This window comes from Trichosurus vulpecula, chromosome 1, assembly GCF_011100635.1.
Source record: "Trichosurus vulpecula isolate mTriVul1 chromosome 1, mTriVul1.pri, whole genome shotgun sequence".
Classification (NCBI taxonomy): domain Eukaryota; kingdom Metazoa; phylum Chordata; class Mammalia; order Diprotodontia; family Phalangeridae; genus Trichosurus; species Trichosurus vulpecula.
The window spans coordinates 563,685,122-563,757,210 of NC_050573.1; the positions used below are offsets into that span (position 1 = coordinate 563,685,122).

Here is a 72,089-nt window from a genome sequence, read left to right on the forward strand (position 1 = left end):
CACACACACACACACACACACACACACACACACACACACACATATATATGTATATATATAATACCTATATTTCTGAGTTGATTTACAGAGAGCTGCTATAATTTATTAATGTTTTGCTAACAAGTCCTTTTACTGAAGTGAGGTGAATGTTTTGCTGCTTGGCTTCATGGCTTGACTCAGAAGCTTGAAAATGAAAAACTAAGAGAAATTATCAAAATGGGTGAGGTAGGGAGAAAATGGCCACAAAAAGGGAAAAGTCATTAAAAAAAGCAGAACAAAATGGAATAACATTAAAATTCCACTCAACAATCATTTATTTAATGCCCTACACACACTTAGATACATACACACAGATATATAAATGCATACACACATACACATACATATATGTGCATTGTATGTATGTATGTATGTATGGCCATAAACCAGATATTGGGAATGCAAATACACAAAATGATAACAGGCTCTTCTTCTCTCCTTTCCTTTCCTCTCCTGTCTTCTTTCTCTCCTCTTCTGTCCTCTCCTTTGCTGTCCTCTCCTTCCCTTTCTCACCTTCAGCTTCCTCAGACATTAAATAATATGCTTGGAATAGATAATCACTTAGACCCATTTCAGTGTTAACATTCTAGGAACTGGACAGATTATTAGAGATTAAACTGATTATTTGTTATTCCTCTCTAACAAGAAATGACGTTTTATGTGTATAACTAATTCCTAATATTTCCCTCCAAATACATAAATATGGAAACTTGCAAATACAAGGCAACCTTGCTAAATAAATATAATAGTATTCTAAATGAAATCATGATTCAGTGCTACTCCACCAGAATTTGCTTGTTAGTAAAAGGACAAATAAGTATTTGTGAGATTCAATGACTACATTAGTACAGCTGTTGAGTTCAATGAAGACAAATGGTTGACTTGTATATCTCTATGGGAAGCGCTACTGGACTTGGTGCCAGGGTGTCCTATTGCCTCTAGGACAAAAAACAAACATCTCTCTTTAGCATTTCAAGTTCTTCACAATCTGTCTCCAACCTATATCTGCCAACTGATCTTACATTCTTCTCAATACATTATTTGTTCCAGCCAAACTGGCTCTGCTGTCCTTTGTACATGACATTCCATCTCTCTCTTCCATAACTTTGCACAGGTTTTCCCCTATGCCAGGCATGCTTCCTCTTCCCACTCCCAACTTTTACTTCTTGAAAGCCACAGACAATTTCAGAGGTCCTCCCAGGTAGTACTCCACTCAAATTTTTACTTTTGATTGACTCGTGTGTGTGTGTATGTGTGTGTGTGTGTGTGTGTGTGTGTGTGTGTGTGTGTGTGTGTTACTTATCTGTGTCCATATCGTTATCTCCAAGAAAAATTCAAGTGAACTCTTTCAAGACAGGGATCATCTCATCTTTTCTTTGTGTTCTTATAATCTCTTATATCTGACATTTTACATAATGATTGTTTTATTGAATTGAAGTGAAGGGAGTTACATTTTTATCACTAACTAGCTCTCCTCCTGAGGAAGACAGCTAAACACTTTTATTAGGATAGCCTATTCACACTGTGCTAAGCTCTTTGAAGGACATAGAAAAATAAAATCTTTGGATCCTGCTCTTTGGGAGTTTGCATTTTAGATATCACATGTAAAACAATAGAAAAGCAAGAATAAAAGTAGCAGGGGACTTTCTGGCCTGCTTCTGACTCTTCCACTAAGTAGAGTTCCTATGTCAATCATATAACTTCTCTGGGCTTGAGTTTCTTGATCTCTAAAAATAAGAAAGTTTTATGAGATGGTTTCTAATATTGTATTGAGAAAAAAAGATTCACTTTTTTCTCATTGATCCAAAAAGAATAGTACTGGTCATCTACAAGTTAATGATATATTGGACATATGACATTAGAGAAAGAATACTTAATTAGTACTAATCAGACCACACTTCAATCTACTCTTTCATTAATTTATTTTATAATACTTAGCCAGTCATTTATTTAGGTTATGCTTCAGTTTCTCACCATGTCAAGTGGGAAAATAATACCTGTCCTATTAATTTTACAGACTTGTTATGTGGTTCAAATAAAAAGATAGAGGGCAAAATGCTCTGAAAAATAGAAAAAAAACATACATAATCAAGTGATGGTAAGTCACTTGCATGGTCATTACTTATTGCTTGTATGGGTTAACAAAGTACACTGATATTGGAATTAGGAAGATGGGTTCAAATTCTGGCTGTTCTTTTTTTTATTGTCCAAAATGCTCATTTTGAAGAACTAAAGGTTCTCAGTGATTCGCTCTCCTCCCCCATCAAGTGATTACAGTAAAAGAAAGCATTAGAAAAATATGAATAACCAAGATATCAAATCAGATAGGTTTATGAGGCCTTTACAAAAGACTTAAGGCCCTACTCCCCCCTTTTAGAAAAGAATTGTGGTTTGTGAAAGTTCACCACTGGTGAACTGCAGAGGCAGTCAAAAGCATTTAAGGCTTATGAGAATAGCAAGGAGAAATTATTCACTTTAAAAATCAGTTACTAAGAGAACCAACTTACTCTCTTATTGTAGGGCAGGCCTTTTGATCTAAGATCAAGCCAAGGGATCCTAGATGACAGAAGGTACTGATACCCTTGGAAGATCTGGGTGCAAAAATCTGCCATTAAGAATAGGTCTACAAACAAGGAAAAAGGAAAATTGGCTTGACCGATAAGCACTTGCAAGATGTCAAATCAAGTCCCATACCCCTTTCAAGTTGCAGCTTAGTGAGTCTTTCCCTGGCTTTTGTGGGAAAGAGGTCAAAAACCCTCAGGATATCTGCAGAACAATGCATCATGGAGGCAAACTTAAAAGGATACAAACAGATTTGACACCCGTTTTGTTAAATATTAGTAATGCCCCCAGAAAAGGTAAAAGTCCTGTACCATCACCCTATAATTTAAGGACTCTGTGAGCTAAATGATCTATTACCCTTCTAGAACACAAATTATATCCCTTTACCAGACAAAGAGAGGGGGAGCATTCCTTGGGCAGCTGTCCAACACATCATTCACAGGGATTTTTAGTCCCCTAGTGACACTGTCAATGGCTACTGCTGCAGGACCATCCCTAGATGTACATTTGCCCACTAAAACACATGAAGATCCTACTCTTTCCCACTTTTCTTTCACTCCATCAAAGATTTTCTCATATTTGGAACTAATTCTTGGATGCAAACCTGGGGAATTCCTTATTGCTCCCATAAGATTTGTTTTCTTTATTCCCTGAAAGGCTCTGCATCCCCTGGTCCTGTGTAGCCCTAGCCATTTCTAGAAGACAAGTTTGAGCAGCAAGCTACATGAAAATCTTCACATAAATCATCAGCCCCTACCCTCCCCACCCCACCCCAACTTGTACTAATTAGAAACTATAAACATTGACACCCTAACAGAAGAGTTTATGGTCTGAAGATGCTGGTATTAGTTTTCTTTAATAGAAAGGATGCTACATTCGCCACCAGGTGGGTTGAGGACTTTGTTGTGTGAGCGAGGCCTGGGGCCCAACCTGGGCTCATGGTTGTCAATCTTAAGTTTAGACTTAGCTTCCTTAGCTCGTTCCTCCTTTCCTTTGTCACATTTCTCATCAAGTTCTTCTCTTGAAGACTGTGTCTCTGCAGCTTTGAGTTGCAATTTTGTGTCCTCACCTTCATGTAAGACAATATGACCCTTGGGCTTGTTTGGGTGTGCTAAGAGAGCAGTAATGGTGACTGGAGACCCAAAGATGTCACTGGTCTTCCCACCAGGAGGATTCAAACGACATCGAGCCTGCGCAGGAACAGGCTCTTCAAAGACACCTCTTCTTTGCCTCCTGGAGGATTTGACCTTTTAGGTGTATTCTGAGGTTCCTCAGATGTTCCAAATGTATTAGCTGCCATTCTATTTGGTCTACTCGAAGGAATAACTTCTTCTGGAGTTCCAAAGAGATTGCTTGAGTCTCCTCCAGGGGCTTTCATTACCCCGGAGGTTGGCTTGCCACCCTCGTTGGAACATGTCGGCAGCGGTGGCGGCGGCACTCCCCTGGCACTGCAGACCAGCGCCGTTCCCACTCCCACCCACCTCTGCAGGGAGGGGGGCCACCCGCTGCCCCAAATTCTGGCTATTGTTTACTATGTATGTGACACTGGGAAGGTCACTTCGCATCTCTAATCCCCAATTTTCTCATCAATGAACCAGGAATAATAACATTGATACTCCCTGTCTCATGAGGTTTTGTGTTATGACAATCTTAAAGCAACATACAAGTGATTTATTAATTTTCATATCGTATACAAATTATATTAATATTAATATTCTTAATATATACCACTAGTATCTCTTCACATGGGTAAGGATGTACAGAGTTTGATTCTTGCTATTAGAATTCCACTCTAAAGATGGTAGAGGAGACATTGTATAGACTGCCACTGCAATACATGGCATTAAATTTGGTATCGCCTCTTACTGATCTCAGCGGTGAATCATTGCTGTGCGGCTGGTTTGTGGGTGTATCCTTCTGACATGTGAGGTAACTAGACTGGAATTTTCCACTTCAATCTGTTGTTAATGAATTAACTTTTTATTGTGAAGAACAAAAGAAGTATACCTCTCAGAAGGAGATGCTAAACACTTTCTATGTAAAATCAGTCAATTTAATTATCATCAACTCACATGTAGGGATTGTGTCTTTACCTTTTTTATACTCCTGCAGTCTTTAGTAAAGCTCTCTATATTCGCTAACCATTCAGTATTGCTTAGTAACTAATTAATAAACTACATTGTTAGCATCAAGTGGACAAAACAATTGATTAATTAACCACTTTTCCTGATTCAATCAATTGTTGATGGAATCATATAGTCAAAGACAAGGTATGGGATATGCTTATCTATTATTTAAAAAGTATTGTGAGGCAGTATAGTGAGAAAAATAGTGATTCTTCTGGCCCTGAAGGTGCCATGAAAAGTCCTAGCCAAACCCAGATCTTCTCACAAATTCCATGAATGATTTAAAAGGACTTTCTATAAAGCAACAGTCTGACAAAACCTAAGGAAACCACCAGTAAACTCCTCCACATCCAGGGTTGGGGAACCTGTGGCCTTGAGCCCACATGTGGCCCTCTAGGTCCTTAAGTGCAGCCCTTTAACAGAATCCAAACTTCACAGAACAAACCCCCTTAATACAAGCTCCTAGAAGGACATCTGTGGCTGCAAGGCTACAGGTTCCCCACCCCTGGTTCAAGACTATTAAAGAACACAGACAGAATCCTGGTTGGGAAATTACAGGAAGCTTGAACACAGCAGTATCTTTTGTAATCATAGTCTAAAACCAATGGGATCTCATGGAACAAAGCTGAATTCTTCTATGTGACTTGTGCAAGAGAGAGAAGCCAGGCAGAAGTACCTGGGAAATGCCAAGTCCATAAGCCCTTCGAGAGGTCTGAAACCAGTGCAATTTCAGGTATCTGATAGGGCCTGATATAACTGTAGCAGTATCTTTCATGAATGTGAATGTGATGAACTTATAACGAAAGTGGAAGAATGTAGCAGAGTGAATTAGAAAACAGAATGTGGTTTAAAAAAATTATTGTTACAAAGAAATCTCACTTCAAATAAAATTCAACAAAGACCGAAACTGAGGAATAAAAGTCAAACTTATTTTGCCCCAGATAAATTTTTAAAATCACCAATGGTGATCATAAGGCCAGACAAGGTAGCCATAAAAATTAGCGTGGTCCAAAGCACATAAGGGAAACAGTATTGTGATTAATAGAAAAACAGCACAATGTCAATACTTTACATTTGGCATCGAATGGAATAATATTTGAGTTCTTTAGAGAAAAAGCTAATCAAATTAGTGGAAAAAAGTAACACCAAAATAATATCTGGAGACCTCATCTTATTGCTTTTTAGTTAAATATAAGGACAAAAATAGAATCTCAGAAAAATTATATATGAAAGAATTTTGATGTTTGGATGGGAATCAAAAGTAGTATAAAAAGCCCTTGGCTTGGTAAGGTACAAAATTGTACATAATAGGACACGAAATCTTATAATCCAATGCAGAAAAGTTGAAATATTAAACATATCATGTACTATTACCGGACTTGGAGCAAGGAAGTCATGAGTTTTAATCTTGCCTTGGATGCATTGTGACTCTTTTCAAATCACTAAACCTCTCTCAGGCTCAGTTTCCTAATACACATGAACACACACACATACACACACACAAATGTATATGTGTGTATATATGTACAGGTTATATTTTAAATGTACCTAGATGTATCACATGTACATATATTTACAAACACACCCACATACAGGATGTTCGTATGTCTGTATAAATCTATTCATAACAGAACAGATACAAGAGATTTGCATATAAGGGAAATGATAGTTCTATATACAAATTTCAGGCTCCATTTCCTAACACACACATATGTATATATGCACATATAGGTATATACATATGTAGATGTTTATACGTATATGTGTATTTGCATGTACAAATCTGTTCATAAGAAAATGAATATATAAAGTCTGTACATCAGGGAAGACTGAAGTTTTATATACGTATCTCTTTATCTGCTCTTTGTATTTTGAAACTTTCACATTTCTTCATATTTGTTAGGCATGAAGTTACAAAAAAGGGAGTGTATAAAAGAAGCAAAGCATCTAAGAAGTCACAATGTTACTACTACTGATTTAATTACAAAAGCAGAGGAACTTTTTTTCGACCTGTGAAATGTACTTTCTTTGTGACTTTGAACAAGTCATTTAACTGTGATGGAAGTAAACTTAATTATCTCTAGAATAACAGAGTTTGAACAGAGGGCCTCTAGGGTGCCTTCTTCCTCTAGGTTTATGATATTATTATCACTACTATTAGTTATTATTATTTCATTTTTGTATATGGAAGGATTAAATGGGGTAATGTGTATTATCTCTACAGGTTCATGGGGAATATCAGAGCATGAAATAACAGCTAGTAAATATTTGTTGTGGTAGATATAACCTTATGTTGATTGAAAGATTACAAAACATGAATCTGGGTTCGAATAAAGGAGATGAGTTGTAATCCCTGAAACTGGATAAAGTGTGCAGGCAGGTCCCCAGCTGTCCTATTTACACCTCTAGCCTCCCTTGGCAAACACTCTCATGGATTTATTATGGAATAACCCACAGGTATAAATGGACATTGACAATTCAGAACAATATTGAAACTGCAAGCTAGTTATTGGACTATATCAACATAATCAAAAATAAACAAACCAACAAAGAAAGAAGGAGAGAGAGAGAGAGAGAGAGAGAAATGAAATGAAATGAAATGAAAATCTGTCAGCAAGGTGGCAGAGTGGGACAGGCTGGGGCTGGAATCAAGAAAACCTAAGTTACTAGCTATGTGACCCTGTGTAAGTCACTTAGCCTCACTTTTTCTAGAAAATGAAGATAATTAGAGCACCAACCTTGCAAGATTGTTGTGAAGATAAAATTTGATAAGCACTATACAATCATCGTCATTATTGATGTTGTTACTATAAAATTATTATTGTTGTTTAAGACAATACTGTATTTTCAATTGTAGGTCCAGGATTTGAATAACACTTTTGATGTTTATTTCTTACATAATTTTGGATAAGTCCCTTAACAATGATAGTTCCCATTTTTCCCATTGATAAAATGAGCAGGTTGAACAAGTTGATTTCTAAATTTCTTTCTTTCTGTAAATCCAATAAATTTTAGCATGGGAAAATAATGTCTTAATTTTCTGAAAGATGGAAGATTCTACAAACTCTACCTCATCAAATTTATATACAGGTCCTGGCAAAATTGTAGAACAGATCATTAATCATATATATATATATATATATATATATATATATATGATATATATATGTATATATATATATATAATTCAGTTATATATATTATATATATAATACAATTCATTTTAATATAGAAAGAAAATTATTACTAATAAGTAGTATGGCTTCTTAAAAAATTCATGCATAAAAAGCATTATTTCCTTTTTTGATAGGGTTAATAAATTGTTAGATCAAGGACCTCAACAGAATTTACTTAGATTTTAGTAAAATATTTGACTAAGATTATATGTCTGGGAAATATCCTATATCCTATATCCTATAGGATAAATAATGATAAAATTAAGCGGATTTAGAACTAGCTGAATGATTATATCCAGTAATTAACAGTTTATGAAGTTGGAGAGAGATCAGTAATGTTGCTTCCAACATCTGTTCTTAGCTATATGCTATCCAATTTTATATTAGCAATTATGGAGATAAATTCAGGGATAGGACGCATATCAAATTTATTTTAATAAAGATTTAGTGAGGTTTGGAATTCAAAAACGTGATACAAGAAAACACAGAGCAAACTAAAAGGTAAAATCAGCAGAGCAAATCACATTTATTTAAGGGAAATATTCACTATAAGGAAAGGCAGTCAGAGAAGCTGGAAATGGGCTTCTTTGAAGCCCCAGGTAGGATTGAGTACTCCAAAACCAGTAAAATTCAGTAGTTTTCATAGAGTTCTTATGTGGCTCAACTAGGACCATATATTGCTGGGGAGAGAACTAGAAGCCTAGAACTAGGGACCAGGGCTGATTCATACGTGGTGGGAATACCTGGGAAATTGGCAGCTAGGTGATGTCTTAACATCCTATCAGAGAGAAAGGGAGTTTTCAGCCTTTACTCCAGACTTTACCTTGAAAATGTTTCTCAAGGGATCAAAGTGTCCCAGATAGCTTCTTCATTTAGTGGAGAGGTGATGGGGTCCTTGAAGGGCTAGCTAAAAGATTAGATAACAGGGGGGCAGAGCCAAGATGGCAACTAGAAAGCAGGGACTTGTTGAAGCTCTCCGCCAGGGCCCTCCAAAACCTTTACAAAATGGCTCTGAACAAATTATAGAACTGCAGAACCCACAAAATAGCAGAAGGAAGCAGGGCTCCAGCTCAGGACAGCCTGGATGGTAACTGGGATGGTAACAGCACAGCCCAGCCTGGGCCACGCTAGGAGCAACCAGACCCAGAACCAGGCAGAACAGTCTGTAGCTTCATGAATCAGTGAGCTGTGGCAGTTACCAGACTTCTCAACCCACAAATGCCAAAGACAACAGAGAAGATTTGTGGAAAAAACTGCTGGAATAGAGTGAAAGGAGTGCACGGTCAACCCTAGCCCTGGGGCTACGGAGTGTTGCAGTGCTGAGGCTGCTTCCAGAGCTCTGGCAGCAGTTGCTTCCGGCCCCAGGCCCACCCGTTAGAAGAAATTAAGCAGCAGATCAGAGTGGGAGTGCAGAGCCTGCTTGGATCTGGGTCACAATCCTGGTTGGATATTCTTGGCAGAGGAGGAGTGCTGGTGCAGCAGAGCTTGCTTTGTAGACATAGCTCTGAAAACAACAGTGCAGGCCCTAAAGCTTGGGACAAAGAACTCTCTACAAGTGATCATACCCTGACAAAAAGCTCAAAGGTCAAGTAGTTGGCTGGGAACATGGCCAGGCAGCAAAAAAGGATGCAGACTCAGACTCAGACTCAGACTCTAGAATCATTTTTTGTTGACAAAGAAGATCAAACTATACAGAGAGCAATGGGTGAGTTGAATATGAAGGGATGATATCTAAAAATAAAATAAAATTAAGGGGTGGGAGAGGTATATTGAGACAGGGAGAAAGAGAGAGATAGAAGGGAGAGATAAAGACATCAAAGCAGCAAGAAATGGCAGTTCTTTTGGAAGGGAAGGGGGGCAGGTGAAAGGGAATGAGTGAGTCTTACTCTCATAGTATTTGACTTGAGGAGGGAATAACATACACATTCAGTTGGGTATCTTACCCCACAGAAAAGTAGGGGAAGGTGGTAAAATGCAGGGATGATAGAATAGAGGGCAGATGGGGGAGGAGGTAATCAAAAGCAAACACTTTTTTAAAGGGACAGGGTCAAGGGAGAAAATTGTATAAAGGGGGACAGGATAGGATGGAGGGAAATACAGTTAGCCTTTCACAACATAAGCATTGTGGAAGTGATTTGCATAATGATACATTTGTGGCCTATGTTGAACTGCTTGTCTTCTTAGGGAAGGTTGGTGTGAAAGGAAGAGTGGAGAGGATTTGGAACTAAAAGTTCTGAAAGCAGATGTTCAAAAAATGTTGTTTTTGCATGCAACTGGGAAATAAGATACACAGGCAATGGGGCAAAGAAATCTATCTTGCCCTACAAGAAAGTAAGTGGAGAGGGGATGGAGGGGAGTGGGGTGACAGAAGGGAGGGCTGACTGGGGAATGGGGCAATCAGAATATATGCCATCTTGGAGTGGGGGAAAAGGTAGAAATGGTGAGAAAATTTATAACTCAAAATCTTGTGGAAAGCAATGTTGAAAACTAAAAAAGTATTAAATAATAAAATATGGAATTTGGAAAAAAAATTTAAAAAGATTAGATAAGAGATTTGGGATAAAAATAAATCCCAGCATTCTTAATCTAATCCAGTGAAATTTGATAAAAGATACAAAGTTATTTGATTGGCTTTAAAATGACTTTATAAGGTCACCATGAAGAAGGAATGACTAGACACCATTTTATGTGAAACACATATGAGGGCTTTTTTTGGATTGCCAGATGGATCTAAGTATAACATGATAGTCAAAAAAGTGAATAATACAATGATGTAATGTATTAAGTACTAGAAAACAGGACCGGGAGAGCACAAAGGATGGGGATCTACATACCACCAGAGTAGAGTGGGAGAGGGCCCTTGTAGATGGAATCACACCCAGCAGTGACGATTTCCAAACCTCTCAGCACAAGACAGTGGTCTGTCAGAACTGAGTGAGAGAAAAGTGCAGGGCCTGTGGCAGCTACAGCAGCTACTCCTAGAGCTACCAGCCCACAGCCCACCTATTTGAACTCCTGGGAGCCAAGATGGCAGAGTAAACCATAATTGCTTTCACCCTGCCTGAGATATTTGACATTGTCTTCCATTTTTTCATTCCTTTGGTTCTGTTTTTTTTTTTAATTTACATTTATTTATTTAACATATTTGGTTTTCAGCACTGATTTTCACAACAGTTTGAATTACAAATTTCTCCCTGTGTATCTTATTTTTTAGTTGCATGCAAAAACATTTCTTTGTTTTTGAACATCTGATTTTAAAACTTTGAGTTCCAAATTCTCTCCCCTCTTCCCTTCCCACCTACTCTCCCTAAGAAGTCGAGCACTTCAACCTAGGCCACGCATGTATCATTATGTATAACCCTTCCACAATACTCATGTTGTGAAAGGCTAACTACGTTTTGCTCCTTTCCAACCCATCCCGCTTTATTGAATTTTCTCCCTTGACACTGTCCCCTTTCCAAAGTGTTTATTTTGATTACCTCCACCCCCATCTGCCCTCCCCTCCATCATCCCCCCCCTTTTATTTTTTTTTATCTTCCTCCCTCTTCTTTTCTGTGGGGTAAGATACCCAACTGAGTATGTATGGTATTCCCTCCTCAGGCCAAATCTGATGAGAGCAAGGTTCACTCATCCCCCCCTCACCTGCCCTTTCCCCTCCTCCCACAGAACTGCTTCCTCTTGCCACCTTTATGCGAGATAATCCACCCCATTCTATCTCTTCCTATCTCCTCCCTCTCTTAGTATGTTGCTCTCTCATCCCTTAATTTCATTTTATTTCTTTTAGATATCTTCCCTTCATCTTCAACTCACCCTCTGTCTGCTCTCTCTCTTTTACATATATATATATATATATATATATATATATATATATATATATATATATATATACACACACATATATATGTATATATATACACATATAAAAACACACACACACACATATATATACATATATACACATGCATACACATACATATAGATACATACATACATACACATTTACCTATATATATACCTAAACATATATATATATATATATATATATATATATATATATATATATATATATATATATATATATATATGCATATTCCCTTCAACTACCCTAATACTGAGTTCTCATGAATCATACACATCATCTTTCCATGTAGGAATGTAAACAAAACAGTTCAACTTTAGTAAGTCCCTTGCAATTTCCGTTTATTGATTACCTTTTCATGCTTCTCTTGATTCTTGTGTTTGAAAGTCAAATTTTCTATTCAGTTCTGGTCTTTTCACTGAGAAAGCTTGAAAGTCCTCTATTTTGTTGAAAGTCAATATTTTGCCTTGGAACATGATACTCAGTTTTGCTGGGTAGGTGATTCTAGGTTTTAATCCTAGCTCCATTGACCTCCAGAATATTGCATTCCAAACCCTTCGATCTCTTAATGTAGAAGCTGCCAGATCTTGGGTTATTCTGATTGGGTTTCCACAATACTCAAATTGTTTCTTTCTGGCTGCTTGCAGTATTTTCTCCTTGATTTGGGAGCTCTGGAATTTGGCAACAATATTCCTAGGAGATTTCTTTTTGGGATCTATTTGAGGAGGCGATCGATGGATTCTTTCAATTTCCATTTTGCCCTGTGGCTCTAGAATATCAGGGCAGTTCTCCTTGATAATTTCTTGAAAGATGATATCTAGGCTCTTTTTTTGATCATGGCTTTCAGGTAGTCCAATAATTTTTAAATCATCTCTCCTGGATCTATTTTCCAGGTCAGTGGTTTTTCCAAGGAGATATTTCACATTGTCTTCCATTTTTTCATTCCTTTGGTTCTGTTTTATAATATCTTGATTTCTCATAAAGTCACTAGCTTCCACTTGCTCCAATCTAATTTTTAAAGTAGTATTTTCTTCAGTGGTCTTTTGGACCTCCTTTTCCATTTGTCTAATTCTGCCTTTCAAGGCATTCTTCTCCTCATTGGCTTTTTGGAGCTCTTTTGCCATTTGAGTTAGTCTGTTTTTTAAGATGTTGTTTTCTTCAGTGTATTTTTCAGTATTTTTTTGGGTCTCCTTTAGCAAGTCATTGACTTGTTTTTCATGGTTTTCTCACATCCTTCTCATTTCTCTTCCCAATTTTTCCTCTACTTCTCTAACTTGCTTTTCCAACTCCTTTTTGAGCTCTTCCATGGCCTGGGACCAGTTCCTGTTTTTCTTGGAGGTTTCTGTTGTAGACTCTTTGACTTTATTAATTTCTTCTGTCTGTATGTTTTGGTCTTTTTTGTCAGCAAAGAAAGAATGCAACGTCTGAGACTGAATCTTGGTGCGTTTTCGCTGCCTGGCCATATTCCCAGCCAACTAACTTGACCCTTGAGTTTTTCAGTGGGGTATGACTGCTTGTAGATTACAGAGTTCTATGTTCCACGTTTGGGGGGGAGATGCCAGCTCTGCCACACCAGCACTGCTCCTTTCCCAAGAACCCCCAACCCAAACTGGGCTTAGATCTTCGGCAGGCTGTGCACCCCTGCTCTGATCCGCCACTTAATTCCTCCCACCAGGTGGGCCTGGAGCCGGAAGTAACAACAGCTGTAGCTGCCCCACCTCCGCTTCCCCCGGGGCTGGAAGCCGAACAGCGAACTCCTTCCACTCCCGCAGCTTTTCACACTAACCTTCTCAGCAGTCTTTGGTGTTTGTGGGTTGAGAAGTCTCGTAACTGCCGCAGCTCACTGAATCAGGGAGCTAGGGCCCCCTCTGCCCTGCTTCTGGTCTGGATGGTCCACGCTGCTCAGGCTGGGCTCTGCTCCACTCCGTTCCCAGCTCCCAGCTCCCAGCTCCCAGCTCCGAGCTTTGTGTGGAATAGTCCTCACCCAGAGACCATCCAGGCTGTCCTGAGCTTGAGCCCTGCTTCCCTCTGCTGTTTTGTGGGTTCTGCTGTTCTAGAATTGGTTCAGAGCCATTTTTTATAAGTTTTTGGAGGGTCTCGATATGGAGCTCACACTATTCCCAGCTTACCAGCCGCCATCTTTTTTGGTTCTGTTTTATAATATCTTGCTTTCTCATCAAGTCACTAGCTTCCACTTGCTCCAGTCTAATTTTTCAGGTAGTATTTTCTTCAGTGGTCTTTTGGACTTCCTTTTCCATTTGGCTAATTCTGCCTTTCAAGGCATTCTTCTCCTCATTGGCTTTTTGGAGCTCTTTAGCCATTTGAGTTAGTCTATTTTTTAAGGTGTTGTTTTCTTTGGTATTTTTTTGGATCTCTTTTAGCAAATCATTGACTTGTTTTTCATGCTTTTCTCACATTATTCTCATTTCTCTTCCCAATTTTTCCTCTACTTCTCTAAATTGCTTTTCCAAATCCTTTTTGAGCTCTTCCATGGCCTGGGACCAGTTCATGTTTTTCTTGGAGGCTTTTGTTGTAGGCTCTTTGACTTTGTTGACTTCTTCTGGCTGTATGTTTTGGTCTTCTTTGTCACCAAAGAAAAAATCCAAGGTCTGAGACTGAATCAGGGTGCATTTTCACTGCCTGGCCATGTTCCCAGCCATCTTACTTGACCGTTGAGTTTTTCATCGGGGTATGACTGCTTGTAGTGTAAAGAGTACTTTGTTCCAAGCTTGAAGGGATATGCTGTTGTTTTCAGAGCTATTACAGCCAGATCTGCCACACCAGCACTCCTCCTTCCCCAAGAACCTCCAGTCCAGACTGGACTCAGATCTTCAGCAGGCTCTTCACTCCTTCTCTGATCCACCAATTAATTCCTCCCTCCAGGTGGGCCTGGGGCTAGAAGCAACTGCAGGTGTAGTTCTGTAGCTGCCCCACCTCTGCTGCCCCTGGGGCGGTGGCCAAACTGGGAGCTCCTTCTTTCACTCTGTCCCCAGCAGCTTTTCCCACTAACCTTCTCTGTTGTCTTTGGTGTTTGTGCATTGAAAAGTCTGGTAACTGCTGCAGCTCACTGATTCAGGGCACTAGGGCCTGCTCCACCTGGCTCCTGGTCTGGTTGGTCCTGCTGCAGCCCAAGCTGGGCTCTGCTCTGCTCCGCTCACAGCTCTATGCTCAATAGACCTCACCCAGCGACCATCCAGGCTGTCCTGGGCTGGAGCCCTGCTTCCCTCTGTTATTTTGTGGGCTCTGCAGTTCTAAAATTGGTTCAGGGCCATTTTTTACAGGTTTTTGGAGGGACTCGGTGGGGAGCTCACACTAGTCTCTGCTTTCCAGCCACCATCTTGACTCCGCCTCTGAAGCAGTCTTTAAAACCTTGTATTGCTGGGGAGAGACAAATGTATCAAAGTTAGTCATCACAGATACCATGTGCCTGTAATACTGAATAATGTTCTCCTGGTTCTGCACCCCTCACTCACCATCAGTCCATATAAGTTTTTCCAAGTTATGATTAAGTCAGTCTGCTCCTCATTTCTTTTTTTTTTATAACCAAGATTTTTTATTTTTAGTTTTCAATGCTCAGTTCCACATAATTTTGAGTTCCAAATTTTCTTCCCTCCTCCCTTCTTTCCTCCCCAAGACAGCATGGGATTCGATATATCTTCTACATAAAACTTCGCATTGAACTTATTTACAAAGTAGTCAAGTTATAAAGAAGAGTCATAAACAATGGACCAGGAGAAAAAAGAAACAAAAAAAACCAAGCAAAAGAAAAAAGAAAACAAGAAAAGGAGAGCAAACAGTGTGCCTCAGTCTGTATTCATACTTCATAGTTCTTTCTCTGGATGTAGACAGCTCTCTCCATCATGAGTCCTTTGGAGTTGTCTTTGCACCGTGCACTGCTGAGAAGAGCAAAGTTTGTTAGGGTTGGTCATCACAGAATCCGTATATCTGTGCTTATGCATAATGTTCTCCTGTTTCTGTTCTGCTCACTCAGTATTATATCATGTAGGTTATCATGAAGTCCGTATCATCCCCATTTGTTGTAGCACAATAGTATTCCATTACCTTCATATACCACAACTTGTTCAGCCAATTTCCAGTTGATGGGCATCCCCTTTGCTCCTCATTTCTTATAGTACCAGAGTATGCCATTACATTCATATACCACAGTTTATCTAGCCATTCCCCAATTGATGGGAATCCTCTTGATTTCTAATTCTTTGCTGCCACAAAAAGAGCTGCTATAAATATTTTAGTAGATAGTGGTCCCTTTCCCACTTGTATAATCTCTTTGGGATATAGCACTAGAAGTACTATTGCTGGGTCAAAGGGTATGCACATTTTTATACCCCTTTGGGCATGGTTCCAAATGGCTCTCCAGAATGACTGGTCGTGTTGTAAAACATTACATTTCCCTCCATTCTATCCTGCCCCACTTTATTCAATTTACTCCCTTGATATTGTCCCTTTTCAAAAGTGTTTGCTTTTAACTACCTCCTCCCCAATCTGCCCTCCCTTCTATCTTCTTGCCATCTTTTCCCATTCCCCCTACTTTACTGTAGGTTAAGATACCCAATTGAGTGTGCATGTTATTCCCTCCCTAACTCAAATCCAATGAGAGCAAGATTCACTCACTCACTTTTACCTGCTCCCTCTTCCCTTCCATTATAACTGCTTTTTCTTGCCACTTTTATGTGAGAAAATTTACCCCAATCTTTCTCTCCCTTTCTCCTTCTCAAAACTTATTGCTCTCTCAGCCCTTAATTTTATTTATTTAGATATCAACCATTCATATTCAACTCACCTTGTGTCCTCTGTCTCTCTGTCTCTCCATATGTGTGTGTGTGTGTATGTGTGTATATTTATATATATACACACACATACATATGGTTGCTACCTAATACTGCCCTAATATTGAGAAAGGTATCATGAATAAGAAATATTATCTTTCCATGTAGGAATGTAAACAAAACCATTCAAATTTAGTAAGTCCCTTATGATTTATCTTTCCTGTTTACCTTTTCATGTTTCTCTTGATACTTATATTTGAAAGGCAAATTTTCTATTCAGATCTGGTCTTTTATTGAGAAAAGTTGAAAGTCTTCTATTTTATTGAAAATCTGTATTTTGCCCTGGAGTATTATACTCAGTTTTGCTGGGTAGATAATTCTTGGTTTCAATCCTAGCTTCTTTAACCTCTGGAATATCATATTAAAAGCCCTTTGATCCCTTCATGTGGAAGCTGCTAGGTTTTGTATTATTCTGGTGGCGTTTCTACAATATTCAAATTATTTATTTCTCACTGCTTGCAATATTTTCTCCTTGAGCTGGGAACTCTAGAATTCAATTAAGTAAAATTGTTATTTTCTTTTTAATATTAGCTTGGCCTAATCACAAGCAAGTGACATTTTCCCATTTATTTAGATCTGAATTTATTTGTGTGAAAAGTGTTTCACAATTGTATTCATATAGGCCCTGGGTTTATCTTGGCAGGTAGCCTCCCAAATATTTTATAGTGTCTACAGAAACTTTAAATGCAATTTCTCTTTCTATCTCTTTTTGTTGGGCTTTGTTAGTAATGTATAGGAATGCTGAGGATTCATGTGGGTTTATTTTATATCCTGCAACTTTGCTAAAGTTGTTTATTATTTCAAGTAGGTTTTTCTTGATTCTCTAGGATTCTCTAAATAAATCATCATATCATCTGTAAAGAGTGATAACTTAGTTTCTTCTTTGACTATTCTAATTCCTTCAATTTCTTTTTCTTCTCTTATTACTAAAGCTAACATTAATAGTACCAAATTGAATAATAGGTGTGATGATGGACATCCTTTCACTCCCGCTCTTACTGGAAATGTATTTAGCTTATCTCCATAAAATATAATGCTTGCTGATGGTTTTAGGTAAATGCTATTCATAATTTTAAGGAATAATCTGTTCATCCCCTTGCCTTCCAGTGTTTTTAATAGGAATGGGTATTGTATTTTTTCAAAAAGATTTTCTAAATCTATTGAGATAATCATATGACTTCTGCTAGTTTTGTTGTTAATATGATCAATTTTGCTGATTATTTTTCCTAATAGTGAACCAGCCTTGCATTCCTGGAAAAATTCATACCTGGTTATAGGGCATTATTCTTGTGATAAGTTGCTTCAGTCTTTTTGCTAATATTTTAATTAAAATTTTTATATCAATTTTCATTGGGGAAATTGGTCTATAATTTTCTTTCTCTGTTTAGACTCTTCTTATTTTAGATATTAGTGCCACATTTGACTCATAAAATGATTTTTGTATGACCCCTTCATTGCCTGTTTTCCCAAACAGTTTATAAAGTATGGGAAATGGGGTGCCTAGGTGGCACAGTTAGTAGAGCACTAGCTATAGAATCAGGAGGACCTGAGTTCAAATCTAGCTTCAGACACTTGACACATTTACTACTTGTGTGACCTTGGGCAAGTCACTTAACCCCAGTTGCTTTGCCTTCCTCCCTCCAAAAAAAAGAAAAATAAATAAAGTATGGGCATTAACTGTTCTTTAAATATTTGATAGAATTTGCTTGTAAATCCATCTGTACCTGGAGATTTTTTTTGTAGGGACTTCATTGATGGCATGCTCAATTGTTGTTTTTTTTTGTTTTTTTCTGAAATGGAGTTACTTAGGTATTTTACTTCCCCTTCTATAAGCACAGGCAATTTATATTTTTGTAAATACTCATCCACTTCCTTAAGATTACCAAATTTATAGGCATACAATTGGGCAAAATGATTTCATTTTTCTTTAAATTTCATCTTCATTACAGATGATTTCGCCCTTTTCCTTTTTGATACTGGTAATTTGGTTTTCTTATTTCTTTTTTTTTAAATCAAATTGAAAAAATATTTATCAAATTTAATGTTTTTTTTTCATAAAACCAGCTCTTAGGTTTATTTATTAGTTCAATATTTTTATTTCAATTTTATTAATCTATCCTTTGGTTTTCAGTATTTCTAATTTGGTATTTAATGGGGGGTTTTCAGTTTGTTATTTTTTTGGATTTTTCACTTGCATGGACAATTCATTGATCTCCTTTTGCACTATTTTATTCATGAAAGCATTCAGAGACATAAAACTTTCTCAAGAATTGCTCTTGCTAGATACCATAAGTTTTGATATGTTGTCTCGTTATTGTCATTCTCTTGAATGAAGTTCTTAATTGTTTCTATGACTTATTCTTTGACCCACTCATTCTTTAGGATTAGATTATTTAGTTTCCAATTAATTTTTACCTTATCTTTCCATGGTCCTTTATTACAAATAAGCTTTATTGCATCATGAACTAAAAAGGATGCATTGAATATTTCTGCCTTTCTGCACTGGATTGTGAGGTTTTTATGCCCTAGTACATGGTCAGTTTTTGTGCATGTGCCAGATCCTGCTGAGAAAAGGCATATTCTCTGTCAGTAATGTATAGGAATGCTGAGGATTTATGTGGGTTTATTTTATATCCTGCAACTTTGCTAAAGTTGTTTATTATTTCAAGTAGTTTTTTACTTGATTCTCTAGGATTCTCTACATAAATCATCATATCATCTGCAAAAAGTGATAATTTAGTTTCTTCTTTTCCTATTCTAATTCCTTCAATTTCTTTTTCTTCTCTTATTGCTACAGCTAATGCTTCCAGTACCAAATTGAATAATAGGGGTGATAATGGACATCCTTGTTTCACCCCTGATCTTATTGGGAATGCATCTAGTTTATCCCCATTACAGATAATGCTTGTTGATGGTTTTAGGTAGATGCTATTTATAATTTTGAGGAAGGTTCCACTTATTCCTATGCTTTCTAGTGTTTTTAATAGGAATGGGTGTTGTACTTTGTCAAAGGCTTTTTCTGCATCTATTGAGATGATCATATGGTTTCTGCTAGTTTTGTTGTTGATATGGTCAATTATGCTAATAGTTTTCCTAATATTGAACCAGCCTTGCATTCCTGGAATAAATCCTGCCTGGTCATAGTGTATTATTCTCGTAATGAGTTGCTGCAGTCTTTTTGCTAATATTTTATTTAAAATTTTTGCATCAATATTCATCAGAGAAATTGGTCTATAATTTTCTTTCTCTGTTTTAACTCTACCTGGTTTGGGTATTAGTACCATATTTGTGTCATAAAAGGAATTTGGTAGGACTCCTTCTTCACCTATTTTCCCAAATAGTCTACAAAGTATTGGAATCTCTAAAATATACAGGGAGCTGAGCCAAATATATAGGAATACAAGCCATTCCCCAATTGAGAAATGGTCAAAGGATATGAACAGGCAGTTTTCAGAGGAAGAAATTAAAGCTATCTTCAGGCATATGGAAAAATGCTCTGGATCGCTGCTGATTAGAGAAATGCAAATCAAAACAACTCTTAGATACCACATCTCTCCTGTCAGATTGGCTAAAATAACAAATCAGGAGAATGATAAATAGTGGAAAGGATGTGGGGAAATTGGAACATTGTTGCATTGCTGGTGGAGTTGTGAGCTGATCCAGCCATTTTGGAGGGCGGTTTGGAACTATGCCCTAAGGGCTATAGAAATGTTCATACTCTTTGACCCAGCAATACCACTTCTAGGGTTGTATCCCAAAGAAATCACACAAGCGGGAAAAGGACCCATATGTACAAGAATATTTATAGCGGCTCTCTTTGTGGTAGCCAAGAATTGGAAATCAAAGGGATGCCCATCAATTGGGGAATGGCTGAACAAACTGTGGTACATGAAGGTAATGGAATACTATTGTGCCATAAGAAATGGGGATGATGCAGACCTCATAACAACCTGTAAAAACCTACACGACATAATGCTGAGTGAGCGGAGCAGAGCCAGGAGAACGTTGTGCACAGCCACAGATATATAGATTCCGTGAGGACCAACCCTGACAAACTGCGCTTTTCTCAGCAACCTAAGGGGCAAGGACAACTCCAGGGGACTCACGATGGAGAATGCTATCTTCATCGAGACAAAGAACTGCGAAGTTTGAATACAGACTGAGGCACACTACATGCTCGCCTTTTCTGCTTCTCTTTTGTTTTTGGGTTTTTTTTGGTTCTGTTTCTTCTTTCTCATGATTCATTCCATTGGTCAAAATTCTTCTCCACAACTTGACTAGTGCATAAATTAATTCAATGCGAAGTTATACATGACAGTTATATTAGACTTCATGCCGTCTTGGGGAGGGAGGGGGGAGGGAGGGAAGAAAAACTGGAACTCAAAACTATGTAGAACCGTGCGTGGTAAACTAAAAATAAAAATAAAAATAAAAAAAAGAAAAAAAAAGAAAAGAAGAATTGGAAAATGATATTTTGTAAGGCAAAGGACTTTGGACTACAACCAAGGAGCAACTACACAGCAAAATTGAGCATAATTTTTCAGGCAAGGAGATGGACATTCAATGAAATATGGGAATTCCAGACCTTCCTGATGAAAAGGCTTAATTTGATCTTAAAATACAAGACTCAAGAGAGACATAAAAAGGTGAACGAAGAGGAAAAAAAATCCTTGTCATTCAATAAGGGCAAATTTTTTGCAAGCTTCTATATACATATATATATATATATATATATATATATATATATATATATATATATACATACATATATATATATATAATGTCAATCTTGAGAATGTTACAGTTGTTATGACAGCTAAAAGGGATATACATAGACTGAGGGTGTCAATAAAAAGTAACTGATACGATAATTAAAGAAAAACACAATTAAGGGGTGCAAAGGTATTGTTCTGGGAGAAGAGTTAGGGAGGAGGTAGAAAAGGCTAAAATACATCCATGAAGAGGAACAAAAACATTATGGCAGAAGGAAAGAAGAAAGGGAGAAGAGCAGTGTTTGAGTTTTTTCTCTCATTGGATATGGTTCAAGGTGGGAATAACATACTCTGATAAGTATAGAAATTAAACTTGTCCTACAGGCAGGAGAAGGGCAAGGTGAAAGAAAAGTGTGTCTGGGGGGTGTTGGAAAGAAGGGAAGAAGTAGCAGGAGGAAAAGGGTAAGATAAGGGTGAGTGTCAACAGGGAGAGAAAATGGAGGAAGGTGGTGGTCAAAACCAAAACTCTTTTGAGGACTGGAAAGGAGAGGGAGAAAGAAAAGCATAAACAAGGCAGGAGGGATAGGATTTAGAAAAAGATACAGATAGTAATCACAAATGTGAATTTGAATGGGATGAACTCTCCCATAAAACTGAGGCAGAAAGCAGAATTGATTAAAAACCACAATCCTACAATATGTTGTTTACAAGAAACACATTTGAAATGGGGATACACACATGATAAAAGTAAAAGGTTGGAGAAGAATATGTTATGCTTCAGTTGAAGTAAAAAAAAAAGCATGGGTAGCAATCCTAATCTCAGACAAAGCAAAAGCAAAGCTAAATCTAAGTAAAAGAGATAAGGAAGGAAACTATATCCTGTTAAAAGACAACATAGACAATGAAGCAATATCATTACTTAAAATATATGCACTAAGTGGTATAGCATCCAAATTCTTAGAGAAGTTAAGGGAGTTACAGGAAGAAATAGACAGCAAAACTATACTAGTGGGTGACCTCAACCTCCCTCTCTCTTAATTTGATAAATCTAACAAAAATAAACAAGAAACAAGTTAAGGGGGTAAATAGAATTTTAGAAAAGGTAGATGTGATAAATGTCTGGAGAAAACTGAATGGGGATAGAAAGGAATATGCCATTCAAAGTTACTGAAGGCACTATAAAATATCTGGGAGTCTATTTGCCAAGACAAACCCAGGGCCTATATGAACATAACTATGAAACACTTTTCACGCGAATAAAATCAGATCTAAATAAATGGAGAAATATCAGTTGCTCATGGTTAGGCCGAGCTAATATAATAAAAATGACAATCCTACCTAAATTAATCTATCTATTGAGTACCATACCAATCGAACTACCAAAAAATTTTTTTACTGAGCTGGACAAAATAATAACAAAATTCTTCCTTTCTTTTAATGTAGAAGCTGCAAAGTCCTGACTGTAGTTTTGCAATATTCAAATTGTTTCTTTCTGACTGTTTGCAGTATTTTTTCCTTGACTGGGTAATTCTGGAATGTGACTACAATATGCCTTGGAGTTTTAAATTTCAGATCTCTTTCAGGGGGTGACCAATAAATACTTTTGATGACTATTTTACTCTCTGCTTCTAGAATCTTGGGGTAATTTCCCTTAATGATATATTGGAAGATACTGTCCAGGCTCTTTTTTTATTTCATTGCTTTCCAGTAGACCAGTAATTCTTAGATTATCTCTCCTGGATTCATTTTCCAGGTCAGATTTTTTTTTTCAATCAGACATTTGTATTGGTATAATTACCTTATAATTACCAATAATTACCTTAATAGGTGGCACTTTTTCTTAACTCTTTTCTCTTTTAGAATGTTAAAGTAATCAAGTGTCTTTGATTAAGTCCCACTAGGTGCTAATCCCCAGAATCAAGCCCTTTTGCTGATTATGTGTGAATTGTTTGAGCCCTGAACAGAGTATAAAACCTCAGAGGTTAGCATTCTTTCAGGCACTCACTCAAGGTGGAGTGTTGTTGTGGAGACTCTGGGCAAGCCATTGTAACTGCCCCCTGGCTTTGCTAACCCAGGTGTTGGTTTGTATTTGGTCTGTTTATAATCTATGTTTGTAATTTGTTTGCACATGCTCTGCAGTTCAGGTTGAGGCTTATCCTCCTCAACTAAGTGAATGATATTTGTATGTGTGATTAAATTAAGATTGTTAACTCCTTAAAGTTACGTTCCTTAGTAAAGCAGATCAAAAGAACCTGTGTTGGCAGCCCTCTATGTGCTGGTTACTCTTGGTATTACACAGTCACAGTAGCTACTAGCAAGATTGTTGTATTTCAGGTTTTCGTCTATTTTTTGATTCTTTAGATTTTGTTTCACTGATTCTTGATGCCTGAGAGAGTCCTTAGCTTATATTTGCACAATTCCAATTTTTAATTAATTGTTTTCTTAATTTAGTTCCAGTACCTCCTTTTCCATTTGGTTAATTTTACTTTTCAAAGAGTCATTCTCTCCAATTAGATTCTGAACCTCCTTAACCATTTGGCCAATTTTACTTTCTAAAGATTTGTTCTCATCATTTAATTTTTCCCAGTTTTTCTTTAACCTCTCTAATTTGTTTTTTTTAATCCTCTCTGAGCTCTCCGAGGAATGGTTTTTGGGATGAAGACCAGTTCACAATCCCTTTTGAGGTTTCAGATGCTTTTCTTCCCTGTCTCCATAATAAGCATCTATACGCCTTGGTTTTCTGGATTACTTCGTCATCATGATTGTCTCTTTTCCTGGCTTTTAAAGTGGATCTCTGCTTCTGGGACCCAGGGGGCTCTGACCCAAGTTTTTTGTGCTGGAAAATGAGAGCCTGGTTACTGGCTTTGTGTGTTGTGGCCTCTGGTTTTGTCAGCTAGAGCCATATAATGCTGCCTCTCACCTGGTGCTGACCTGGACCTGGCTGGTGTGCCAAGGTCGATGCCAGATGATGTCTTTCTGAGTTCCTCTGGCTTACACTAGAAATCATGGTGTAAAGCATGGGGAAGAGGTGTTCTGGCTGCTGGGTGTCTTGTCTTCACCTAGGGCTGTGCTACAGCATCGGTAGTCTCAGCAGTTGTCTGTACTGGTATTTGCCACTACCCATGGCTGTGCAAAGGCATGTCTGGGATGGTGGTGTTCATGCTTGTAATTCCCCCCCCCACCCCCAAGACTCAGGAACTCTCACTGCTTTGCTGAGGTGTGGCCTGCTGGGACACCTCTCTTCCCACACTAGGTTCCTTTTGCTACTTCAGGAGGTGCCTGTCTTCCCAGCCCCCCGGGCTAAAAGGCTAGTGAAGCCCTATTTCTGACTCTTCTGTTCCAGGGTTTCTCTTATGGCAGTATTCTCTGGGTGAGGAAGGGTGGAGTGAGAGCTGTTTTACCTGGTCATCATGTCTCCTGGAGGTTCAAGATGTCAAATTTCAAACTTTTAGGTTGTGTCCTAGAAGCTTCAGGAGTAGCTGCTCCCCCGGCTGCAGGCTCTGTACTAGTGTCTCCCATAACTCCAACAGACTCCCGTCCTGGGCTGAGAGGCTGGAGAATCACTGCCGTAGTCAGCACTTCCCCCCTGAGCCTGCTCCTGCTCAGGCTCAGGTATGGTTTAGTTTAGTGGGCACAGCAGTCTCTCAGCCCTGGTTCACTGGCTGAGTTTCAGGGCTGCTCCTACTTTGGTGTGGTCGGGTGTGGCTCCACTCACCCGGTGCTCTCCCAGTCTACGGGTCCATCCTCTTCTCCCTGTGGGCTCTCCTGGCTTGGAATTCTGCCACACTCAGTCTACTAGTGGCTTCTAAGTTTCTCGAATCCGCTCACATTCACTTTTTGGGGGTATTTGACAGAATTTGTAAGAGAACTCTGCTAAGTCACTGGTTTCACTCTGCCATCTTGGCTCCACCCCCCTCAAGGATTCATTTTGTCTCGTTAGATTCAGTAATTTTTCTTTTACTTCTCTGATTTGACTTTTAAAATCTTCCTTGAGCTCATTCAGGAATGCTTTTTAGGCTTGAGACCAGTTTATATTCCCTTTTGAAGTTTCAGATGTGAGGATAAGGTCAATGCTGTCTTCTTCTGAATTCATATTTTGATTGTCTGTGGCCTCATAATATGATTCATTTTTTTTAATTTTCTAGTTTGTTCTTCATGTTGGTTGCCTTTTCCCTGGCTTTTAAAGTGGATCTCAGTTTCTGGGGCACAGGGGGCTCTGACCCTAGCTTCTTGTGCTGGCAATTTTTGGCCTGGTTGTTGGCTTTGTGTGCTGTGGCCTCTGGTTTTGTCAGCTAGAGGCTACATAATGCTTCTGCTCACCTGGTGTTGAGCTGGAGCAGGCTGGTGTATGCCAAGGATCAATGCCCAGCGAAGTCTTCCTGAGTTCCCCTGGGGTTACACTGAGGCTCAAAATGTGAGATGTGAGAGATGGGTGATATGGCTGCTGAAAGTCTTGTCTTCCCCTAGGCCTGTACTATGCAGCAGAGGTGACCTCAACTGTCAGTCTGCACTGATGTCTGCCAATTCTGCTAGCTGCACAAAGGTACACCTGGGGTCCTGGTGTTGGCTTTTGCTGGCTCTATACCTCTGGGTCTCAGGAATTCCTGCTAGTCTCCTGAAGTATGGTTTTTTGGGATGCCTCCCTTCCTGAATTGGTTTTCTTCTCTCACCACAATAAGAGGTCTCTCTAGTTTCCCAAGCTCAAAGACTACTGAACCCCCACTACTTGCTCCTCTATTCCAGGATTTTTCCTAGGACAGTATTATCTAGGTTATTCAAGAGAGGGATGAGAAATTTTAGATTTTACTCTGTCATCATAGCTCCTGTAATTTCAATAAGGTGAGTTTCAAACCTTTAGACTGTGGGCTGATAGCCCCAGGAGTAGCTGTTGCTGCTGCCTCATGCTCTGTGCCTCTGTCTCACCTAGTTCTTGCAGACTCCCACCCTGTGCTGAGAGGCTTAGGGATAGCCACCGCATCCAGGTGGGCTGGGCCTACTCCCATTCTGGTATGGTACTCTGGTATGGTGGGGTGTAGTTCTGCACCAAGCACTCTCCTGGCCTGGTGAAACAGATTGTTTTTATCGACTTTCTAGACTCTTCTGGCTTGGAAATCTGCCACACTCTATCACCTATTAGAAACTACCTCTCTCGAATCTGTTCTGATTCACGTCTCAGAAGGTATCTGAAAGAATTTGTGAGAGACCCCGGACGTGTCTCTGTTTTCATTCAGCCACTTAGACTCTGCTCCCAACCAAATTCCAACTACCCAGCAAAATTGAGAATAATCTTTCAGGCAAGAAGATTCAACAAAATAAAGGACTTCCAGACATTCCTGTTGATAAGACCAGAGCTCAGTGGAAAATTTGATCTTCAAATACCAGACTCAAGGGAGACAGAAAAAGGTAAACAGGGGGAAAAAGGAAAAAAAAACCTTATTATTTAATAAGGGCAAACCATTTACATCCCTGTATGGGAAAAAATACTTGTTAATCTTGAGAATGGTATATTTATTATGATACTAAAAAGAATGTGCATAGACAGAGGATGTGGATGTAAATTAATTAATGTGATACTAATTAAGTGGTGCTAAATGGATTGTAATGTGAGAAGAGGAATAGAGATTACATCACATGAAGAGGCACAAAAACATATTCTAGTAGAGGGAAAGAAGAGAGGGAGAAGAGAAGTATTTGAGCTTTACTCTCATAGGATTTGGTTCAAGGAGGGAATAACATACTTTCTTAAGTATGGAAATTTAAGTTACCCTACGGGCAGTAGGAGGGAAAAGGTGAAAGAAAGGGGGGGGGTGTTAGAAGGGAGGGAAGAAATATTAAGGGAACAGGGAGGGGAGGATAGTAGGTAAGGAAAATTGAGGAAGGCAGTGGTCAAAAACAAAACTCTTGAGGAGGGGAAAGGAGAAGGGAGAAATGAAAGCATATATGGAGGGGGGAAATAAGATGAAGAAAAAGACACAGATAGTAATCATAAATGTAAATGTGAATGAAATGAACTCTCCCATAAAATGGAGGCAAATAGTGGAATGGATCAAAAACCAAACTCCTACAAGATATTGTTTACAAGAAACACATTTGAAGAAGGGGCATAGGCAAAAGCTAAAGGTAAAAGACTGGAGTAGAATATATTATGCTTCATCTGAAGTTAAAAAAAAAGCAAGGGTAGCAATCCTAATCTCAGACAAAGTAAAATCAAAAATAGATCTAATCAAAAGAGATAAGGAAGGAAACTGTATCTTGCTGAAAGTCACCATAGACAATGAAGCAATATCATTACTTAGTATATATTCACCAAGTGGCTGTAACCAGGGCAGGACGTTTTGATGTTCTGTTAAGTGCCTTTAATGTTTCTGGCCTTTGTTTGAATGGGGCAGGTAAAGTGGGATCTTTTGTTTTGGATTGTTTCTCAGGACTAAGACAATGGAGAGTCAGTGAATTATATATGAGACTCAAGTGGCTCAGGGCCCTTAGATGGGTATATAAGATATGAGGTTGGCATTTGACTTTTGGAAGTACATACATTGAAAGAATATGGGTGACAAAACTGGGCAAACATTTGAAACCCACCCCCCCTCCAGGCTTTGATAAGCCAGAGACATAGATCTTGGTGATTCTCTGGTAACTATGTATTGTGATTTGAATCAGACAAAGTCTGTCTGTTGATGTTTATAATTTCCATTTGTATTTGCCTTGATGTTCAGGGGGATGATCCTTTCCCCCTGAATTAAGTGAATGATATATGTATGTTTGATTAAACTGAGATTGTTCACCCCTTAAAGTTGCTTTCCTTAGAAAAGTAGATCAAACAACATGGGTTAGCAGCTCTTCTGTGTGCTGGTTGTTGTTGGTCTTACTCAGCCACAGTAGCTACTAGCAGATTGTTGTTATAGTGGTACAGCATCCAAATTCTTAGAGGAGAAGTTAAGGGAGTTACAGGAGGAATAGACAGGAAAACTATACTAGTGGGGGACCTCAACCTTCCGCTTTCTGAACTTGATGAATCTATCTTCAAAATAAACAAAAAAGATATTAAGGATGTGAATAGAATTTTAGAAAAGTTAGATATGATAGATCTCTGGAGAAAACTGAAGGGGGATAGAAAGGAATACACCTTTTTTTCTCAGTGGTACATGGCACACACACAAAAGTTGACCATGTACTAGGGCATAAAAACCCAACAATCCAGTGTAGAAAGGCAGAAGAATCCTTTTCAGATCATGGTGCAATAAAAAATATATGCAATTAAGAGTCATGGATAGATAGACTAGAAACTAATTGGAAACTAAATAATCTAATCCTAAAGAATGAGTGAGTCAAAAGACAAATCATAGAAATAATCAATAACTTGATTGAAGAGAATGACAATAATGACACAGTATAGCAAAAATTATAGGAAGCAGCAAAAGTGTTTCTTAGTGAAAATTTTGTATCTCTGAATGCTTACATGAATAAAATAGAGAAAGAGGAGGTAAATGAATTCTGCAGGCAAATGAAAAAGCTAGAAAAAGAACAAATTGAAAAACCCCAATTAAATACCAAAATCGAAATACTGAAGACCAAAGAGAGATTACAAAAATTGAAATAAAAAAACTATTGAAGTCATAAATAAAACTAAGAACTGGTTTTCTGAAAAAAGCAATACAATTGATAAACCCATGGTCAATTTGATTTAAAAAAAAGAAGAAATCCAAATTATCAGTATCAAAAATGAAAAGGGTGAATTCACCTCCAATGAAGAGGAAATTAAAACATTAAGAAGTATTTCGCCCAATTTTATGCCCATAAATTTGATAATCTCAGGAAAATTGTTGGATATTTACAAAAACATAAGTTGCCCAAATAAACAGAAGAAGAAATAATTTACTTAAATAACCCCATCTCAGAAAAATAAATTGAACAAGCCATCAATGAACTCCCTATGAAATAATCTCCAGGGCCAGATGGATTTACAAGGAAATTCTATCAAACATTTAAAGAGCAGTTGATTCTCATACGTTGTAGACTACTTGGGGAAATAAACAAAGAAGGAGTCCTACCAAATTCTTTTTATACTGCAAATATCATGGTTATACCTAAACCAGGAAGAGCTAAACTAGAGAAAGAACATTGTAGACCAATTTTCCCAATGAATATAGATGCAAAAATTTTAGATAAAATATCAGCAAGACGATTACAGCAACTTATTATAAGAATAATACACTTTGATCAGGTAGTATTTATAGCAAGAATGAAAGGGTGGTTCAATATTAGGAAAATTATCAGCATAATTGATCATATCAACAACAAACTAACATAAACCATATGATTATTATTTTGATAGATGCAGAAAAAGCTTTTGCCAAATACAACACCCACTCCTATTTAAAACACTGGAGAGTGTAGGAATAAATGGAGCCTTCCTTAAAATGTTAAATAACATGTACCTAAAACCATCAGCAATCATTATATGTAATGGGGATAATACAGATACATTTTCATTAACATCAGGGGTGAAAGAAGGATGTCTACTATCACAACTCTTATTCAATATGGTACTGGAAATGTTAGCTTTAGCAGTAAGAGAAAAAAAAAAGAAATTGAAGGAATTAGAATAAGAAAAGAAGAAACTAGGTTATCACTTTTTGCAGATGATATGACATGCTAGAGAATCAAGGAAAAAAATATTTAAAATAATAAACAACTTTAGCAAAGTTTCCAGATATAAAATAAACCTGCATAAATCATCTGCATTTTTATATATTACTAACAAAGTCCAATAGGAAGAGATAGAAAGATAAATTCCATTTAAAGTTACTCTAGACATTATAAAATACTTGGGACTCTACCTGCCAAAACAAACCCAGGGATTATATGAACACAAGTACAAAAGACTTCACACAAATAAAGTCAGATCTAAACAACTGGAAAAAAAAAGTTGCTTGTGGTAGGCTGAGCTAATATAACAAACATTATAATTCTACCTTAATTAATTTACTTATTCAGTGTCATAATCAAATTCCCAAAACTTATTTTATAGAGCTAGAAAAAATAATATCAAAATTCATCTGGAAGAAGAAAATGTCCAGAATATCAAGGAAATTAATGAAAAGAAATGCTGGGAAAGGTGGCCTACCCATGCCAGATCTTAAATGGTATGATAAAGCAGCTATGATCAAAACCACTTGGTACTGGCTAAGAAATAGAAAGACAGATCAGTAGAATAGGTTGGGTACACAAGACACAGTAGTCAATGACTATAGCAATCTACTCTATGATAAACCCAAAGACCCCACTTCTGGGTTAAGAACTCACCATTTCACAAAAACTGCTTACAAATTGGAAAATAGTATAGCAGAAAATGGGTATAGATCAAAGTCTGACACCATATACCAGAATAAAGTACAAATGTCTACACAATCTAGATATGAAGGCTGATACTATTTTAAACAAATTAAGGGAGAAAGGAATAATTTATCATTTAGATTTATGGAGGATGGAAGAATTTATGACCAAACAAGGAATAGAGAACATTACAAAATGCAAAATGGATAATTTTGATTACATTAATTGAAAAGGTTTTGCACAAACAAAGCCAATGAAACCAAGATTAGGAGGGAAGCAGAAAACTGGGAAAGAATTTTTACAACTAGTGTCTCTGATAGAGGCTTATTTCTAAAATGTATAGAGAACTGAGTCAAATTTACAAGAATGTAATTCATTCCCAATTAATACATTGTTAAAGGATATGAAAAAACAGTTTTCAGAGGAAGAAATTAAAACTATCTATAGTCATATGAAAAATGCTCTAAATCACTATTGATTAGAGGGACGCAAATCAAAACAACTGCGAGGTACCACATCATACCTATCAGATTGGCTAACATGATGTGACAGGAAAATGATAAATGTTGGAAAAGACATGGGAAAGTAGGAACAATAATTCATTGTTGATGGAGCTGTGAGATGATCCAACCATTCTGGAGAACAATTTGGAACAATACCCAAAGAGTTATAAAAATGAGCATACCCTTTGACCCAGCAATATCATTGTTAGGGTTGTATCCCAAAGAGATCATAAAAATGGGAAAAAGGTCTCACAATTTCCAAGAACTGGAAATTGAGGGGGTGCCCATCAATTGCAGAATGGTTGAACAAGTTGTAGTATATGGATGTAATGGAATACCACTGTACTATAAGAATTGATGAGCATGTAGACTTTGGGAAAATCTGGACAATCTTATCAGAACTGACACTGAGTGAAGTGAGCAAAACCAGGAGAACACTGTAGACAGTAAAAGCCACAGTGTGCGAGGACTGATTTTGATAAACTTAGCTCTTCTCAGCAATTCAAGTACTTAATACTTTTCCAAATGACTCATGATGGAAAATGCCATCCACATCCAGAAGAAGAACTATGGAGCCAGAATGCAGAGGAAAGCAGACTCTTTTCTCTTTTGTTTTATTTTGTTTGTTTTCTTTCTCATGGCTTCTCCCACTTGTTGTAGTTCTTCTATACAACATGACTAATGTGAAAATGTGTTTAATAAGGAATGTATGTGTAGAATCTATATTGGATTGCATGTTGTCTTGCGGAGGGAGCGGGGAGGGAGGGGGAGAAAATTCAAAAACTTATGGAAGTGAATGTTGAAAACTGAAAATAAGTAAATTAAATTGAAAAAATAAAAATATCCAGAAAATGAGTTTTGATACTCTCACAGGATATTCTACCTTGATTAGGGAATTTCTCTAATATTTTATATTGTTTTAGGTGCCAGATATGAGGAGGCAAATTGGAAAACTAGGAAACACCAGACAAGGACAAACAGGATGGTGATGGTTTTGAAAAAAATGGTAATTTAAGCAATATGAAATGATATGCTTACTAGAAAGGATGGAAATAGAACCTAAGAACCTTGTCTTGGAGAACCTTCATGTTTAGAGGGCAAAAGATGGCTATTGATCGAACAAAAGAGAGGAAGAATAGTCAGTCTGGTTACGGAAGAACCTATTAAGAAAAATATATGTAATTAATTAAGTTTAGTAACTTGTGCAGACTTGGAAATTTTGTTGGGGGAGGAATGAAAGAGGCACATCATATTATCTTTGATTCATTTCATGTTTTTCCCCCTTTTGAAAACCAAATAAAAGTATATGCAAAAAAGAACAATATCAGAGAAGATTGAGGATTGGTTAAAGGCATACTCCACAACTGTGGATTAGTTAAAGAACTTTGACTATGTAGGCTGAAGCAGAGGAGCTATAATAAGAAATAGAGTGGTGGATCAATGAAATAGGATAGGTACACAAGAAATAATTGTCAATGACTATAGTAATCTGCTATTTGATAAATACAAAGCCTCCATCTTCTGGGATAAGAACTTACTATTTAACAAAAACTGAAAGTAGAAAATAATATGGCAAAAACTAGGCATAGCCTAACACCTTACACCCTATACCAAGATAAAGTCAAAATGGGTACATGATATAAAGACTGATACAATAAGCAAAAGGAGAGCAAGGAGTAGTTTACCTGTCAGATCTATGGAAAAGGGAAGAATTTATGACTAAACAAGAGATAGATAACATTATGAAATGGAAAAATGGATAATTTTAATAATATTAAGTTGAAAAGTTTTTGCACAAAGTCAAGGCAACTGAGATTAGGATGGAAGCAGAAAACTGGGAAGCACTTTTTACAGCGAGTGTCTCTGATAAAGGCCTCATTTCTAAAATGAACAGAGAACTGAGTCAAATTTATAAGAATACAAGTCATTCCTCAATTGATAAATGATCAAAGGATATGAACAGGTATTTTTCAGATGGAGAAATTAAAGCTATCTATTTTCATGAAAAAAATGTTCTAATTCACTATTGATTAGAAAAATGCAAATCAAAATGATTCTGAGGTACCACATCACATCTATCAGATTGGCTAATGTACAAAGCAGGAAAATGATAAATGGTCGAGATGTGTGAAATTTGGAATACTACTGCATTGTTGGTGGAGTTATAAATTGATTCAATCATTCTGGAGAGCATTTTAGAACTATGCCCAAAGGGCTATAAAACTGTGTATACCCTTTCACCCATTAATACCACTCCTAAGGCTGTATTCCAAAGAGATCATCCAAATGGGAAAAGGAACCACATGTTCAAAAATATTTATAGTGGCTTTTTTGTGGTGGGCAAGAAATGGAAATTGAGGGGATCCCTATCTATTGGTCAATGATCGAGCAAGTTGTGGTATTTGAATGTAATGGAATTCCATTTGCTATAAAAAATGATGAGCAGGTGGGTTTCAGAAAAACCTGGAAAGACTTATATGAACTGATGCTGAGGAAAATGAGAAGACCAGGAGAGCATTATATACAGTAATAACCACATTGTGCAATGACTCACTTTGATAGACTTAGCTCTTCTCGGCAATGCAAAGATCTAAGACAACTCCAAAGGACTCATGATGGAAAAATGATATCCACATCCAGAGAAAGAACTTTGCAGTCTGAATGCAGATGGAAGCATATGATTTGCTCTTCTTTTCTTTTCTTTTGTTGTTTTGTTTTGTTTCTTCCTCATGGTTCCTCCCTTTGGTTCTAACTCTTGTTTACATCGGGACTAATGTGAAAATGTGTTTAATATAAATGTGTATGTAGAGCCTATATCAGATTGCGTGGCATCTTGGGGAGGGGTTAGGAGAGGAAGGGGGAGAAAATTTAAAACTCTAAATCTTGTGGAAGTGAATGTTGAAGAATAAAAATAAATTAATTCATTAGAAAAAAGAGAAGCTTTAAGGTGATCATTCAATTAAATAATCAATCAACAAAAAAAGTATTTGAGGTGCTTAATAAATGTTATTCTTCCTGATTAATAAAAACCAGACACTGTCCTACACGTTAGAGACACAAAAAATAGTCACTGCCCTCACTTACTTACATTTTATCAGAGGAGACAACACAACCCTTCCAAATATGTGCAATGGAGTATAATTCAAAATCTCTATAAAATAAATGCAAGGTCGTTGATGGGGAGGGAGGGGAGGAAAAAGTCCCAAGAAGCTGAGGGAATCAGGAAAGGTTGAACATAGAAAGGATCCCTTAAAATGATATCTGAAAGAAATTAGAGATTCCACTGTAAGAGGTAGAGGTAATTAGCTAAGATGTCCTTGTCACAGGAGAAAGTCACTGGAAAGTTACAGTGAAGATGTGTGTGTGTGTGCATGTGTGTGTGTGTGTGTGTGTGTGTGTGTGTGTGTGTGTGTGTGTTTAGTCATAAGAAGGCCAGTTTGGCTGCAATATAGATTTTGTGAAGTGAAGGTTAATGATATATAATAAGGTTTGGATCAGCAGGTTGGATCAAAATTATTAAGAGAATAAAATGCTAATATTAACTCCATTTGGCGCATGAGGAAATATGAGGCGTTGGAGTCAATTAAACATAGGAATGGTGTGGTCATGTTTATGCTTCAGGAAAATCATTTTTGATAGCTTTGTGGAGAGTGGATTAAGAAGATTGTAGACCAGACAGAGAGACCTATTAGAAGGGTATTGGATGGTCCAAGCAAGAAGTGATAATTGCCTGAATAATGGTGTTGACCATACCAGCAGAAAGTAAAGGTTAGATACAAAAGTTGTTGTGGAGATAAGCTTGACATGATTTAGCAGTAGATTTGGGAAGTTCTGGAGAAAGAATAGTTAAGGATGAATCCAAATGGGAAAATCTCAGTGAAAAGAAGAATGGCAGTGCCTTCATTAGAAATGGGAAAGAGAGGTGGGTTTTGGAGAAAAGAAAAATAGTTCTACAGGGATGAAAATCAGTCCCTGTTCTCAAAGAGCTCACAGTCTAAGAGGGGTAACAATATGAAAATAATTATTTACAAATTAGTTGCATAAATGTATGGATGCATAAATAGATATGGTGTGATACAATATGATTTTATATGATATGATAGGCTAGGCTAGGATAGGATAGGTTAGGATAGGATAGGATAACATATGATATGATAACATATGATAAATGATATACGGTATGTAAAACTGGGGATAATCTCAAAGGGAAAGCACAGAGATAATTGCAGAATTGCTGTGTAGTGTCAAGTAGTAAGTAGCATAAGGTTAAATATTGGAGCCATATTCTAAGAACTCTTGAATACAAACCTAAGGAATTTGTAGGCAACTTTTCAAGTGATGGGAAGCTGTTAAAGCTTTTGGAAATGTAGAGGGGGTAGGATCAAAGCTGCATATCAGAGGCTTTTGGAATTGTCATGTCAGGCCAAAGATTAAGTAAGAAAGAAGGAGAAGGTACTTGCTTGCCAAAGATGACAATATTTCTTATCAGCATACTTGTCACTTAAGCAGAAATGGAACAGAACAGTCAAGAATCACAGACAGTCTTGTTTAACATTCTAGATTATAGGGAACTAGAATGGAGTACAGAATCAATCCAAAGTGATAATAGGTAAATTGTATCTGAAGCCTGGCTAACCCATGGCATCTGATTTGCCACGCTCTGATATTTGAACCCAGAATTGTTAATCCCTATAAGCTAAGCTACTTTTCTATCTAGCAATTCTAAAATGATTACTTCTGGATTAAACGACTGAACTAAGTAAAAAAATATTTTGGTTCTATTTTTGACTCTCTTTCTTATGGTTATTTCTCCTTGGGAAAGTCCTTTCTATTTCATTCTCTTGTTTTATAAAATAGGAATAACACTTACGCACTAACAAACCTAAGGATTTTGTGATGATTATCTGATGAAACTATGGTGAAAATAACAGTCCTACAATTTCAAATGTCTGTGTGGTGTCTTAACTTTAAGAACAACAAAACTGCTATTTGAGATGTTATCTTACTGCTTCTCTTCACTATCACTTAAGAACTCGCCTGCATGTTACTTTCCTGTTGGATCCTCCCAGCTTTCACTGGGACCTAGCTGATACACAAAGCCCAGCTTTGCCCTGTCATTTGAAGTCACTCACAAAATACCAGCTGGTCTCTTAGACCTCTAAAGGAACTTCCAATAAAGTCTTTTAAAAAGATGAACAGCTGGCTACAAAAACACTCATCTCTAGCCCTAAAAAAAAGAAAGAAAAGAAAAAGAAAACAAAAACACCAGGCCTAACAAATCCTCATGCTATGTCTGAACCATTCATAATTCAAACTTTGGCTTCTGTATCACCCTCAGGACAAATTCACTCGGTAAAACACTTGTCTATTCTCATTGCTATTCACTCAATTGGAGAAGTTGGTGGGCCATCACCAAATCTCCTCTAAAAAATAAAAACAAAACAAAAATTATAAAAGTACCTTTTAACCAGACTGAATTTGATCCAATTATCAAAACAATGTTAGTCTAGATTCAACCTATGGGAGCATTTTTTTTTCTCCTTCCAAACTTGTAATTCTACTCCTGTTGAAAAATCTAGCTATTGAGACTGCTTCCACTAATATTGATAGAAAACTAAGCTCAGGAAGAAGTCAAGCAGTTTGCCCACAGCTACTATGTGTCAGAAGAATGACTGGAACCTATGTCTTCCTAACTTCAAGGCCAGCCTGCTATCATCAGTCTTTCTCTGTGTATTAACGTTCAATGCTTCTTTTTTTTGTAAACATAACTACTAGTGTATTTTTTTCTCTCTGTATATATTTTATTTAACATTTTAGTTTTCAACACTGATTTCCAAAAGATTTTGAGTTACAAATTTTCTCCCCATTTCTACCCTCCCCCCTATTCCAAGATGGCATATATTCTGATTGCCTGGTTCCCCAGTCAGCCCTCCTCTCTTTCACTCCATCCCCCCCATCTCTTTCCCTTTACTTTATTGTAGGGCAGGATAGATATTTATGCCCCATTCCCTGAATATCTTGTTTCCCAGCTTCATGCAAAAAAGATGTTTTTATTATTTTTTAAGCATCGGCTTTTAAAAGTTTGAGTTTCAAATTCTCTCCCGTCTTCCCTTCTCACCCACGCTCCCTAGGAAGGCAACCAATTCAACATAGATCACAAATGTATCATTATGCAAAACACTTCCACAATGCTCATGCTTTGAAAGGCTAACTATATTTCCTTTAATGTTATCCTGTCCACCTTTATTCAATTTTCTCCCTTGACCCTGTCACTTTTCAAATGTATTTGCTTTTGATTATCTCCTCCCCCAATCTGTCCTCCCTTCTATCATCCCACCTTTTTTATCCCCTTCCCCTCACTTTCCTGTGGAATAAGATACCCAATTGAGTGTGTATGTTATCCCCTCCTCAAGTTGAATCCAATAAGAGTAAGATTCACTCATTCCCCCCTCACCTTCCCCCTCTTCCCTTCCAACAGAGCTGCTTTCTCTTGCCACTTTTATGTGAGATAATTTACTCCATTCTATCTTTTCTTTTCTCTCTCTCTTGGTATATTCCTCTCACTGCTTAAATTTATTTCATTTTTTTAAAATATTATCCCTTCATATTCAACTCATCCTGTGCCCTCTGTCTATATTCACTTCAACTCCCCTAACACTGAGAAAGGTCTCCTGAATTACATACATAATCTTTCCATGTAGGAATGTAAAGAAAACATTTCAACTTTAGTAAGTCTGTTGTGATTTCTCTTTCTTGTTTACTTGTTCATGCTTCTCTTGATTCTTGTATTTGAAAGTCAAATTTTCTATTCAGCTCTGGTCTTTTCATTGAGAAAGCTTGAAAGTCCTCTATTTTATTAAAAATCCATATTTTGCCTTGGAGCATTAAACTCAGTTTTGCTGGGTGGGTGATTCTTGGTTTTAATCCTAGCTCCTTTGCCCTCTGGAATATCATATTCCAAGCCCTTCCATCCCTTAATGTAGAAGCTGCTAGATCTTGTATTATTCTGACTGTATTTCCACAATATTCAAATTGTTTCTTTCTGGCTGCTTGCAGTATTTTCTCCTTGACCTGGAAACTCTGGAATTTGGTGACAGTATTCCTAGGAGTTTTCTTTTTGGCATTTTTTTCAAGAGCCAATCAATGGATTCTTTCAATTTCTATTTTTCCTTCTGGTTCTAGAATATCAGGGCACTTTTCCTTAACAATTTCTTGAAAGATTATGTCTAGGCTCTTCTTTTGGTCATGGCTTTCAGGTAGTCCAATAATTTTAAAATTATCTCTCCTGGATCTGTTCTCCAGGTCAGTGGTTTTTCCAAGGAGATATTTCACATTGTCTTCCATTTTTTCATTCTTTTGGTTCTGTTTTATGATATCTTGGTTTTTCATAAAATTACTAGCTTCCACTTGCTCTAATCTAATTTTTAAGATTTTATTTTCTTCAGTGGTCTTTTGGACTTCCTTTTCCATTTGGCTAGTTCTGCCTTTCAAGGCATCCTTCTCCTCATTGGCTTTTTATGCTCTTTTGCCATTTGGGTTATTCTATTTTTTAAGGTGTTATTTTCTTCACCACTTTTGGGGGTCTCCTTTTGTAAGTTGCTGACTTGTTTTTCATGGTTTTATTGCATCACTCTTATTTCTTTTTCCAATTTTTCCTCTGCTTCTCTTACTTGCTTTTCCAAATGCTCTTTGAGCTCTCCCATGGCCTGAGCCCAATTCTTATCTTTCTTGGAGGCTTTTGATATAAGCCCTTTGACTTTGCTGACTTCTTCTGGATGCATTATTTGATCTTATTTGTCACAAAAAAGGAATCTAGAGTTTGAGTTTGAGTCTGAGAATGAGTCTGAGTTTGTTTTTGCTGCTTGTTCATGTTCCCAGCCCACTACTTGACCCTTGAGGTTTTTGTCAGGATATGACTGTTTGTAGAGTAGAGAGTACTTTGTCCCAAGCTTTAGGCTCCAAGCATTGCTCATTTTAGAACTACTTCTACTCCACAGTCACCCCAGGATCTGTCCCAGCAGCACTCCTCCTCCCCCAAGAACTGCCAACCAGTACCACAATTCAGATCCAAGCAAGGCACAACAAGAGAATCTGCCTTTGTGTCCACAAAGCACTCCTTGCATTCTTGCTCTGATCTACTGCTGGTTTCCTCCCACCATGTGAGCCCGGGACTTGGGAAGCAGCTGATGCTGGAGCTCTGGAAGCAACCTCAGGAGCTTCCTGCTGCTGCTACTGTCAATGCTGAAGCACTTCCTCCACCCCCAGAGCTGGCAGCCAGAATGCTCTGAACTCAATCCCACAGTTTCACCCTAACCTGCTCTTTGGTGTTTGTGGGTTGAGAAGTCTGGTAACTGCCACAGCTCACTGTTTCATGGCCCCGAGGCCTCTTCTGGCTGGCTGCCTCTGGGTCTGGTCTGTCCTGGCACAGCCCAAGCTGAGCTGCTCTCTGCTCTGAGCACCTTGCAATAGACCCTTCCTGGTGACCATCCAGGCTCTCCTGGGGTGGAGATCTGTTTCCCTATGCTATTTCGTGGGTTCCACAAGCTCTAGAATTTGTTCAGAGCCATTTTTACAGGTGTTTGGAGAGATTTTGGGGGGAGTTCAAGCAAGTCCCTGCTTTCCTGCTGCCTTCTTGGCTCTAATCCCCCCCTCCCTTCAATGTTTCTTGACAGTATCTATTCTTTTATATGGAAGTCTGTGCAAAAGAACAAACAGCATACAATAGAAAATTAAATAATTTTGAAGCTTGCTTTCTATTTTCTGCTTTTGATATTTCCTTTCTCAATAAATGTCTTTAGGGCAATATGACATACAATACTTGTTCTACAAGTGTAAATGCAAATGCAGGCTTTTAAAACTTATTATGGCTCATTGAGCCACAGAATATTAGAGTCTCTCTCTCTGATATGATAAAAAAATGTTCATTGTCATTAATTTGCCTGTGAATTGCCTCTATTCTAATACACTGGTGAGCCCTTTCTTTTGTTCTGACACTTTCCTACACCTTACTATACTCCACTAGCACAGTAACTTTTCAGGTTTCCTTATACAATAAAGGCATTTGTCTTTATATTATCTTATTTTAAGTAATCAGGTCATAACTCCTGGGGAAAAAGTATAACTTTAATTGATTTAGAATTAATAGTATTTACTTCCCTTCCCTCTTTAGTCATCCCTCTGCCTCCTTTGTCTCTCCCACTGATTTTACAAGTATCAGTAGGGAATTTAAAGCTTTTTTTCTAAGAGTTTTCAAAGTTAAATATTCTTTCTCTATGTACAACTTTCTTTTCATTTTCTGAAATTTATATGTCTGATATTCATGCATATGAGCATCAGAAGCAACCATTATTTGAACTTGATTCTCAATGCTGATAGCTAAGGAATAAGAAAGAAATTATTCGACTTTTAGTAGACATTTGGTTTTTCACAGAATCAGGTCTGGGTCCATGTGAGTTTGGAGTCCTTGAGGATAGCGACTGGTTCGTGGGTGACAACTGTTAATAGAAGGAAAATCAGTTTTTCCTTAGAAAATTCATCAATTAAGTTCTGTTTACCATGTGGCAAAAGATATAAACCTTAATGCTAATGTATATAATTTATCCCATTTAGATCTTAGTTTCCTAATCTGTTAATGAGTCCTCAATATCGGGGTCCTCCCTCCATACCTGGCTCTTTTTTCATGTTGAATCTCCTCAGAGCTTTTTTGCTTCTTAAACACCATTAGGGTAGAGCTGATTCCTCAGAAAGAAAAGAGCTGCCTGAATTATGGTAATTAAGTGTCAATTACTTTATTTTTTCCCAACTTGTGATTAATTGTTCATAGAAAAAGTTTTTTTATGGTACAATCCTGGGTAACTAGTTAGATCCTTCCCTGATGGATAAAAGTTTAAAGGATATAAAAGGCCATTTCCCCAAGAGAAGAGAGCTATGATATGGGAGGGTGCTCTAAATTACTAACAATAAGGGATTGCTCTAACTCTGATTAGAATAATTCTAACATATTCGTCAAGCTGGCGAAGATGATTCCATTGTTATCTTCCAGGGACTTACCAGGCTGTAGTACTTGTGTTCAATTCTGGGAAGCACTTTATAGGAAGTGGGGGGAGGAATAGATAACAAGTGGAATAGTGAGAGAAAAGGCAACATAGCCCCATGAAATAAGAGGCTAGGTTTGCCTAGGACAAAGTCTGGTCAGATAATGTATATGGGTACAAATTAGAAGAGTCCTTTGGAATGGAGAGTAAGTTCAATTCCTTAATCCAATGGACCAAGCAGTGGTTCCTTACTTTTACTCATACATAAGCTACTTTAAAAAATCACATTTTGAACTGCTTGAAATTACTTGTCTTGAATTTTATAGAATTGAGCAGATATAATTTTCACTTTTGCATTCAAATCCATATCTAACCAAGCTGTTGTTTGTCCTTTGTTCTAAAAGAGGACCAATGACATCACAGTGTGATATCTTGACTTTTGCATGAATTGTATTTGAGTGAGTCAGAGCTGTGAAAAGTCTTCAGCTTCAATCTCTTCTCCAGATTCATCAAAGTCTAGTGTCAAGACAAAGGTAGACAACTGGTGATGGACCAGGAAGTAATGGGTGACCTTGACCTCTCTAAATTAAAGTCTTTCCCAAGAAGAAAAGGAGGAGGAAGAGGAAAAGAAGGAGGAGGAAGAAAAGGAATAGGGAAGGGGAAGGGGAAAAAAAAGAAGGAGGAGGAGAAAATAATAACAGCAGCATTTCCCAGTATCGTTCAAATTATTTGGTTGGGTCCCCTTATAGCAGCTGCTACTGGATAGTTAATACATAAACGTCTCCTAAGAACCTGGCTTACTCCTTCCGACAAATACATACAACATGCACAAGAGGAGTAAGCTTAAACTTAGACCATAATAGCAGTAAAGCACACATGGAAGAAATATGTGACAAGGTTTAACTCACACCACCTGCACTAGAAGTCCTTCATGCAGAACCCTTGTTATTGTTCATCCTTCGTTCTCAGAGGACAATTGGCATCAGAAGTACGATGTTCGATTTGCATAAGGATTGATTGGAGTGAGACAGAGTTGCACAAAGTTATTTCTTTACTTGAACTCACCCCCATAATAAATCTGTTCCCAAATCAGTGATGTTTCTTTATAAACAAGTAAGTTAAAGCCATTTAAAAAAATAAATTTCCTGTAATCAATATCATATCTCCTGACCCCAATTTGAAGCACAGTGAAGTAAAATAAAAATTAACATAGACATAAAAACTTAAATCCTTTGAATAATGGATTTTTTTTCTTACTCAATATATTGAGAAAACTAAATATTATATTTTTCTTTCTTAAACAAAAGTTTTCTCTTCTGGGAAATAAGCAAAGTAGTAGAGAGAGAAAGGAAGGGATTCTATGACAAATTAGATTTTTTTTAAATGTGAAATGAAGCCTTAAGTAGAGCAGGTATTTCATAGTAGAAATAATGTTGGACTTAATATTGAGGAATAAATGCCTGGGGTCAAATTGTTTCTCTGATACATGCTAGTGACCATGGGTACATCATTAACTTTGTAGATGAATTGTTAATTTGCATCAATTCAGGAAGGTTCCAAACTGAGAGTTCCTAACTGATAAAATCGCAAGTCAAAACCAGACTCCTTGTTCCAGTTCTTCCCCAAATTATTTCTTTTCTTTTAAAAAATAAAGTGCTCACTTGTGGTAGCTCTAATGATTTATTGGAGGAGGTATTAACTATGGCTACTTCAAAGTAAGCATAGATATGCCATTTAGCATATCCATAGGGTAAGGATTTTTGGAATATCAAATAGTATAATTGTAGTCTGTATGTGTCTTACAACTCTTCTTCAGTCAATGGTTGCCCACGTCCTGCTTCTGGGAAGTGAAAGAAAAGTCCAATCATTATAAATGAGGCAGCAAATGTATAGGCTCATACTTTGCCCCTCATAGGGCTCTTTGCACTAATCCTCAAGTCAAGAAATCTGAGTTGAATTAATTTTAAGTAATTTGATCACTTTAAAACTCAAAGATCAGATAACAAAATGTGTTTCGCACTAATTTCAAGTTCTTTTCTTAATTAGCAAAAAGTAACTTGCCATTTTTAATTTAAAATTAATGTATCTAAAACCTTTAATTGCTTCATTGAAATATTTTGAAATGCATCTAAGAAGCTCAATGTTCTTTTTTTTCAAATCTTTTCTTCTCAGGAAATTGTTTTTTTTTTTCATATAGACACCCTGCCATGAGAATAGATTATGTAAATGAGGTAAAGAACAATTACTTGAATATATATAGACTGATTTGAATTTGTGGAGATAAAGCTATTTGGAAAAGATAAAGGATATATAACAATGTGTAAAGTAAAGTATAGGTAACAGGGACATACTTTCAGGGACAAGATTAACATTCAATGAATGATTATTAAAATCTAAAATCTAGTTGTTAAATGTTCTGGGAATGAAACTTTAGGAGTTCTTCAACATGATTTAAGAGAATTTTATTTTGTTTAAAAAATAAAATATAATGTATTGAAAAAGAAAAATAACAATGAATCCACTATTCAATAGGAACAAATGTAGCAGTGATTAAATATTTTATTTCTGTGTAAATTTTGGTTTTACTTCACTGTGTTTCAAATTAGGGTTAGGAGATATGATGTTTCTTAGGGAAAGCTTATTTTTTTTAAATGAATTTAACTTGCTTGCAAGGAGACATCATTGGCAACTATAGGACTTAAGATCTTTCCTTGGAAACATTTTGCTAGAACTTTTAAATACATATCTATACCTATATATCTCCATCTATCTAGCTATATTTTCAAACAAAACTATATTTTCAAAAGATTTCTATAATGCAAAGTGACTTTTTTTCCTAGTCATTTTACAATTTTAATATAAAACGTTTGATTATATGTGGATATATGCATATATCTACATCTACATATCTATGTATGTGTATATATGTATATGTATATATATATATATATATATATATTTCACTATCTAGGTGTAATCTAGATGCTCATAAGAATACAGATATGGAGATGGGTATGGATATAGATAATGGAGATACAGATAAAGATACAAATACAGACATAGATGCAACTATAGATATATTAGATATAGCTTAGATATAGATATAGATTTCTCCCCTAACCAAACACGCCAAAACATATCATATTTTTGTTCTGTCTAATTGTCTTGCCTTATTACTGGCAAATATTTCTACAGTGAAGATGAATTTGAATTCTAGAAAAATCTCAAACTCATTTGGAGTCACATCTGGTTTTTAGCCAGAAATGTGTTCTGATTATGAGGTAATGAGACTCATTTTCTTTCAGATATTGTAAATTTCATCTGAACATAGTGCCAAAGGCTTAATTCCAGCAATGTTTTTGCCATGTTAGGGGCATAGCTTGTAGGATCTAGAGCTGGATTTGACCTTTAAAATCTTATCTTCTTCTCCCCTTCCTCAATTTATTAATCAGAAAGCTGAGCTTCCCAGAAGTTGAAAGACTTCCCCTAGGTCTCACGGAGTTAGTAGCAAAGTTGGTATTTAAAAAAGAAGTTTTGACAAAATTCAATGTTTTTTTTCACTATAAATCTTCAGTGCCACTTAAACAGCTTGACTATTTTCAAGGACAACACATATTTGGATGCATGAGATTTAAAAGCCCTGGCTTTTTAAAAAAAAATCAGCTTCATTATTTTGGGGTTAGAACTCCCATTTTTTTTAATTTCATTTTCATTTAAGCATATTTTTAATTTTTTGTTTTAATATCACTGAAATTTGTATTCCTGTACCCTGTACCTTTCTCTGAAAATGCAATTCCACAGAGATTTATATCTCATATGTATGAAAGACATAAAAAAGGCAGGGGGAGTAGAGACAAATAAAGAAGAGAAAAACCAACCAAACCAATCACTACATAGGACAAATCTGGCATATACACAGTGTTCCAATTTGTGGACTCCTTGCCTCTGAAAATGACTAGGTTGAGTTTAGACCTAATAATTCAAAGCAACAAACATTCATCAAATACATACTATATACACAGAACTCAGAAGTCCTAGGGAAGATAAAAAGTTAAGATAAGATACAGTTCTCATCCTCAAGGAATTTATAGCCTATCAGGGACATAAAAACATACAGGAGAATGATCTGTGATTTAGTCAGTCAAGGCACAGAACTCATTCCAAAGAAACACATTACTTGCATTAAACAATCAAGAAGTTGTGGATTATTTAGTGTCATAAGTGGTAAGCATCAGAAGCTTGATGTGATTCCATGTCTTCCTAGCTCCAAACTCAGCACTGTATCCACTTCATTATGCCCAATGCCTATTTAAACCACATATAAATAATAAGTATAACATATATACATGACAACTCCTTTAGAAGTGTCAAAATGCAATGTGAGGTGTGAAAGGAAAAGTGTCATCACTAACTGAGGTGAAAAGAACTAATCAGTGTCAAGATTAAGGGATCTTAGGACTTTATAAGATTTCATGAAGGAGGGGACATTTAAATTAATTTATAAAGGCATTATTAATTTATAAAGGCATTTGAGATGGACAAAAGCAAGGAGTCAGGAAAATGTAACAGACCCCCAATGGGAAAAAGTAGTAAAGAGAAAAAAGGAAGGGTCTCTATGACAAATTAATCTTTTAATGTGAAATGAAATCTTTAATTGAAAAGCTATAAGGTGGCATATAGAACATTAAACTTAATGGAAAGAAATACCTAAGTTCAAATACTTTCTCCAACATGTGCTACTGACCATGGGCACATCATTTAACCTTGTAGATCACTTGCTGATTTTTAGTAATATAGGGAGGTTCCACATTGAGAATTCCTAACTGGCAAAAAAATCACAAGTCTGGACAAGATCCCTCCTCCTACTTCCTTCTAATTTTTTTTCATTTGTTTTAGTAAAAATTAATAAGGGAGCTTCAGAATGAAATTCTATTATGTAACAAACTATAAGCTCTCTAATATTGTATAGAGACTAGAGAAAAAAATAAACCCTTAGTACAAACAGTAAGGAAAACATCCAAGTGAATGAACTAACTGGAGTAAAATCATGTCTACAAGGTATTAATAATATCATTCAGTAGTCATGCATCAGTGCATTCACTGTCTTTGTGTAAGTAGGTGAACCAGATCTAACTAATGAAAAACTAAAAAAAATGATTCTTTGAAGTCACTGTTGCGTTGGTACTGGACATTTTTCACTTCCAATGTTTCCTCATAAATATACCTGAAACAGCTTCCTGATAATTAATTTGCTAGAAAAGCAAAACAAAACAAAACAATAAAACAAAAAAAAAGTAGATTAAGCTCTGGAAGTCAGCAAGGCAATAAATATTTATTAAACTCCCACTATGTGTCAGGCATTGTTCTGTTTGCTGGAGATACAAAGAAAGGTAAACATCAGTTTGGGCTCTTGGGAACTCACAATCTAATGGTGACAACATACAAACAATTATATACAAACAAAATGCATTCCGGATAACCTGGAGATGATCAACAGAGAGAAGACCCAAGAATTGAGCGGGGCCAGAAAACATTCAGTAGAATACATCTAGTACATTCATAAGCATTAAATGCCCATTTACACATGAGACTCAGAGAGGTTAAGCGAGAACTGGGTACAGTCACACAAATTGTAAATAACTGAGCCAGAATTTGAACTCAGGATCTTAGATCTCATTCTACTGCTTTTCTCCAACTACATCTTGTTCCTTTTCTTGACTGACAGTTTTCAAAAAAGAAGTACAGGAAACAGACTGTGAAGATAGATACAGATCACATGGTAAAACTCCTTTAATTATAATTTTAAAAATCCAAGTGCAGTTTATGATGATGATGATGATGATGAGGAGGAGGAGGAGGAGGAGGAGAAGGAGGAGGAGGAGGAGAAGGAGGAGGAGGAGGATTTAATTTCATTTTTTAAAAATGTTTCAAGTCAAGGCCCTTTATCTGAAATGTGTTCAAGACAAGGATGTCAATACCATCTACTGTGAGCTCATGATAATAATAATCTCTTATGTTGTATAGTATATCATAACTTTGGAAGTGATTTCACAAACTATCATATTTAATTCTTGAAAGAATACCATCAAATAGATCATTACTTTTTATTATTTAGGCATATCTATGATTTCTTTGAAAGAAGAGAACTTGCAATGACAATAAGGAAGTATTACCTAGCAATACTGAGAGATTTAATGACTTTCCAAGGTTTATACATATAGAATGTGTCAGGTGGGACTTCAATTCATGCTTTCTGGATTTTTAGGGTTACCTGTCTATGTACCATACCAAACTGCCTTTCTAGGTTGATTTAATAGAAGTGATTTTCTAGATCTGTTAGAAATTTCTTTAGCAATTTGAAACTGACATCTGGTCCTTCTATACCTTGATGTTTTAGAGGATACCAGGGATGTACCTGCTCTTCAGACAGCCAAGGGCTGATAGTTCCTTCAAATTGATGGAAGAAGTCTTTTTGCATATATTTCTTAACTGAGCAATGATTCATGTTATACACTGTGAATGGACCACTCCAAGTTTCTCACCCTTTACAATCTACAACCAGGTATTAATACTCTCGGACTCCTCAAAGTATGTTTTATTTACTTATCTATCTACATGTTTCTAGAACCAGAGGAACTTAAGTTACTGGAGATCAGCATCTTTTCCATTTATTATCTTTGCATCTCCCACAGCTTACTATAATGTATAGCTCATAGTAGTCTGCATCTAATTATTGTATGTTGTAGTAGTTTTAATAGCATCTAGGTCAGAGGGCTGAGATAAATAACCAAAATATCTCATTCCCAGCTTCCCGCAAAATTCCTTATCCCAAACTAGGACAGTAACTGTAGTCCAGTAAAATAACAGAGTCTAGTCAACCTTTCAATTTGGAGAGAGATTTGAGAAATATAGCCCATCTGTAAAGTAATGCAGGCTTATACAAAGTGATTCTTTTCAATTTACTTATTTTCTAGATATTATAGTTTGTTTGTTTTTTACTATTGTCTTATTTGGAATTATTAACAAAACCTTGTGTTTTTTAGAGTAATCTGAAGCATAGTAGATTTTTGTTTCATCACCTCGTTTTCACTGAATATATTTCTATTTTTCTTTTTTTAAATAAATTTATTTTTATTTTTAGTTTACAATACTCAGTTCCACAAGTTTGGGGTTCTAAACTTTCATCCCTTCCCTCTCTTCCCCCTTCCCCCCCAAACAGCATGTAATCCAATGTACGTTCTACATATATCTTCACATTGAAATTGTTTACATAATAGTCCAGTTGTAGAGAAGAATTATAACCAATGGAATGAACCTTCAGAAAGAAGAAGCAAAACCAAAAAAGGAAGGAAAAAAGAGAGCAAATAGTATGCTTCAATTTCCATTCAAACTCCGTAATTTTTCTCTGGATGTGCACAGCTTTTTCCATAGGGAGTCTTTTGGAGCTGTTTTTAAACCTCACATTGATGAGAGGAGCCAAGTCTACCTGGTTCTGCTCCCCTCTCTCAGCATCAGTTCATATAACTCTTTGCAGGTTGTAATGAAATCTGTCTGCTCCTCATTTCTTATAACACGATAGTATTCCACTACATTCATATACAACAATTTGTTTAGCCATTTCCCAATTGATTGGGATATCCAATTCTTTTTCATGACAGAAAGAACTGCTATAAATAGTTTTGTACATACTGGTCTATTTCCCACTTGAGTGATCTCTTTGGGATACAGCCATAGAAATGGTATTGCTGGGTCAAAGGGTGTGCATATTTTATAGCCCTTTGGGCATAGTTCCAAATTGCTCTCCAGAATGGCTGGATCAGTTCACAACTCTACCAACAATGTTCAAATATTCTAGGGGTGAGAGCAAAGATGGTGGCTGGAAAAGAGATTCGCTTAAACTCTCCCCCAAATCCCTCCAAACACCTGCAAAAATGACTCTAAACAAATTCTAGACCTACAGAACACATGAAATAACAGAGGGAAACAATTCTCCTGCCCAAGACTGCCTGGATGCTCCCTGGAATGGGTCTCTGCACCATGCTGGGAGTGGATAACAGCCCAGCATGGGCCATGCCAGGAAAAACCAGGTCAGGAGAAGACCAGGCAGAGCAGGTTTCATGGCCCTGAATCATTGAGCTGTGGCAATTACCAGACTTCTCAACCCACAAACACCAAGATAGATTACCAGGTCAGTGGGAAAACTTCTGGATCAGGTTGAAAGGAGTACACGGTCTGGCCCCAGCCCTGGGAGCAATGGAGGTGACATTACAGCAGAAGCAGGAAGCTCTGGTGGCTGCTTTCAGATCTCCAGCAGCAGCTGCTTCCAGAACCTCTGGCCAACGTAGTGGAAGAAATCAAGGAGTCATCAAAGTGGGAGTGCAGGAATTGCTTTGCTGGTGCAGAGGCAGACCTCTCTTGCTCTGTCCTGCTTGAATCTGGGTTGCAGTCCTAGTTGGCAGTTCTTGGGAGAGGAGAAGAGCTCCAGTGGCAGAACTTGCAGTGACAGTGGAATAAAAGTAGCTTTGAAAACAGCAGCACAAAACCACTGAAGTTTGAGACCATGCAATCTTTTCTCTGGAAGCAGTCATACCCTGACACAAAGCTCAAAAGTCAGGAAATGGCTGGGAAGATGAGCAAGAAGCATAAAAGGACTCACACTATAGAATCTTTTTTCATGACAAAGATCAAAACATAGAGCCAGAAGAAGTCAACAAAATCAAAGAGCCTACATCAAAAGCCTCCAAGAAAGATATGAATTGGTCTGAGGCCATGGAAGAGTTCAAAAAGGATTTGGAAAATCAAGTAAGAGAAGTAGAGGAAAAATTGGGAAGAGAAATGAGAGTGAGGCAAGAAAATCATGCAAAACAAATCAATGGCTTGCTAAAGTCATTAAGCAGCACTGAAGAAAATAACACTTTAAAAAAATAGATTAATCCAAATGGCAAAAGAGCTCCAAAAAGTCAATGAGAAGAATGCCTTAAAAGGAAGAATTAGCCAAATGTAAAAGGAAGTCCAAAACACCAATGAAGAAAATACTACCTTAAAAATTGGAATGGAGCTAGTGAAAGCTAGTGAATTTATGAGAAATCAAGAAATTATAAAACAGAACCAAAAGAATGAAAAAAATGGAAGACAATGTGAAATACCTCACTGGAAAAACCACTGACCTGGAGAATAGATCCAGGAGAGATAATTTAAAATCTATTGGACTACTTGAAAGCCATGATCAAAAAAAGAGCCTAGACATCGTCTTTCAAGAAATTATCAAGGAGAACTGCGCTGATATTCTAGAACCAGAAGGTAAAATAGGAATTAAAAGAATCCACCAATTGCCTCTTGAAAAAGTTCCCAGAAAGAAAACTCTTAGGAATATTGTAGCTGAATTCCAGACCTCCCAGATCAAGGAGAACATATTGTAAGCAGCCAGAAAGAAACAGTTTGAGTAGTTGTGGAAACACAATCAGGATAACACAATATCTAGAAGCTTCTATCTTAAGAGAACAAAGAGCTTGGAAAGTGATATTCCAGAGGTCAAAAGAACTAGGATTAAAATAAAAAATCACCTAGCCAGCAAAACTGAGTATAATACTATAGGGCAAAATATGGATTTTCAATAAAATGGAAGACTTTCAAGCTTTCTGGATGAAAAGATGAGAGCTGAATAGAAAATGTGACTTTCAAATACAAGAATCAAGAGAAGCATGTAAAGGTAACAAGAAAGAGAAATTATAATGGAATTACTACAGTTGAATTGCTTTGTTTACATTCCTACATGGAAAGATGATATTTGTAACTCATGAGACCTTTCTCCCTATTAGGATAGATGAAGGGAATACACATATTTATACATAGATAGAGGGCACAGGGTGAGTTGAATATGAAGAGATGATATCAAAAAAATAAAATTAAGGGGTGAAAGAGGAATATATTGGGAGTAGGAGAAAGGGAGAGATAGAATGGGGTATCTTACATGCAAGTGGCAAGAAAAAGCAGTTGTATTGGAAAGGAAGAGGGGGCAGGTGAGAGGGAATGAGGAAATCTTGCTCTCATCAGACTTGACTTAAAGAGAGAATAATATACAAATTCAACTGGGTATCTTACCCTACAGGAAAGTAGCGGGGGATGGGATAAGACAGGTAGATGATAGAAGAGAGGGCAGATTTGTGGAGCAGGTAATCAAAAGCAAACACTTTTGAAAAGGGACAGGGTCAAGAGTGAAAACTGAATAAAGGAGGGTAAGTGGGGAGGAAAGAAGTGAGAGAATTTGGAACTCTAATTTCTAAAAACAAATCTTAAAAATTGTTTTTACATGCAACTGGGAATTAAGATATACAGGCAATGGGGCATAGAGATTCTTCCTGCCCTACAAGAAAGTACAGGGGAAAAAGGTTGAGGGGCGGGGAGGATTGGGGTGACAGAAGGGAGGGCAGACTGGGGAAAGGGACAATCAGAATATATGCCATATTGGGGTGGAAGAGGGTAGAATTGGAGAGAAAATTTGTAACTCAAAATCCTGTGGAAATCAATTTTGAAGACTAAAAATATTAAATAATAAAAATAAATTTGAAAAGAAGACTTGAATAAAAGAAAAAACTGAAAATGGAAAAAAACAATATTGCAATTTACCCACATTCTCTCCAGCATTTATCATTTTCCTGTTTTATAATGTTAGTCAAAATGATAGGAGAGATGTGGTATGTAACAGTTGTTTTGATTTCTATTTCTCTAATCAATAGTGATTTAGATCATTTTTTCATGTGGCTATAGATATCTTTAATTTCTTCCTCTGAAAACTGCCTGTTCATATCCTTTGAAAATTTCTCAAGTATGGAATGACTTATATTCCTATAAATTTTCTCAGTTCTCTGTATATTTTAGAGATGAAGCCTTTATCAGAGACAATGGTTGCAAAGATTCTTTCCCAATTTTCATCTTCACTCCTGATCTTGGTCGCATTGGCATTGATTGTAAAGAAAAAAAAAGAAAAAAACAACTTTTCAATTTAATGTAATCAAAATTATGCATTTTTTTCATTTTGTAATGTTCTTTTACTCTTCCTGGGTCATGAATTTTTCCCTTCTCCATAAATCTGGAAGGTAAACTATTCCTTGCCCTCCCAAATTGCTTATAGTATCAGCCATTATTCCTAAATATTGAACCCATTTTGACTTTGTTTTTGTGTATAGTATAAGATATTGATCTATGCCCAATTTCTGCCATACTATTTTCCAATTTTCCCATCAGTTTTTGTGAAATAAAGTAAATTCTTTTTTTCCTCTTTATTTAATATATTTTTTTAGTTTTCAATATTGATTTCCACAAGATTTTGAGTTACAAATTTTTTCCCCATTTCTACCCTCTCTCCCATTCCAAGATGGTATATATACTGATTGCCCATTTCCTCAGTCTGCCCTCCCTTATGTCACCCCCCCCATCCATTTTCCTCTTAGTTCCTTGTATGGCAAGATAGATATCTATACATAATTGCTTGTATATCTTATTTCCCAGTTGCATGTAAAAAAAGTAACTGTTTTTGAGCATTTGTTTTTAGAACTTTACCTTCCAAATATTCTCCCTTCTTCTCTCCCCACACACCCTCCTTGATAAGTCAAGCAATTCAACATAGGCCACACATGTGTCTTTATGCAAAACACTTCCATAACAGTCATGTGAAAGACTAACTTTATTTCCCTTCATCCTATCCTGTCCCCCTTTATTCAATTTTATCCCCTTGACCCTGACCCTTTTCAGAAGTGTTTGCTTTTGACAGCCTTCTCCCCCACTCTGCTCTCCTTTCTATGATTTACATTCTCTTATCCCCTTTCCCCCTGCATTCCCATAGGGTAAGATACCCAATTGAGTGTGTATGTTATTCCCTCCCCAAGTCAAGTCTGATGAGAGCAAGATTCCCTCATTCCCTTTCACCTGCCCCCTGTTCCCTTCCAGTAGACCTACTTTTTCTTTCCACTTTTATGTGAGATAATTTACCCCATTCTATCTCTCCCTTTCTCCTTCTCCCAATATATTTCTCTCTCACCCCTTAATTGCATTTATTTAATTTTAGATATAATCCCTTCATATTCAACTCACCCTGTGCCCTCTATCTAGCTCTCTACATATCTACATATCCCTATATTCATATCTATATCTATCTATCTATCTATATCTATATCTATGTATGCATCTATGTATCGAATATCTATCATTTGTCATCTATCTATATTATATGTGTATATATATGTGTGTGTGTATATACACGCACATATACATATGTGTATACATATACGTGTGTGTGTATATATACATATATATGTATATATACATATATATGTATGTGTATATATATATATATATATATATATATATATATATATATATATATATATATATATATATATATATATATATATATTCCCTTCAACTACCCTAATACTTAGAAAGGTTTCATGAGTTACAAATTTTATCTTTCCATGTAGGAATGTAACCAAAACCATTCACTTTTGATAAGTCCCTTATGATTTTGCTTTCTTATTTACTTTTTCATGATTCTCTTGATTCTTGTATTTGAAAGGCAAATTTTTTTCTTCAGCGCTGGTCTTTTTCAAGACTGCTTGAAAGTCCTCTATTTTTTTAAAAATCCATATTTTGTCCTGTAGTATTATTCTCAGTTTTGCTGGGTAGGTGATTCTTGGTTTTAATCCTAGCTCCTTTGACCTCCACAATATCATATTCCAAGCACTTTGATCCCTTAATATAGAAGTTGCTAGATCTTGTGTTATCCTGCTTGTGTTTCTGCAATACTTGAATTGTTTCTTTCTGGCTGCTTGCAATATTTTCTTCTTGACCTGGGAACTCTGGAATTTGGCTATAATATTCATAGAACTTTTCTTTTGGGGTTCTTTTTCAAGATGTGATCACTGGGTTCTTTCAATTTCTATTTTTCCCTCTGATTCTAGAATATCAGGGCAGTTTTCCTTGATAATTCCTGGAAAGATGATGTCCAGGCTCTTTTTTTAAATTATGGCTTTCAGGTAGTCCAATAATTTTTAAATTATCTCTCTTGGTTCTATCCTCCAGGTGAGTGGTTTTTCCAATGACATATTTCACATTGTCTTCCATGTTTTCATTCCTTTGACTCTGTTTTATAAGTTCTTGATTTTTCATAAGGTCACCAGCTTTCACTTGCTCCAATCTAATTTTTTAGGTGATATTTTCTTCAGTGTTCTCATGGACCTCCTTTTACATTTGGCTAATTCTACCTTTCAAGACATTCTTCTCCTCATTGGCATTTTGGAGCTCTTTTGCCATTTGGGTTAGTCTGTTTCTTCAGGTGTTTTCTTCAGTATTTTGGGGGTCTCCTTTAGCAAATCATTGACTTGTTTTTCATGATTTTCTTGCATCACTCTCATTTCTCTTCCCAATTTTTCCTCTGCTTCTCTTATTCGATTTTCCAAATCCTTTTGGAGCAATTCCATGGCCTGAGAACAATTCATGTTTTTCTTGGAGGCTTTTGATGTAAGCTCTTTGACTTTGTTTTCTTCTTCTGCCTGTAAGTTTTGATATTCTTTGTCATCAAAAAAAGTACAGTCTGGGTCCATTTTCACTGCCTGTTCATGTCCCCAGCCAACTACTTGACCCTCGAGCTTTTTGTAAGGGTATGACTGCTCGTAGAGTAGAGAGCACTTTGTCCCAAGCTTTAGGGGCAGTTCTGCTGTTTTCAGAGCTATTTTTACCCCACTGTCACCACAAGTTCTGCCACAACAGCTCTCCTCCAACCCCAAAAATGTTCAAACAGGAACACGACCCAGATACAAGCAGGGCAGAGCAAGAGAACTCTGCCTCTGCACCAGCAAAGCGCTTCATGCACTCCCATTCTGATCTGCACCTGGATCCTCCCGCTGGGAGTGTCTGGGGCTAGAAGCAATCACAGCTAGAGCTCTGGAAGCAGCTACAGCAGCTTCCTGCTGCTGCAGCCAGCCCCAGGGCTGGGGCTGACCAACCACTCCTCTCACCCAGATCCAGCAGTTTTCCCACTGACCTTTCAATTTGTCTTTGGTGTTTGTGGGTTGAGAAATCTGATAGCTGTGATAGCTTAGTGATTCAGGGCCTTACAGCTTGTTCCACTCAATATCCTCAGTACCTGGTCTGTCCTGATGCAGCCCATGCTGGGCTGAGCTCTGTTCCCATCATGGTGTGATAAACACTTCTCAGCAACCATCCAGGCCATCTTGTGATGTAAATCTGCTTCTGTCTGTTATTTTGTGGGTTCTGTAGCTCTAGAATTTGTTCAGAGCCATTTTTGGCAGGTGTTTGGAGGGATTTGGGGGAGAACTTAAGCTAGTCCCTGTTTTCCTGCTGCCATTGCCCAAATAGTGCATTCTTAACCCAGAAACTGGACTATTTAGGTTTATCAAAGAGTAGATTGCTATAGTTGTTGATTACTGCATCTTGTGTACCTAACCTATTTCACTGATCCACCACTGTTTCTTAGCCAGTACTAAAGTAATTTTGGTGACTGCTGCTTTATAACACAGTTTAATATCTGGTATGGCTACACCATCTTCCCTAGCATTTGATTTCATTAATTCCCTTGATATTTTGGACCTTTTGTTCTTCCAGAGACATTTTGTTATTATTTTATGAAGCTCTATAAAATAGGGTTTTTTTGGTAGTTTGATTGGTATGGCACTTAATAACTAAATTAATTTAGGTAAAATTGTCATTTTTATTATCTTGGCTTGGCCTAACCGTGAGCAGCTGGTGTTTTTCCATTTATTTAGATCCGACCTTATTTGTGTGAAAAGTGTTTTATAATTATGCTCATATGTGCCCTGGGTTTGTCTTGGCAGGTAGACTCCCAAATATTTTATAGTGTCTATGGTAACTTTGAATGGAATTTCTCTTTCTATCTCTTGCTGTTAGTCTTTGTTAGTAAAATACAGGAATGCTGAGGATTTATGTGGGTTTATTTTATATCCTGCAACTTAGCTAAAGTTATTATTTCAAGTAGTTTTTACTTGATTCTCTAGGATTCTGTAAGTAAATTATCATATCATCTGCAATGAGTGATAATTTGGCTTTCTCTTTGCCTCTTTTAATTCCTTCAATTTCTGTTTCTTCTTTTTTATTGCTAAATCAAACATTTCTAGCACCATATTAAATAAAAATGGGTATAATAGATGTACTTATTTCACCCCCAATCTTTTTGGGAATGTGTCTAGCTTATCTCCATTAGATATAATGCTTGCTGAGGATCTTAGGTGGATGCTACTTATCATTTTCAGGAAGACTTCTTTTATTCCTATGCTGGTGTTTTTAATTGGAATGTTGTATTTATCAAAAGCTTTTTCTCCATCTATTGAGATAATCATATGGTTTGTGATAATTTTGTTGTTGATATGATCAATTATGCTGATAGTTTTCCTAATACTGAACCAGCCTTGTATTCCTGGAATAAATCCTATCTGGTCATAATGTATTATTCTCTTGATAAGTTACTGCAATAGTTTTGTAAATATTTTGTTTAAATTTTTTGTTTCAATATTCATTAGGGAAATTGGTCTATAATTTTCTTTCTCTGTTTTTCCTTTTCCTGGTTTAGGTATTAGTACCATATTTGCATCATAAAAAGAATTTGGTAGGGCTCCTTCTTCGCTTATTTTCCCAGGTAGTCTATAAAGTAAGGGAATTAATTTTTCTTTAAATGTTTGATAGAATTCACATGTAAAACTGTCTGACCCTGGAGTTTCCCCCCCCCCCCCCAGGAAGTTCATTGATGACTTGCTCCATTTCTTTTTTTCTGAGATGGGATTATTTAGGTATTTTATTTCCTCTTCTGTGAACCTGGGCAATTTATATTTTTGTAAATATTCATCCATATCCTTATGCTTGTCAAATTCATGGGCATACAATTGGGCAAAATACTTCCTAATTATTTTTTTGATTTCCTTTTCATTGCAGGTGAATTCACCCTTTTCATTTTTTGATACTGGTCACTTCGTTTTCTTCTTTCTTTTTTCTAATCACATTGACTAAAGTCCTATCAATTTTATTGTTTTTTTTTTCATAAAACCAACTCTTCCTTTTATTTATTAGTTCAGCAGATTTCTTGATTTTAATTTTATTAGCCTCTCCTTTGGTTTTCAGTATTTCTAATTTGGAATTTAGTTGGGGATTTTCAATTTGTTCTTTTTCTAGCTTTTTCAGTTGCAGGCCCAATTTATTGATCTCGATTTTTATTTATTTTATCCGTGTACGCATTCAGAGATATAAAACTTCCCCTAAAAACTTCTCTTGCTGCATCAAGTAAGTTTTTGTATGTTTTCTCATTGCTGTCATTATCTTGAATGAAGTTGTTAATTTTTTCTATGATTTGTTCTTTGACCCACTCACTCTTTAGGATTAGACTATATAGTTTCCATGGTCCTTTAATATAAATAATTTTTATTGCATCATGATATGAAAAGGATGCATTGACTATTTCTGTCTTACTCCACTGCATTGTGCTGTTTTTTTTTGCCCTTGTACGTGGTCTGTTTTTGAGTATGTGCCATGTACTGCTGAGAAAAAATGAACATTCCTTTTTATCCCCATTCAGTTTTCTCCAGAGGTCTATCATATCTACCTTTCTAAAATTCAATTCACCTCCTTAACTTATTTCTTGTCTATTTTGAGGTTAGATTTATCAAGTTCACAGAGGGGGAGGTTGAGGTACCCTACTACTATGGTTTTGCTCCCTATTTCTTCCTGTAACTCTCTTAACTTCTTTTCTAAAAATTTGGGTGCTGTACCACTTGGTGCATAGATGTTAAGTACTGTTATTACTTCATTATCTATGTTGTCTTTTAACAGGATATACTTTCCTTCCTTATCTCTTTTAATTATATGTATCTTTGCTTTTGCTTTGTCTGAGATTAGGATTGCTACCCCTGCTTCTTTTTTTTTATTTCAGCTGAAGCATAATATATTCTACTTTAGCCTTTTACCTTTACCTTGTGTGTATCCCCCTGTTTCAAATATTTTTCTTGTAGAAAACATATTGTAGGATTTGGGTTCATAACCCATTCTGCTACCTGACTCTGTTTTATGGGAGAACTCATCCCATTCACATTCACAGTTATGATTACTATCTGTTTCTTTTTTCCATTCTGTTGCTCTCCCCATTTATGTTTTTATTTCTCCCTTTCCCTTCCCATCCTCAAAAGAGCTTTGTTTTTGACCACCGCTTCCCTCCATATTTCCTCCATTTCAGACTCCCCTCCTTATCATACCATATTCCCCTTATTACATCTTCTCTCCCTTCTACCAACCCCCACTGTATCCTTACCCTGACCCCTGCTACTCTTTGTAGGACAAGTTTGATTTCTATACTTATCAGAGTATGGTATTCCCTCTTTGAACCAAATACAATTACAGTAAACCTCAAACACTGCTCTTCTCTCTCCCTTCTTTCCCTCTACTATAATATGTTTTTGTGCCTCTTCCTATGTTGCAATTTACCTTTTTCTACCTCCTCCTTACCTCTTCTCCCAGACCAATACCTTTGGACCCCTTAATCATTTTTTATCACCGTATCAGTTAATTTATACTCACATCTTCTGTCTATATATATATCTCTTTTGATTGTCATAATAACTATATCAATATAATCCTATATAAGGATATAAACACTTTGGTCATTTTGAATAACACATTTTTTTTCTGCCTGTTTACCTTTTTAATGTCTCTCTTGAGTTTTGTATTTGACGATCAAATTTTCCATGGAACTCTGGCCTTTTCATCAGGAAGGTCTGGAATTTCCTTATTTTATTGAATATCCATCTCTTTGCCTGAAAAACTATGTTCAGTTTTTCTGGGAACTTGATCTTTGGTTGTAGTCAAAGCTCATTTTCCTTTGGGAATATCATATTCCAAACATTCCTGTATTTTTTTTTCTTTTTTTTAGATTTTTTTATTTAAATTTAAATTTATTTATTTAACATATTTGGTTTTCAGCATTGATTTTCACAACAGTTTGAATTACAAATTTTCTCCCCATTTCTACCCGCCCGCAAAAACTTTTTTTTTTTGAACATCTGATTTTAAAACTTTGAGTTCCAAATTCTCTCCACTCTTCCCTTCCCACCCACCCTCCCTAAGAGGTTGAGCATTTCAACCTAGGCCACACATGTATCATTATGTATAACCCTTCCACAATACTCATGTTGTGAAAGGCTAACTACATTTTGCTCCTTCCCAACCCATCCCGCTTTATTGAATTTTCTCCCTTCACCCTGTCCCCTTTCCAAAGTGTTTGTTTTGATTACCTCGACCCCCATCTGCCCTCCCCTCCATCTCCCCCCCCCCTTTTATTTTTATTCTATCTTCCTCCCTCTTCTTTCCTGTGGTATGTATGGTATTCCCCCTCAGGCCAAATCTGGTGAGAGCAAGGTTCACTCATTCCCCCTTCACCTGCCCTCTCCCCTCCTCCCACAGAACTGCTTCCTCTTGCCACCTTTATGCGAGATAATTCACCCCATTCTATCTCTCCCTATCTCCCTCTCTCAGTAGGTTGCTCTCTCATCCCTTAATATCATTTTATTTCTTTTAGATATCTTCCCTTCATCTTCAACTCACCCTGTGTCTGCTCTCTCTTTTTTACATATACATATATATATATATATATAAACACACATATATATGTATACACACATACATACACATACATACATATACACATAGATATATACATACATACACATTCACTTATACATATACATAAACATATATATATGTGTGTATATATATATATATATGCATATTCCCTTCAACTACCCTAATACTGAGGTCTCATGAATCATACACATCATCTTTCCATGTAGGAATGTAAACAAAACAGTTCAACTTTAGTAAGTCCCTTGCAATTTCCGTTTCTTGATTACCTTTTCATGCTTCTCTTGATTCTTGTGTTTGAAAGTCAAATTTTCTATTCAGTTCTGGTCTTTTCACTGAGAAAGCTTGAAATTCCTCTATTTTATTGAAAATTCATATTTTGCCTTGGAGCATGATACTCAGTTTTGCTGGGTAGGTGATTCTAGGTTTTAATCCTAGCTCCATTGACCTCCGGAATATCGCATTCCATACACTCCCATCTCTTAATGTAGAAGCTGCCAGATCTTGGGTTATTCTGATTGGGTTTCCACAATACTCAAATTGTTTCTTTTTGGCTGCTTGCAGTATTTTCTCCTTGATCAGGGAGCTCTGGAATTTGGCGACAATATTCCTGGGAGATTTCTTTTTGGGATCTATTTGAGGAGGCAATCGATGGATTCTTTCAATTTCTATTTTGCCTTGTGGCTCTAGAATATCAGGGCAGTTCTCCTTGATAATTTCTTGAAAAATGGTATCTAGGCTCTTTTTTTGATCATGGCTTTCAGGTAGTCCAATAATTTTTAAATTATCTCTCCTGGATCTATTTTCCAGGTCAGTGGTTTTTCCAAGGAGATATTTCACATTGTCTTCCATTTTTTCATTCCTTTGGTTCTGTTTTATAATATCCTGATTTCTCATAAAGTCACTAGCTTCCACTTACTCCAATCTAATTTTTAAATTAATATTTTCTTCAGTGGTCTTTTGGACCTCCTTTTCCATTTGGCTAATTCTGCCTTTCAAGGCATTTTTCTCCTCATTGGCTTTTTGGATCTCTTTTGCCATTTGAGTTAGTCTGCTTTTTAAGGTGTTGTTTTCTTCAGTGTATTTTTCAGTATTTTGGGGGGTCTCCTTTAGCAAGTCATTGACTTGTTTTTCATGGTTTTCTCACATCCTTCTCATTTCTCTTCCCAATTTTTCCTCTACTTCTCTAACTTGCTTTTCCAAATCCTTTTTGAGTTCTTCTATGGCTTGGGGCCAGTTCATGTTTTTCTTGAAGGCTTTTGTTGTAGGCTCTATGACTTTGTTGTCTTCTTTAGGCTGTATGTTTTGGTCTTCTTTGTCAACAAAGAAAGAATCCAAAGTCTGAGACTGAATCTGGGCGTGTTTTGGCTGCCTGGCCATATTCCCAACCACCTAACTTGACCCTTAAGTTTTTCAGTGGGGTATGACTGCTTGTAGCCTAAAGAGTTCTATGTTCTACGTTTGGGGGGGAGGTGCCAGTTCTGTCAGACCCGCACTACTCCTTCTCCAAGAACCCCCAGCCTGGGCTGGGCTTAGATCTTCAGCAGGCTTTTGCAGTCCTTCTCTGATCTGCCACTTAATTCTTCCCACCAGGTGGGCCTGAGGCCAGAAGCAGCAGCAACTGTAGCTACCCCACCTCCGCTGCCCCCGGGGCTGGAAGCCGAACCTCGAACTCCTTCCACTCCTGCAGCTTTTCCCACTAACCTTCTCCGCAGTCTTTGGTGTTTATGAGTCGAGGGGTCTGGTAACTGCCGCAGCTCACATATTCAGAGCGCTAGGGGCCCCATCCGCCAGACTCCAAGTTTGGTTGTTCCAAACCAGAGCTGGGCTCTCAGCTCCCAGCTCCATGTGGAATAGACCTCACCCAGAGACCATCCAGGCTGTCCTGGGCTGGAGCCCTGCTTCCCTCTGCTGTTCTGTGGGTTCTGCCATTTTAGAATTGGTTCAGAGCCATTTTTATAGGTTTTTGGAGGGACTCTGTATGGAGCTCACTGTAGTCCCTGCTTACTAGCCGCCATCTTCACATTCCTGTATTTTAATATAGAAACTGCAAGGTCCTGTGTGGTCCTGACTGTAGTTCTGTGATATTTGAATTGTTTCATTCTGGTTGCTTGCAGTATTTTCTCCTTCACCTGATAATTCTGGAATTTGACTGCAATATTCCTTAGAATTTTCAATTTGGTATATGGTGTAAGATATTGGTCTATGCCCAGTTTTTGCCCTACCATTTTCCAATTTTCCCAACAGTTTTTGTGAAATAGTGAATTATTAGCCCAGAAACTGGCCTCTTTGGGTTTATCAAAGAGTAGATTGCTAAACTTGTTGATTTCACCTACTTGTGTACCTATCCTATTCCACTGATCCACACCCCTGTTTCTTAACCAGTACCAGGCAGTTTTGATGACTGCTGCTGTGTAGTACAGTTTAATATCTGGTGTGGCTAAGCCACCATCTCTAGCATGTCTTTTCATTAATATCCTAGATACTCTAGACCTCTTGTTTTTCCAAATGAATTTTGTTATTATTTTGTCCAGCTCAGGAAAAAAATTTTTTGGTAGTTCGATTGGTATGGCACCGAATAGATAGATTAATTTAGGTAGAATTGTCATTTTTATTATATTAGCTCAGCCTAACCATGAGCAACTGATATTTCTCCATTTATTTAGATCTGATTTTATTCGCGTGAAAAGTGTTTCATAGTTATGTTCATATAGGCCCTGGGTTTGTCTTGGCAAATAGACTCCCAAATATTTTATAGTGCCTTCAGTAACTTTGAATGGAATTTCTCTTTCTATCTCTTGCTCTTGGGCTTTGTCAGTAATGTATAGGAATGCTGAGGATTTATGTGGGTTTATTTTATATCCTGCAACTTTGCTAAAGTTGTTTATTATTTCAAGTAGTTTTTTACTTGATTCTCTAGGATTCTCTACATAAATCATCATATCATCTGCAAAAAGTGGTAATTTAGTTTCTTTAGTTTCTTCTTTTCCTATTCTAATTCCTTCAATTTCTTTTTCTTCTCTTATTGCTACAGCTAATGTTTCTAGTACCAAATTGAATAATAGGGGTGATAATGGACATCCTTGTTTCACCCCTGATCTTATTGGGAATGCATCTAGTTTATCCCCATTACAAATAATGCTTGTTGATGCTTTTAGGTAGATGCTATTTATAATTTTGAGGAAGGTTCCACTTATTCCTATGCTTTCTAGTGTTTTTAATAGGAATGGGTGTTGTACTTTGTCAAAGGCTTTTTCTGCATCTATTGAGATGATCATATGGTTTCTGCTAGTTTTGTTGTTGATATGGTCAATTATGCTAATAATTTTCCTAATATTGAACCAGCCTTGCATTCCTGGAATAAATCCTACCTGGTCATAGTGTATTATTCTCGTAATGAGTTGCTGCAATTTTTTGCTAATATTTTATTTAAAATTTTTGTATCAATATTCATTAGAGAAATTGGTCTATAATTTTCTTTCTCTGTTTTAACTCTACCTGGTTTGAGTATTAGTACCATATTTGTGTCATAAAAAGAATTTGGTAGGACTCCTTCACCTATTTTCCCAAATAGTCTACAAAGTATTGGAATTAGTTGTTCTTTAAATGTTTGATAGAATTCACATGTAAAACCATCTGGCCCTGGAGATTTTTTCCTAGGGAGTTCGTTGATGGCCTGCTCAATTTCTTTTTCTGATATGGGGTCATTAAGAAATTTCACTTCCTTCTCTGTTAGTCTGGGCAGTTTATGTTTTAGTAGATATTCATCCATATCTCTAAGGTTGTCAAATTTATGGGCATACAGTTGGGCAAAATAATTCCTAATTATTGTTTTGATTTCCTCTTCATTAGAGGTGACCTCACCCTTTTCATTTTTTATACTGGTAATTTGATTTTCTTCTTTCTTTTTTTTAATCAAATTGGCCAAAGGTTTGTCAATTTTATTGGTTTTTTCATAAAACCAGCTCTTTGTTTTATTTATTAATTCAATAGTTTTCTTGGTTTCAATTTTATTAATCTCTCCTTTGATTTTCAGTATTTCTAATTCAAGTCAAAATGGGTTCATGATTTAGGAGTAAAAGTTGATACTCTAAGTAATTTGGGAAAGCAAGGTATAGTTTACTTATCAGATTTGTGGAAAAGTAAAGAATTCATGACCCAACAAGAGATAGAGAGCATTACAAAATGCAAAATGGATAATTTTGATTATGTCAAATTGAAATGTTTTTGTACAAAAAAAGCCAATGCAACAAGAATTAGGAGGCAAGCAGAAAATTGGGAGAAAATCTTTGCAACTAGTATCTCTGATAAAGGCCTCATCTCTAGAATATACAGGGAGCTGAGCCAAATATATAGGAATACAAGCCATTCCCCAATTGAGAAATGGTCAAAGGATATGAACAGGCAGTTTTCAGAGGAAGAAATTAAAGATATCTACAGGCATATGGAAAAATGCTCTGGATCGCTGCTGATTAGAGAAATGCAAATCAAAACAACTCTTAGATACCACATCTCTCCTGTCAGATTGGCTAAAATAACAAATCAGGAGAATGATAAATGCTGGAAAGGATGTGGGGAAATTGGAACATTGTTGCATTGCTGGTGGAGTTGCGAGCTGATCCAGCCATTTTGGAGGGTGGTTTGGAACTATGCCCAAAGGGCTATAGAAATGTTCATACCCTTTGACCCAGCAATACCACTTCTAGGGTTGTATCCCAGAGAAATCACGCAAGCGGGAAAAGGAAACATATGTACAAGAATATTTATAGCAGCTCTTTTTGTGGTAGCCAAGAATTGGAAATCAAAGGGATGCCCATCAATTGGGGAATGGCTGAACAAGCTGTGGTATATGACGGTGATGGAATACTATTGTGCCATAAGAAATGGGGATGATGCAGACTTCATAACAACCTGGAAAAACCTACACAACATAATGCTGAGTGAGCGGAGCAGAGCCAGGAGAACGTTGTGCACAGCCACAGATATATGGATTCCGTGAGGACCAACCCTGACATACTGTGCTTTTCTCAGCAACCTAAGGGGCAAGGACAACTCCAGGGGACTCACGATGGAGAATGCTATCTTCATCGAGACAAAGAACTGCGAAGTTTGAATACAGACTGAGGCACACTACATGCTCGCCTTTTCTGCTTCTCTTTTGTTTTTGTTTTTGGGTTTTGTTTTTTTTTTTGGTTCTGTTTCTTCTTTCTCATGATTCATTCCATTGGTCAAAATTCTTCTCCATGACTTGACTAGTGCATAAATTAATTCAATGCGAAGTTATACATGACAGTTATATGATACTTCATGCCATCTTGGGGAAGGAGGGGCGAGGGAGGGGAGAAAAACTGGAACTCAAAACTATGTAGAACCATGTGTGGTAAACTAAAAATAAATAAAGAAATTTATTTAAAAAAAAAAGAATTTTCAATTTGGGATCTCTTTCAGTGGGTGATTGGTGGATTCTTCAGATGAGTTTTTTACACTCTGGTTCTATGACCTTGGGGAAGTTTTCCTTGATGATTTCTTTGAAGTTACTGTCTAGCCTCTTTTTTCATCGTGGCTTTCCACAGACCAATAATTCTTAGATTTCCTCTCCTGGATCTATTTTCTATATCAGTTATTTTTCTGATGAGGTGTTTTACATTTTCTTATATTTATTCATTCCTTAGATTTTGTTAGACTGATTCTTCATACCTCATACAGTCAATAGCTTGTACATGTCCAATTCTAATTATAAACAATTTTTTTTATTTATTTATCTTCTGTACTTTCTTTTCATTTAGTTAACTTTACTTTTTAAGAAGTCATTTTCTCCAGTTAGATTCTGAACCTCCTTAACCATTTCACCAATTTTACTTTTTAAAGATTTGTTGTCAAGATTGCGGCTGGAAAGCAGGGACTAGTGTGACCTCCTTGCTGAGTCCCTCCAAAAACCTATAAAAAATGGTTTTGAAACAGTTATAGAACTGCAAAACCCACAAAATAGCAAAGGGAAGCAGGGCTCCAGCCCAGGACAGCCTGAATGGTCTCTGGGTAAGCTCTATCCTGCATGGAGCTGGGAGCGGAGCAGAGCAGAGCCCAGCGTGGGCAGAGTGGACCAACCAGACCAGGAGCTGGGGGGAGCATGCCCTAGCACCCTGAATCAGTGAGCTGCAGCAGTTACCAGACTTTTCAATGCACAAACACCAAAGACAACAGAGAAGGTTAGTGGGAAAAGCTGCAGGAGTGGAAGGAGTTCACGGTTCGGCTACTGCCCCGGGGGCAGCGGAGGTGGGGCAGCTACAGAACTGCAGCTGCAGTTGCTTCTGGCCCCAGGCCCACCTGGTGGGAGGAATTGAGTGGCAGATCAGAGCAGGAGTGAAGAGCCTGCTGAAGATCTAAGTCCAATCTGGGTTGGGGGTTCTTGGGAAAGGAGGAGTGCTGGTGTGGAAGAACTGTCACATCCCTCCAAGCTTGGAACATAGTTCTCTTTACTCTGCAAACAGTCATACCCCGCTGAAAACTCAAGGGTCAAGTCAGTTGGCTGGGAGCATGGCCAGACAGCAAAATAGCACCCAGATTCAGTCTCAGACTCTGGAATCTTTCTTTGGTGACAAAGAAGACCAAAACATACACCCAGAAGAAGTCAACAAAGTCAAAGAGCCTACAACAAAAGCCTCCAAGAAAAACATGACCTTGTCTCAGGCCATGGGACACTTCAAAAAGGATTTGGAAAAGAAAGTTAGAGAAGTAGAGGAAAAATTGGAAGAGAAATGAGAATGATGCGACAAAACCATGAAAAACAAGTCAATGACTGCTGAAGGAGAACCAAAAAAATACTGAAAAATACACTGAAGAAAACAACACCTTAAAAAATAGACTAACTCAAATGGCAAAAGAGCTCCAAAAAGCCAATGAGGAGAAGAATGCCTTGAAAGGCAGAATTAGCCAAATGGAAAAGGAGGTCCAAAAGACCAGTGAAGAAAATACTACCTTAAAAATTAGATTGGAGCAAGTGGAAGCTAGTGACTTTGTGAGAAATCAAGATATTATAAAACAGAACCAAAGCAATGAAAAAATGGGAGACAATGTGAAATATCTCATTGGAAAAAACATAGACGTGGAAAATAGATCCAAGAGAGATAACTTAAAAATTATTGGACTACCTGAAAGCTATGATCAAAAAAAGAGCCTAGACATCATCTTTCAAGAAATTATCAAGGAGAACTGCCCTGATATTCTAAAGCTACAGGGCAAAATAGAAATTGAAAGAATACATCGATTGCCTCCTAAAATAGATCCCAAAAAGAAATCTCCTGGGAATATTGTCACCAAATTACAGAGCTCCCAGATCAAGGAGAAAATGCTGCAAGCAGCCAGAAAGAAACAATTTGTATATTATGGAAACAAAATCAGAACAATCCAAGATCTAGCAGCTTCTACATTAAGAGATCGAAGGGCTTGGAATACAATATTCTGGAGGTCAATGAAGCTAGGATTAAAACCAAGAATCACCTACCCGGCAAAATTGAGTATCATGCTCCAAAGCAAAATATTAATTTTCAATAAAATAGAGGACTTTCAAGCTTTCTCAGTGAAAATACCAGAGCTGAATAGAAAATTTGACTTTCAAACACAAGAATCAAGAGAAGCATGAAAAGGTAATCAAGAAAAAGAACAAGAAAAAGAAATTGCAAGGAACTTACTAGAGTTGAACTGTTTTGTTTACATTCCTACATGGAAAGATGATGTGTATGATTCATGAGACCTCAGTATTAGGGTAGCTGAAGGGAATATGCATGTATATTATGTTTGTGTATATGTATGCATAGGTGAGTGTGTATGTATGTATATATGTATGTGTGTGTGTATATATATATATATATATATATATATATATATATATATATATATATATATATATATATATACATAGAGAGAGAGAGAGAGAGAGAGGGAGAGAGAGAGAGAGGGCACAGAGTGAGTTGAAGATGAAGGGAAGATATCCAAAAGAAATAAAATCTAATTAAGGGATGAGAGAGGAATATATTGAGAGAGGGAGATAGGGAGAGATAGAATGGGGTAAATTATCTCGCATAAAAGTGGCAAGAAAAAGCAGTTCTGTAGGAAGAGAAGAGAAGGCAGGTGAGGGGGAATGAGTGAATCTTGCTCTCATCAGATTTGATCTGAGGAGGGAATACCATACATACTCAATTGGGTATCTTACCCCACAGGAAAAAGGGAGGAAGAAGATAAAAAAGGGGGAGATGATAGAAGGGAGGGCAGATGGGGGTGGAGGCAATCAAAAACAAACACTTTCGAAAGGGGACAGGGGTCAAGGGAGAAAATTCAAGAAAGGGGGATAGGTTAGGAAGGGGCAAAACATAGCTAGTCTTTCATAACATGAGTATTGTGGTAGGGTTTTACATAATGATATGCATGTTGCCTATGCTGAATTGCTTGACTTCTTAGGAGGGTGGGTGGGAAGGGAAGAGGGGAGAGAATTTAGAACTCAAAGTTTTAAAAACAGATGTCCAAAAACAAAAAAAAAAGTTTTTGCATGCAACTAGAAAATAAGATACACAGGCAATGAGGCATAGAAATTTATCTTGCCTTACAAGAAAGGAAGGGAAAAGGGGATGGGAGGGGAGTGGGGTGACAGAAGGGAGGGCTGACTGGGGAACATGGCAACCAGAATATATGCCATCTTGGAGTGGGGGGGGAGGGTAGAAATGAGGAGAAAATTTGTAATTAAACTCTTGTGAAAATCAATGCTGAAAACTAAATATATTAAATAAAAAAATGGGAAAAAAAAAGATTTGTTTTCATCATTGTTTTTTTCCCAGTTTTTTTTCTTTACCTCTCCAATTTGGTTTTTAAAATCCTCCTTGAGCTCATCCAGGAATGCTTTTGGGCTTGAGACAAGTTCATATTCCCTTTTGAGCTTTCAGATGTGGGTGTAGTATCAATGTTGTCCTCTCAATTTGCATTTTGATCTTCTCTGTCCCCATAGTATGATTCAATGTTGGGTTTATTTTTTCTTTTTTTTTTTGTTTTTTTTTTTTTTTTTACTTTTCAAGATTCCTTCTTCATGGTGATTAATTTTTCCTGGCTATTTAAGTATATCTCTCCTTCTGGGGACTGAGGGGGCTCTGTCCCAAGCTTCTTGGGCTGGGAAGTGGGGGTCTGGTTACAGGGTTGTGTACTGTGGCCACTGGTTTTGTCAGCTAGAGTCTATATAGTGCTGCTGCTCACCTGGTGCTGAGTTGGAGTTGGCTGGTGTGTGCTAAAGACAGAGGCCCAGTGAGGTCTTACTGAGTTTGGTGCGGGGGGGGGGTGTCACCATATGATGTGTGTGGGATGGGTTGGCTGCCTTCTGGAAGTCTCCTCTTCCCCTAGGGCTGCCCTATAGCATGAGCGGTCTCAGCCATTTTCTGTGCTGGTGTCTGCCTATTCTCATAGATGTGCAAAGGCATGCCTGGGGTCTTGGTGTTGTCGCTTGCCAGCTCCACCCCCCGGGGCTCAGAAACTCCCACTGCTCTGCCAAGGTGGGTCCTGAAGGTAACCTCCTTTCCTGCACTGGTCTCCTTCTCCCACCACGAGAGAGGCCGTTTCCTCAGTCTCCTGAACTATAAGATTACTTAACCTCCACTTCTGGCTCCTCTATTCCAGGGTTTCTCCTAGAGCAGTATTCTCTAGTTTTATTCAAGGGATGAGAGTCATTTTACCTGGTTGTCATGGCTCCTGGAGGTTCAAGAATGTGAATTTCATAGGAAGAGGAAGAAAGGGAGGAAGGAAGGAAGAAGGAAGAGACAGAGGGAAGGAGGGAGGGAGGGAGGGAAGGAAGGAAGGAAGGAAGGAGGAGGGAAGGAAAGAAGGAAGGAAGGAAGCAAGGAAGGAAGGAAGGAATGAAGAAGTGAGGAAGGAAGGAAGAGAGGGAGGGAAAGAGGGTGGCAGGGAGGAGGGAGTGAGTGAGAGAGGAAGGGAGGGTGAAAGGGAGGAAGGAAGAAAGGAAGTGAGGGGGGAAGCAAGGAATGAAGGAGGGATGGAAGGAGGGAAGGAAGGAAGGAAGCAAGGAAGGAACCAGGGAAGGAAGGCAGGAACCAGGGAGGGGGGGGAAGAAGAAAGAGAGGAAGAAAGAAGGAAGGGAGAGAGAGAGGGAGGGAGGAAGAGGAAGAAAGAAGCAAAGAAAATAAAGAGTAGAGAGGAGATCAAAGAACTTATTATGGTGGCAATCTTTTGGAAAAATGGAAGGGGATAACTCAAAGGTACGTGTAGAAAGATTGGTCTCCTGAAGCCAAACAGAGCTAGCTCTTTATCTGAAACCATGGTAAAGGAAAAAATAGTAGGGATGATGTTGAGAGGATACAAGATAAGGTAGAAAGAAAAAGAGGAGCTTCTTACCAAATGGTCTATTTTTGGTTGTCATTTTTTAATTATGAGATGATTTCCTTTGCATAGAACCTATGAAGAAAGAATGGAATTGGTGCCTCAAAGAGAAGAAATGTTTTGGGACAATGTTAAAAGTTATTGTCCATTTACTAACCTTTTCTTTCTTCATTATTTTCTTTGAGATTCTAGAACTTTTATCCCTTCAAAAGAATTTTATTTTTTTTGTATAACTCTGTAACATATCTCTTTGCTATTTATGGGTATGAGATTTTTAAAGGCAACAGCATAGAAACCAGTTGGAAAAGAACTCACGATGGGTACTTCAGGAGTTTGATGGAAAATAAAATTTCGGAATAGATAAGTAAAGACTTAATGATTAAAATAAAGAAAAGAAAAGCTGAATTTTTTTTTCAAAAATGAACAATTTGGAAGGGAAGCCAGATTTGTAATTTACCACTTAACTTTTTATGCTGCAAGTGTAATACTTGTGGGTTATGGCAAGATCAAGGGAGAGAGGGAGTTTGCTTTAGAAGTTACTTGAACTCTGTGAGCCTCAGTTTTCTAATCTCTAGAATGGGGATGATAAAATCTGTTTCACCTACTTTACAGGGTTGTTTTGAGGTTCAAATCCTATATTTATAGAAACTGTTTTTGGCAACTTAAAATATTCTACAAAAAAAATGTCAGTTGGTTAGTTAGAAGGGGAGGGAGGAGAACAGGGGAGAATGAGGGAAGGGAGCTGAGACTATTCCTAATTAGCAGACTTTTTTTTGTTGAAGCTAACTTGATATTAACAGTAATTTTCTCAAACTGAAGATGTTTGGAGTCCAGGGGTGCTCGACATCCCAAAGTACCGACACGCCAGGTCCTGCCAAAAGAATTCGACTCAATCCTTCTCAGCCAAGGGAAAATACAAAGTTTATTAAGGGTTTGCCATAATGGGTTGTCTTAAGAAATCCCACCTTTTGTGATGTCTGTTTTCACAAGAGGGCCAGATTCAATCTACTGAACTAGATTGAATCTGAGCACTTTCATAGAGGCAAGACGAGACTTATATACACAGAGATTGTAGGAGGGATGGAGGGGTGGTCAGGGGTGACTAGAGGAGGGGTTTAAGGTGGGTCTTGAGGAGGACGCTAAGGAGGAGCTTGATGGGACAAGGTTATAGCCTCAGGCCAAGGCCAGATCAAGTGGGAAGATTCAAGAAGAGTTCAAGGGGCTTCCCAGAGACTGTGCCCTCATCAAAACTATATCTCTACTCTAAGATAGAAGTTTCAATAAATTCTCTCTTAAAATTAGTTTCAAGATATTTAAGACTTTATTTCAATTTTCTGTGAGTAACTGTTGGAAGTGGAATAAAATGTAGGAGAGAAACCCTAGAAAGCTCAGGCCTTGATCATGGGAAAAAGAGTTAGCAATGAGATATAAAATTAGTTGGAAAAAATGGGACCACATTAGTTGAACTCTTTATGAAGTAGAAGCTCATCCTTTGAGTGAATTAGAAAGAAGACAACATTATAGGATGAGCAGTGACTGGCAATATTTTTGTCCAATTCTGTGTAAAAGTCAGTACAATAATTCCAAGATTTAGACACAAAGAACCTATGGATCAACTATGTATATGAAATATGGTGCTAAAAAAAGGGGGTTAAAAGTGCAAGAATCTGCATGTATTTAGGGGGAAAAGTAGAAGTATAGGCAGAAGACATTTTTATAAAAAAGAACAACTCCAGGAGCAGGGATGGGAAGATTAAGCATTAGAAATTCTGGAATAGAAGCTGAGTATCTAAAACTCTGCAGATTAGAGACTCTAAGGGGCTAACACTGTATGTCCTTTTTTTATTTTTTTCATTCCTTCATGGGAGCTTAA

At 37.2% G+C, this 72,089-nt stretch overlaps 1 pseudogene; it reads right to left on the bottom strand.

Moving 5' to 3' along the window:
* Positions 1-3,446: 3,446 nt before the first annotated feature.
* On the bottom strand, positions 3,447-55,421 carry LOC118841891 (annotated as a pseudogene).
* Between the last annotated feature and the right edge of the window lie 16,668 nt (positions 55,422-72,089).